The following is a 70,240-nucleotide window of genomic DNA, read 5'->3' on the forward strand; positions in this document are numbered from 1 at the left end:
TACAAAAATAAGGCAACTGAGGTACAGAGAGGTTAAGTAACTTGCTGGTGATTCCTGTTTTACGCAGCACAGGCCAGGTTATGCTGCGATAATAAACATCACCTAAATCTCAGCGAGTTTACTCTCACTCATCTTCTGTATCTATCACGGGTCAGCAGGAGAGTTCTATGTCCCAGGCTGGGGGAGCAGCCACCATCTTATGACAATGGCGCCACCATCTCACCATGGGCTTCCACCATCACCAAAACTGTGGAAGACAAAGGTGGAGAGTTGAGGACCTGCAATTAAATACTTAGGTCCAGATGTGACCCCTGTCATTTCTGCCCTCGCCTCTTTGGCCAGAATTCATCACATGGCCACGTCTCATGACTTCAAAAGACTGGGGACATATAATCCTCTGTGTACTGGAAGTGCAAAGGCCCTGATATTGATGAACGTTGGCGGTGCCTATCACAACCCCACAGCTGGCAAAGACTCAACCCCAGGCTGCCCGGTTCCCAGCCTCCACTCTTTATCACTTTAACTGCTCTTTTCCCGTGCCCCCGAGGAGGAATGCCTGACACAGCCTCCTGTGAGATAGCTAGCGATTGGCATGGCTTGGGGAGGTTGGGGGTGGCAGTGGGAGATTGGGGCCTTTCCCTGCCTACTCAGTGTCTCTCCTGTGGCTCTTACCACATAAGCTTCCGGAGAACCTACTTCACTATGCCCCTGTCACGAGCTCAGGCTCACATAAATACTTTTCTAGTGACTTTTCAGTGCTATGGAAACAGAAAAACCAGAAGGCAGTTAGAAATCCTTGGTCCTGGTGAGCAGAGAACATTAGCAGTTCAACCTGATTCCTGACACTCCTACCACAGCCTACCAAGGTGATGTCAGGAAACTGAGGGAGGGCTGGTGTGAAGGAGACTGAGATGACATCATCCTGGACTGCAGCAGGAAAGAGGAAAGTGAGATGCTGAGGTTAGATTCCTGATGATAAAGGTAATGGTTTCTCCACTCATTGAGGGAGAAACTGTCAAATTCATCTCCATATCCTCAGCACCCAGCAGAGTCTTGGCACAGAAGGGGCACTCAGCAAATATTTGGGGGAAGGGAACACAAGAAGCAGATATTTAAGAACAAGGTGGAGCTAGTCAGTCTGGCTTAGATCCCTTCCAGGTTAAACAATGCCCCACTACGCGTTCCTATACCATGCTCGCCTGCTTGATGAAAGGCAGAGCTGGGCTCCGGTCTGGAAAGCTTGACAGGCTACTACTGTTCCCACGGGAACCGAGCAGCTGCTTTCCAACACAGGGCTTCACTCCTCCTTCCAAATGGAGCCCACAGTCCCTGGCCCTTGGGTACCTGGAAGGGATTAGGAAGGAACAAACCTGCAGGAAGGCTCCATCTCTTTGCTGGAGTCATTCCAGTCTCCTTCAATTTTTTAAGCATTCTAATCCCTTCCCTATCCTGAGGCCTGAGCTTGTAGTAATCTCTGTATTTGGAACACCGTGCCGTTCATTTTGGATTTGGCTAACTCATTCTCATCCTTTAGGTCTCATTTTAGGATCTTTTCCTCATAAAGGATTTCCTTGACAGTTCCGTCTGTCCTTCCAACCTGAATTGGTCTCCCCTTGCTATACATTCTCAAATCCTCTTTCTCTTTTCCAGAGCATGGATCACACTTAATAATTCAAGGTCAATTTGGGGAATGGTTTGCTCTATGTCTCTCTCCCAGTAGACTACAGTTTCATGAGGTCAGAGACAGTGGTTTTTGACTGTTGTATCCCTAGTATGTAACACAATGCCTGACACATAGTAGGCACAATAAATGTTTGTTAAGTAAATGGATAAAATTATGCATGAATGAATGTCTAACTCTAAAGTCTTTGTTCTTTCCATTAATGCATGCTTCCTTTGGTGCTTAGCACAGTGCCTGGCACATACTGTGTTTCCCCAAAAATAAGACCTAGGCAGATAATCAGCTCTAATGCATCTTTTGGAGCAAAAATTAATATAAGACCTGGTATTATATTATGTTATATCATATCATATTATATTATATTATAAAGACCTGGTCTTATAGTAAAATAAGACCGGGTCTCATATTAATTTTTGCTCCAAAAGACACATTAGAGCTGATGGTCCGGCTAGGGCTTATTTTCGGGGAAACACGGTAGATGAAGTTCGATGGAAGTTTTCTCCTCCTTCCCTCCCTTCTTCCTTCCTTCCCTCAGTAGCCCGTTCCCTGGGAAACTCCTGCACAGATATGTATCTTCTACTGAGAATTTCAGACACTAAGACTCCAGATGAGTCAGCAGGAAACAAGGAAAAGGAAGCCAAAAAGGCAGTCCAAAGATGCATGGCATGGTGGGTAGAACACTGAGTAAAAGCATCAGTTAGGGGTGGAGGCTACAACTCTGGCTCTTAATAGCTATGTAACCGTGGAAAATCGAGCTTACTTCTCTGGGCCTCAGTTTCTTCATCTGCCAAATGGGGATAGTCATAGGACCTTTGTGTAGGGATGGTATGAGGATTTGATGAGGTAGCACATATAGAGCTCTTAAATTATTATCCAGCTCAAAGTAGACATCTCAATAAATAGAAATCACTACTACTATTTAATACAAGGGGGGAAGATCTAGTCGGGAAGGTGGGTTGGGGCCAGATCATAGATAATCAAGGATGCCCACTGGCTAAACTTGGACATTCTCCTCTAGGGAACCATTGATGGTTCTTGAGTCAAGTAGTGTCATTGATGGGGAAACTGACCTTAAAATGGTTCCCTGCCACGTGGAACGGAATGGTGGCCCTAAAATGGTGTCCCGAGTGGAGAGAGAGGTCCCCAGCCTAAGCCCCAGCCCACTTCCACATAACCCCCTCCAAGCCACACCTTGAGCCAATCACCAGAGGACACCTACCCCTTCCCCGACTCAAGGAAGCCCCCAACCCATAAAAACCTGCTCAAAACCTTGCTGGGGGCTCAGTCTTTTGGGAAGGATCCTGCTGAGCCCGCCGGCGTAATAAAGCTGTGTTCTCCCTGATCTCCGCCTGCCGCTTGAGTTTCTCGGTCCTTGCCGTTTTTCTGCAACATCATGAGCCAGAGCTGTGTTCTAGGAAGATCAGGTTAGCAGAGTCATAGTACAGACTCTCCTAGAGAGGACTGAGAATTCTGGCATTTTCCTGAGGTCCAAAAGTACACTTACTTTGGGGATTTGGTGAGGAGGAAGCAGTAGTAGCCTGAGAATGTGAAACCTCTGCTCTAGGATTTGGTCGCATGGGAATGTGACAGCCTATGAGTGGAGGCTTCTTGGCAGTCTGCACCGTAATCCTGCCACTCCCTCCCTGACCACCAGACATTTAGGGAGGCTCATCCCTGGGAGACAGGCCGCTAGAAATGTCCTGATGTTTGGTTGTAGGGTGTCGCAATGACTTTGTCCACCTAGCTCAGGCCACCAGCATTCCTTACCCGAACGGCGATACCAGCACTGGTGGAAGACTTGAGGGCAAGAGGAAGTGGGTCTCTCTCTCTACCTCTAGTTCTGCCTTGGGTGGTGGCTCTGGCAGCAGCTGTGTCTCCTCTGTGTTCCATTTCTCACTAGGCAACCCTCTGTGGTTCTGGCTGCCACTGGATTGACTCAGCTTCTACCAGTAACACAACCACTTCCCATTGTTTCTCCAGCCTCTGGGTGACAACGGCCTCCTGCTGCTCCTAAACCTTCCGCTGCCTCTCCCCCCCTCGTGTGGCTTCTTAGCTCTTCTGTCTGCTGTGTAACCCAGTCCCCATGGTAAATTCCTTCTGTTTGGAACACATAGAGTGGGTTCTGTTTTCTTAACTGGACTCCGCCTGATATACCTTCCTTATCAGTCTCTCTGAGTTGACGCTTGCCTTCTTTCAATCCATCCTTCCCACAGAAACCAGAATGACCTAAGATGCAAATCAAACCACACTAGTTCCGTGCACAAAACTCTCCAATGGCTTCCTACTGCCCTTAGAATCAAGTCCAGTCTTTACCATGGCTTCCGCAAGCTCTGACCTCTGCTTGCCTTCTCCCTTGTCAAATGTCAACCCCTACCACTCTCTTCTGCTCTTGCATACTACACCCTAACCACACTGGACTTCTCAAACACTCCCAAATGTTTCCAGCCTCAGGGCCTTTACCCATGCTGTTTCTACTATTTGAAACACACTTCTCCGCCCACCATCACCACCTTTGCCTAATCAAATCCTATTCATTCTTCAGATCTCAGTTTAATTGTCACTTCCTCAGGAAAGCTTCTCTGAGCCTTTGGGATGCTTTGATTTATAAGAAATATATGTTTAGTCTTTGTCCCCTTTTCTGGCACAGAGCTCTTGGAAATTCCTAAGTGATGAGAGTAATAAAGGTGTATTTTGTTATGTTAATGAGGCAACTTTTGGAAAAGCTGATACATCCTGTAAGAATGGGGGCTTGTCACCAGAGGAACCAACCATATGATTAGAGGTTTGGGACTTTCAGTACCACCACCCTGACATTCCAGGAGGGGAGAGTGTCTAGCACAGGGGTGTCCAAACTTTTTTCAACGTTTTTCACCAAGGGCCGTATACGGTAAAATACACAAACAGCGGGCCACTCACTCGAGGTGAAGTACGTATTGCCTCACCTGGTTTATTTAAGTAAACTAAATATATTTTTGGAATTTGCTGCGGGCCAATTAACAATGGATTGCGGACCGCAGTTGGCCCGCGGGCCGCAGTCTGGACACCCCTGGTCTAGAGGTTAAACAGATTTGCCAAAGGCCAATGATGTCCCAATCATGCCTATGTAATAAAGCCTCCATACAAACCTAAAAGGACAGGCTTTGGAGAGCTTCCAGATTGGTGAACATGCAGAGGTGCTGGGAGAGTGGTGTCTGGAGAGGGCATGGATGATGCTCACCCCTTCCCACATACCTGGCCCTATGCATCTCTTCCATCTGGCTGTTCCTGAGTTTATCCCTTAATAATTAATTACCTGGTGATCTGGTAAGTGAAATGTTTCTCTGAGTTCTGGGAGCCGCTCTAGCAAATTAATGGAACCCGAGGAGGAGGTGGTGGGGACCTCAGATTTATAGCCAGTCGTCAGAAGCACAGGTGACAACCTGGACTTGCAGCTGGCATCTGAAGGGAGGTGTTGAGCTTGTGAGAATGAGCCCTTAACCTGTGGAATCTGATGCTGTCTCCAGGTGGAGATTGTCAGAACTGAGTTGACTTAAAGGATTACCAGGTGGTGTCCCAAGAATTGCTTGTTGGTGTGGAAACCCCACAACGCACATTGGAATATGCACCAGAACCTATTTACCTTCCAAAACACGTTAACTTCCCCATGGGTGCTCTCATTATGCCCTTTACTTTCCCATCACACAGCTCATCACAAATCACTGTAATTACATGTAGTCACAGATTTGCAGTCGGTCTCACCCTGTACTGTAAACTTCACAAGGCGGAACGGCCACATCGCTTTTGTTCATTACTGTATCCCCTGCACCTAGCACATAATAGACACTCAAAAATATTTGTTGGATGGAAAAAAACGATCTCCCACCTGCAACTCCCCTAGTGAGGTACGGATGGGGTGGTGAGGGGAGGGGCCAGCTGTTTGACTGACTGCCCTGCCTGCTGAGGCCTGGGGCAGACAGGGTGAGTGCCTGGCACCTGACAGCAGGAAAGGCTTCTGATACCTCTTTCTCCCTCTTGGAGGGTAACTGCTTCCTGACTCTTGAGGGGACAAAGCTGACAGGGTCCTGGGGCTCAGCTAAGACTTTAGGACCCTAGCTAGGCCTGGCTTCCCACGTTGTTCTCCCAGGCTGGGGACGCATCTTCGAGTACCTGGGGAAGGACAAAGAAGAAAGTTGGGCTTTCAGAGCAATTCAGACAGGGCTGCTGAGTGTGTGTGTGTGTGTGTGTGTGTCAGAGAGAGACCATGTGAGTGTGTGCATGTGTGACTGTAAGAAGAGCAAAGAATTAGGGAGAGAGGAGGGTGAAGAAGAAAGGAAAGAAGGGAGAGCCCAGCCTACCCCAGCCAGTCAAGAGCCCTGTCATGCAGGGCTGCCTGCGGGGTCTCAGCTCCCGCTCCCCACATAAGAACGCAGGATGTGGCTAGGCCAAACAGGAACACCCACGGAGCCATAGGTAGGGGAGTCACACCACTATGGTCTCGCTGGCGGCTGGTTGGAGACACAGGAAGCAGGAGCCACACGGTCCGCACCCTGCCATCCACTTCTCTCTTCCAACCCACCCCACTTGCTAGCTGCAATCCGCGCTTGCTAGCTCAGCCACCACCTTCTTGCTAGCCCCCATTTTCTGCTAGCATAGCCACAGCAGTTATATCAGTGGCCAGTGGCTCACTGGTTACAGCTGACGGCCATCCAATCACAGCTGATGGCCATCTACTACCTGAGCCAGCACCTTTCCACGTGAGGCCGAGAGCCTGGAAACTGGTCTCTGGGGCTCTGTCCCCACAGGCCCTCAGAAATGAGCCAAGTTCCTAGATTCCCTTCCCCCTGTGCTTGCACTCCTAATAACAGCATTCCTAAGAACATCGCCCGCGAGCTCCTAGCCCTCTTCCAAGCTGTTTCCAGTAACTGCCTGCTCAGGGCTCTTCTGCCTTCCTGCCCCCAGCCCCAGGGGAGCAGAGAGGGTGTGCTTTCCACAGGCCACCCCCCCAGAAAGGTGGTACCCAGTAATCAGGTAGATGGGTGTGTGAGTCTGGCCTACTTGCTGTCCCAGAGAGTTTGAGTCATGGAAGGGTGGCCACCAACAGGAGGGGTGGTTTTGTCAGAACATGCTGCCACACGAGAGAAGAGGAGAACAAATATCTTGACCTCTCTACTCCCCACCCACCCCCTGCAGGTGTTTCTCATTGACTGAATCCAATGAGAAGCCAGAGGGCGAGAGAGACCAGGTGATGTAGTCCTTAGGGGTCACTGCCCCCTGCCCCCCTGAGGTAAAGAGCAGGGAAGAGAAGGGGAAAGGATGAAGCTGGGGGAAGGGGCGAGAAGAAAATGGAGTGCATCGAGGAAGCTCTCCGTAAGAAGTGAGCTTCTAGGGAGAGGATAGGGCACCCAGCCTCCGAAGTCCTAGCAGGCAGGTTCAGACTGGGTTAACTGGAGTGCAGGCCTCTAGTCTAGTTCAGGGAAGGATCGCCTAGAGGTCACTGAATGAGACTGTGCAATCATATCCTTCTTGGGGAAAGTCCTGCTCACTTTGTAGAGTGGGGACATTCAGGAAGGTACATGGAGCTGTGAGACTGGGTGGGGCAGCTTGTTCCATCAGGGTGGACTGGGCCTCGACCTTTCCTGAGAAGCCAGCATTCTGGAGTCATCACACCAGACCATCTGGGGTGCGGACTGCCAAGTTCCACGGGGATTGCTCTCTCTCTGAATAAGAACGTTCTCAGGAGGGTCTTAGCAAAACCCCTGGAATGCCAGCTAAAGGGGGGCACACAGTTTCTCTTCCCTGCCCTGGCACTGAGATCCCTTCAGGGATCTCACCTCCCCTCACTCCCCTCCGCTTCTTCCCTCTGTGCCTTCATGGAAAACACACAGCCTCACTGGGAAAATATCCTCTGAAATCTCAGCTGCTCTATGGTGACAGGACCAGTGGGGCTGGACTGCACATGACAGCTGCAGAGACTGGGCTCAGACGTTAGAAAAAGACAACAGTTGGTGAGGGGTATTCAGACACTGAGACATCTGCCCATGACAGGGTGTAAAAGACTACCTGGAGGAGGCGGCCTGGTGCTGCGGTGTCCACACAGAACCAGCAGTCAGGGAACCTGGGTTCTAGTACTGCTTTAGCCACTGACTCTGACCTTGAGTCCATTCTGGTATTTGAGCTTCAGTTTCCCCATTTGTAACAATCAAATGACTAGGTCTACCTCAAACGGGCTGTACAAAGAGGAAAAGATAAAATGGCTGAGAAAGCCTTTTCCAAATTATGAATCACCAAGTATACGTGAAATATGGTGAGGGATAGTAACCATGCTGACAGGGGACCCCAAGGTCTCAAGGCACATGTTTGCTGACTGGATGAATGAATGTCTTTATATAGACGCACATTTCCATGTGTACCTAAACCTGCAGTATGGGGCTGCTCTCTGTGCCCCTAGCAGGGCCCTGGGAATGTCCTCATCTTGCCCCGTGAGGGGAGGAAGGCAGCCTGTTTGGGAGACGGAGGTGGCCTGGTGCTGGTCAGCGGGGGCTGTGCAGAGGCAGCAGACAGGAAGGCGGTGGTCTCCAGGCTGAAGTGAGGTGTTGGCCCAAACAGCTCCCCGGGCCAGGCCTTCTAAGCAGAGCACTCCTAGCACAGGGCGAGGGGCATGTGTTCTCCCTTCACTCCGGCAGGCTGGGCCGGGTCAGCTGGGGAGAAGAACTCTTCTTCCTGGAGCTCAAATGTCTTCACACAAGACCCTTCCTTGCACAGCGCTTCCTCTCCCATTCACAGGCCAAGCTGGCTGTGCAGCTGGAGGTGACTGGCCTGGTACAGGGCCCTGTCTCACCCCACCCCCCTCTCAACACACACTTGCACACACATGCCCTGTTGCCCCTATTGGTGGGGCTGACCACGTATGGGACTCAGCCCCGGGAAGGGCTACAGAAGGTGGTCAGTAGCTGGGCCCAAGCCCGGGTAGCTGATGCTCCTTCAGCTCCCCCAGTTCCTGGACAAGCGGTTCATCCAGTGCCCACATTTTGAAGGGCTGGAAGTGCCTGCGTGTCTCTGCCCTGACCCTGTGACTGTGAGCCTGTGGTGTGACCACCACACAGCCCGGTGCCAGCAGAGGCTGGGTCACCTGGACACCCCATGCACAAGCAATTAATGAGAAGGGGACAGGAGATGTGTAGACACTCCTGTGTGTCTTTGTGCCTGGCTTGTCTGTGCCACAGTGTGGGCATGTGCCCTGCGTCTCCATGCACGAGCATAATCAGCACATGATACCAGAACATTCTGAGGAGCACTGTGCTGGAGCCATTGCACATGCTGTATCCAGATGGCTGTGTCACCACATTGCAGCAGCACAGTGTTGTTGTCAGGTAATGAACGGACTCCTCCGACCTCCCTCACTACTCCACCAGTCAGGTCAAGTGGTGAGGTGAACATGTCCTTTCCAAACAACACTTCATAATAGTCTTTTTATTTTTAAGCTGAAAGGTTAATGGCTTAATTTCAGGCCTTGTAAATTTTTCTCTGTGTCCAATCCACCCTATTACAGCATCAGAACAAAATGTTCCTGGTGTCCAAATGGATGCATCAAAGTACCCGTAGCAAAATGTCATGCAGCCGTGTGTGTGGGGGTGTGCGTCTGTGAGTACACAAGCGTCACCGACTATGTGTTTCCTTTTATGAACATTTGGACCAGCCCAGGCACCTGTAGGCCCAGGGGCCTTGCTCTGTGTCCATGTGGGAAAGGTGCCCATCAGCATTGCCCACAAAAATAGCCTGTCAGGGTATTTCCATCTGTGACCTTGACTCCACACTTGGCCAGGATGAGGAGGTGAGGCTGATGCATGGGGAGAAGAGCCCCTATTTGCATCTCCCTTCTCACTTTGTCCGCTCTCTGAGACTCTGTCCCCACAGGTGTCCTTATTGCTAACATGCACCTCCTTTACCCCATCTTTCTCATGGGACATCGTGTTTAGCAGAACCCAGTTTGGGAAACACTGGCCCGATGTGGCATGTGTGACTCTCTCAAACTGGGCAGCTAAATGCACATCCAGCACCCTTCTCTTTATTCATGCTGTTCCCTTTCTTGGCCCTTCCCATTGCCTGTATAATTCCTACTTACATTTCAAGACTTTTAGACTATGCCTCCTCCAGGAAGTCTACCCTGGCTTCCCCCACCCACTGCCCATCATCCGTCACTCTCCAGGCTGTGCCTATCTCTGACTTGTCAGTTAGCATGTATTGAAACGATTTTCATATTTGCTGCCCACATGGGATTTTGAGCTCCTTATAGGCAGGCTCTGGGCCTTATTCAACTCTGGGTGCAGAGCCCAGCACGGGGCATGTCAGTTCTCAGTGAATGCTGGTTTGAGAGAAGTGACAGAAAGACCAGCAAAGAAAGAAATGGAGAGAGTTTAACAAAAAGAGGGATAGAAAGCAAGAGAGTGTGGGGACAGAGCCCCAAAAAGCAGATTCCAGGCTCTCGGCCTCACATAGAAAGGTGCTGGCTCAGGTAGTAAATAGCCATCAGCTGTGATTGGATGGCCATCAGCTGTGGCTGGTTGGCCGTCAGCTGTAACCATTGAGCCATTGGCCACTAATATAACTGCTGCGGCTACAGAGGGAAGTCGAGGAGAGAGGAGGAGACTGAGGGAGAGTGGTGGAGAGTCGGTCGGTTGGCAGCAAAGCAGACAGCAGGTCGTACGTCGTGTAAACCCAGCCTCCAGTGAGACCACAGTAGTATCACTCCCCTACATATGGCTCCGTAGGTGTTCCTGTTTGGCCTAGCCATATCCTGCGTTCTTGTGTGGGGAGTGGGAGCTGAGACCCCACAGGCCGCCTCTCATGACAAATGGCGCAGCGAGCAGGGTCTCCCGCACAACACATGGCGCAGCAAGCAGGGTATGGTGCCAGCCAAAGCCCTCCGAAGGGCGGTGGAGCAGTTTGTGCATATGAACACTCAGTCACAGGAAGACCAGGAGGAGCAGCTGCCGGAGAGCTGGAACCCCATGGAGGGGTGGGAAGACACGGACGGTTCCCCAACCAGCAGAGGCCAGAGAAAGCAAAGGTTGTTGCGGCCCTGTGGGCTGGGAAGTGCTTGCTGAGGCAGCCCAAATGCAGGACTTGTAGTCACAGGAGGAAAAGCTTGGTGAGCCCTCCGTGGGAGCTGAGGGTGAGGTCAAGGTCATCCCTCACCCCCAGGACAGCCCTGGCGAATGACTATGGACTATGGGGAATTGCCTTCCATCCCTAATTTAATGGACCACTTGACTGTTTGGGAATATACCATCATGTAGTGGAACTGGCGGATGTTTGCTTTTGTGTCTTGACCAGCCGCCATCGAGAATATGTAAGCACCTTGACTGTGAGCCGCTGTTGTTCCAGCACAGTGCCATGAGAGGCCCAGAGAGAGTGGCAGTGCCCTGAGAGCCCTGGCTGTGTCCAGGAAGTCTGGCTGTGTCCAGAGAGAGTGGCAGTGCCCTGAGAGGCCCTCGCTGTGTCCAGGAAGTCTGGCTGTGTCCAGAAGAACTGGTGGTGCCCTGAGAAACCCTGGCTGTGCCCAGGAGACTGGTGGTACCCTAAGAAGTCCAGGAAGTCTGGCTGTGCCCAGAAGTACTGGTGGTGCACTGAGAAACCCTGGCTGTGCCCAGGAGACTGGTGGTACCCTAAGAAGTCCAGGAAGTCTGGCTGTGCCCAGAAGAACTGGTGGTGCCCTGAGAAACCCTGGCTGTGCCCAGGAGACTGGTGGTACCCTAAGAAGTCCAGGAAGTCTGGCTGTGCCCAGAAGAACTGGTGGTGCCCTGAGAAACCCTGGCTGTGACCAGAGAGCCTGGCTGTGTCCAGGAAATAGAATGCACCTACAGGCTCCTCGCATAGGGCGCCTCGCGGAAGACACTTGTCGCGTAGATTGTGAGGCGAGAGCCTGTAGGGGTGGAGTGTGGGGACAGAGCCCGAAAAAGCAGTTTCCAGGCTCTCGGCCTCACATAGAAAGGTGCTGGCTCAGGTAGTAGATAGCCGTCAGCTGTGGCTGGTTGGCCGTCAGCTGTAACCAGTGAGCCATTGGCCACTAATATAACTGCCGCGGCTACGGAGGGAAGTCGAGGAGACTGAAGGAGAGTGGGGGAGAGTCGGTCAGTTGGCAGCAAAGCGGACAGCAGGTTGCACGTCGTGTAAACCCAGCCTCCAGTGAGACCATAGTGGTGTGACTCCCCTACCTATGGCTCCGTGGGTGTTCCTGTTTGGCCTAGCCATATCCTGCATTCTTGTGTGGGGAGCGGGAGCTGAGACCCCGCAGGCTGCCCTGCGTGACAAATGGCACAGCGAGCAGGGTGTCCCGCATGACAGAGGGAATGAGAGAGCAAAAGCAAATATATGGACGCTTTTGTCAAGAAGCCCTCAGAATGCCCCAAGTTCTGTGTGTCAAGCTAATGGACTTGAAATTGAACAGCTAGCTGCACATTATATCAGCTGCTCTATGCCGCTTCAGTACGAATGGCAAATCGTTCTTGGCGTATTGGATCCAGTGAGGCTGCAACCCACACACAGCAGCACATTGGGCCAATCCAGCCTACTAATTCAGCAGTACTCACTAATTTGATTTAAAAATATCTGCTAAAAAGCTCAGGTGGGACATGCCAAGGTCAGCTGGACCGCATTTGGCCCTCAGGCAGCATGAGCCAGTGTCAGGTTCTGCCTCCATGGAGATGAACTGGGAGGAAAGGCCTGAGTATTCACCCACATCCACAGGGGGGCGCTGGTGTTCCCTGGCACCTGGTCTACCTGCACCCGGATGATGGATGATGTACTTCTCCTCTCTTTTCTGTTTCCCTCTCCTTCCCTCTGAGGCTCAGGAAGTGGAGAAAAGAAAGAAGCCTGGAAGGAAGGCCCACATTAGGAATTGGGTGGGCTTCCTTGAGGGCAGAACCCTGGTATTCTGCCCAGAACCTGGCATAAAATACTTGTTGAATATATGAGCTTGGGGGCTGGAGTGCAACTGAAGGGGTGCCTCCAGCCCCACTTGTTCCAAAAGAGTGGCTCTTTGAACTAGCCTCAGACCTGGAGTTTCCACCACTGCAGGGTCATCCTTGGGGTTGCCAGGGGACCCCTTTGAAATATCAACATTTTACCAGGGAGGAGAAAGCAGTATTTGATCACCTCATATGTGCCTACCAATTTGCCCTAGTGTCTGTTCACTGAACAAACACTGGGCACCCAGGAAGTGCCAGAGCCTGTATCAGGTGGGCCCAGTCCCTGTCCTGTTGGACTCACAGCCCCATGTTGAAGAGGCTCTCACCTGGGCACCAGCCAGAAGGAAGAGGGGCAGGACAGCATGGGACACAGTGAGACACCCCAGCCCCTTTCTCTGCTCACAGCTTCCTTTTGACACCTCAGTTCACTCCATCACTCCCAAGGCTTTCCAAGGCTGTCTCAAATGAGAAAGTGGTGAGTGCCAGGTTTCCTGGATGGAACCTGGGGTGGGTGGTTAGGGAGAAAGTATGGCACTGAGGCCTTGGGAGTGCTCAGCCTTTCAGCTGGGGAGGACATATCGGGCCATTTACCAAAGAACCAATAGATATTGGTAGAAGAGGCAGCCAACCCAGGAAACTTGGGTTTTAGGTGGCCTTGGTATTTTCTTTGGAGCCCATGCCTGCTGGCCACTGGCCCTCTGCCCTGGGTGGGGCGGGAAGGGGGGCATAGTCAGCCCCGAGGTGTAAATGACCCTGTGTGCTACAGTTACACTTGTCTCTGATCCCAGGGATCACTGGTCAGGCCTGGAGAGACATCTGTCACCTCTCCCTGCCCCAGATCTTACCAAGTCCTTCCTTAACAAAGATCACCAAGACTTCAGTCTCCACTTTTGATCGAAAGACCAGGACCATGAGTTGTGTGTCCAGCAAGTGTTTGTGCTGCACAGAACCATCACCACTCTATCACCTACTCCCCTGGCAACCCCGGGCCTTGGTGAGCTGGCTGGCCCCTTAGGAGAAGCTGTTCTCATAAGGAGGAGATAGCACAAGGCAAAAGGAACCTATAGAAACATGAATCTTCTACAGAAGAAGTCACCAGAGAAAGAAGTCTGTGCCTTTCACAGCTAACTAGGAGTTTACCATATATTTCGCTCTTAAATCACAGTCACTCTTCAGGGCTTCCTTTACCACTCAAGCCAGCCCTCCCGGGCCCTTTAGCACACCCACTGCCTAGGTAAGCCCCTGCTCCTCCCTTCCCAGCCCTGCCCTTGCCCCCGACTCTGCTCTGTCATGTGAGGGGGCTCTCCCCAGCTCTTTCAGGACTTCTCGCCAGAATGAGTGGTTTCTTTCCTTTTGGGGATGGGAGGAAGATGGAGGGCAGTCAGGAAAAGCTCTGTGAGTGATGGGAAGGGCCGTGTCCTTCAGTCTTCCCTCTCCCACTTTCTCCCCACCCCCGCACGGTCATGGACTAGGAACTTGTGCTGGCCTTATGGCCTTGTGAGGGACTGTCTCTCCCTGTTCTTTGGCTTCATGCGTGTTTTGTTCTGCTTAAGGTTGCAAATCAATGGCCCTCAGGAATGTCTCCAGCTTTCTGTATTTCAGATCCCACGGGGGAGGGATCTTCCATTGCAGCACCCAGTAGGGTGCCTGCAGTCTTGTGGGGAGTTGACTGTGGAACAGATGCTGGCCATGGGGCCTGACACACTGTAGGGGCCGGAGATGGTGTATCGTCTTTGTCCTGTCTTGCTATACGTAAGCACTGTAGCCCTTGAACCTTGCATGCGTGTTATCTGTTCTCAGTGACCTGGAATCCTACACTGGTCCCTTCCCTGAGTGGCACTCTCTACCTTTTCACCTAGGCCACACAGCCTGACTACCCTTGTTAGCAGTGAAACAGTGAACCGGTTCAGTCAGCGGTAGCTGTGTCACCCCTTGTGTTTGCACAAACAGGGACAACGTGAGGCTGAGGGCCTGGCAAGACCCACCCTCAGAAGGAGGGTTCGCCTCAACTGTTCACCAACGTCTTGGCCCCATTGTGGGGGCAACTCTGGGAAATTTTCCTGGAGGCTGACCACAATGAGGGAAACGGGGGGGGGGTGGGGAACAGGCAAAGTGGGAGCCCTGCCTCTGGCCTCCTGCCTGGGCAGCACCCATGTGCTGCAGCCCCTTGCTGAGGTTCCCCCCCTGTTGGGATGCTGGACAACAATAACCTCATCCAGCTGCTCCTGGGCGCCTTCCTGGGGCCGAGATCCTTGTATTTTCCAAAAGTTCTTGATTCTGTCCTCCCTGCTCCCCACATTTGCTCCAGCCAGGGAGCAAAGAATCTGGTGTGTGTGTGTGTGTGACGGTGCATGGGACTGGTGGGGGTGTGGAGCACTGAGCCTGGTTCAGCTGCCTAGACCGTGCCTCCCCTTTACGTGGTGGGCTTGGAGGAAGAGCTGGGTTAGAGGTCTTGCTCAAGGTCACATAGTTGAGAAGCAGCAGAGCTGAGAAGAAACCCCACAGAGCTGATTCTCAGAGCAGTGTGTTTTCTACTGCCTAGAGCAGAGAGAATTTTCGTTCTGCCAATCCCATGCAGCATTTGTGGGGCCCGCGGGAGCCAAAGGACAGAGCAATGCTTGGCTGGGTGTAAAGTGCTGTGGGGCTGTGACAGGTGACTCTTAAGCATTGTGTCCCCCTGCAGTGTCCGGCAGAGTACAGAGCCCCTGAAGGACACTCAGTCCTGTGCCCTTGCATGCCACCGAGGCACCTGTTGAAGAATTCTGTCAGCTACATGCCCACCCATCTATCTGGACCGAGACACCTATGCTGATCTGGCTGTGGGGGCCTCCTTCAGAGCTCATGAAATCGGTTCCCTCTAGCCCTCCTTGTCTTCCAAGTGTATTTTATTGGAGGCAGTGCAGAGACTGACTGGCTCCCCAGACAAGGGAAACCACAAGAAAAGGCTCTCGTGCCTCACCCACCCACTACCTCTCAGCTGCCACCTGACTGACTAACGCCCCACCCACCCAACACTGAGTCACATCGATCCAATTTGTTCCAATCTAGCTGTCTAGCTGAGTATAGTTGGGCAAGTACCTTCCTTCACCTTTCTGAGCCTCAGTTTCTGCACCTCTAAAATGGGGATAACAATTGTACCTACTGTTAGGGTTTTCTGAGTATCTAATGAGAAACCAGGTGGGTGAGATGTGTCGACCACATTGGGAAAGGGTTGGTTTTTCATTTTCGTGGGTCCTCTTCTTGCCCTGGGCCCTGGGCACTGCCTCCCTTCTTAGTACCCTGCCCCCTCATCCCCCCATCTCACTTTCCCCCATGACCTCGGCTTTACCTCCTCATAAAGCTGTCACAGGCCAGGACGTGGCCATTTCCTTGGCCTACACAAGCAGTATACTTGTTTATGTTGGTCTTTTTCGGTGACCTGGACAACATGTCCCAGTCCATGCACAAGCTGGAGCCACTGATTCAGCTGCCCCCCAGGGGGTGGTTGGAAGTAGGCCAGCCCAGGCCGGGCCCAGCTTTTCCCCTCCCCTCAGAGGAAAGGAGGCTGGCAACAAGCAAGGAGCTTGTCCATAAGAGGCCATAAGAGCCAAGTGGAGGCCTTGAGAGGAACCTGCTTACCTCTCTGCCCTAGGAAGCATAGCTGGACTGAGCTAGGTGAAGAGAAGATGTGTGTGCACCCCAACAAGGGTACACCTGAAGTGTACAGACAGGCGTCCAACTGCCCAGGCCTCAGTCGGTACCTCTCCCCCCAGGGCAGCAATGTTTTCACTGTTTTCTAGACTCTGTGCTGCCCTCTGCCAGGGCCAACTTACTGTTAGGCATAGTAGGCCCAGCACTGAGGGTCCACGAAATATTTTTATTTTAATTTATTCTAACATCAGAAGAAGAAAATGCACATAATAGCAATGAGTATAAAGTTATTAGTCCAGCCTGGATAATAGTTGTCTTTATACCAACACACTCATAAAAATATGTATTTTAATATTGTTTATGAAGGAAGTGCCCACGAAGGCGAAAGGAGCCCATAAAAGCCCAGATGTGGCCCTGCACTCTGCTCAATCCTAGGCTCTCTCCCTCAGTTTGAGGCACCATCTGCCTGTCTTAGAGACCGCGGCATCCCGGGGCCACCCGAGGGCCCTTCCTTACCACAGCCAGAATCCTGGAGGCAGGCCAACTCCCAGCAAGCTGTGGGGATGCGCTGGAAGCAGACGAGGGCAGCGTTTGCACCACTATCCCCACCCCCTCCCCTCCTTCCTGGTGTCACTTCTCTTCAGCCAGCTTTCCTCAAACGCATTTCCTGCTTTGTTCAACAGGTCTTACACCTACCACTTCCGATTTCTTCCCCACGCTCCCCCACCTCCCCACACACATTGAAGCCACCAGTGGGAGGTAGGAGTGTCCTCTTCCTTTGCACAGGGCTATAATGGAAAGAAGGCAGGCTTGGAAGTCTGGGCGGAAGTCCCAGTTCAGCTGCTTACTTGCTCTGTACCCCAGGGCAAGTCTCATTGCCTCTCAGATCTCCATCCCGTAAAAGGGGATGCTAGCACATCACAGGGAACTTTGGAGGTTGAAAGGATATCCCGTGTGGGAAAATGCATGGCATGGTACCTCGTATACAGTAGGAGCTCATTACCCACGAGTTCCCTCCTGGGCAGTGGAATAGTTTGATGCTGTCCTCACCTACCCTTCCCCTGGTTCCTTCAAGCTCCAGTGTCTCCTCCCATCGCACATACCCTCCTGCCTCCCTGCTTTCACACACAAATATTTAACTGCATTCAACACACACTCCCTGAGCTCCCTGCACACTGGCTCTTCTAGACCAGACCCTGTGCTGGACAAGGGGCCACAGAAATGACTCTCACCTGGTCCTTGTCCTTGATGTCATGGCCTAGGCAAGGTGGTAGATGGTCTGGTCTGGATATTGATGAAAATACAGCATCTGTGTTACGCCTGGAAACATTGATGAATCACTCCCTTTGTGCCCATGACTCTATTGGGCACTGTGCTGGGTACAAGGGCTCCTCTCAACACCATAGCAACACAGGCATTCTTGTACCCATTTTACAGATGACAGAACTGAGGCTCAGAGAGCAAAGTGGTTTGCTCAAGGTCACACTGCTAAGAAATGGCAGAGCCAGGACTTGAATCCTCCTCTGTGTGTCTCCAGATGTCTTTTACTGGGCCTCCCTACCTACCTACCAGAGCAGGGCACTGTGAAGCACTCAGAGTTGAACCCCACGGGATGCTCCCAGGCTAATGGGGAGACTGATAATATCACTAGTGCCCAAACAACACTAGAAGGAGGGAAGATGCAAATGGCAATGATGACTCAGAGCGGGGGAAAGAGCAAACCTTGCTGTAAGATTCAGGGATGACCTCATCGTAGACATATTGGACTTGAGTGTTGCAAGACTAGTGAGGTTTCAGGGTGATAGGATTTTGTGATAATCAACCTACATTGCTAAGGAATCCACACATCTCTCTGAGCGTCATTTTATGAATGGGAAAACTGGGGCCCCAAAGGGTTAAATAACTTGCCCACAGCCCCACACCTAAGAACTGGCAGAGGTGACACTTGAAGCTGGGTCCTTTGTGCCCAAGACAGTCCTATATCCACTCCTGGCAGAGGCAACTAAAGGAGCATGCCTGGGACATGGCTGGAGAAGGGAGGTAAAAGAGAAGAGAAACTTGGGGGACAGGATGAGGCTGCATTGTGGGGTCCTGACTGCCAGTTTGGAAGTCAACTGTAGAGGAGGTGGAGGCATTGACCGTTTTTGAGCCAGTAAAACATAGGATGATACTTGACTTGAGAAAGATTCACCTGGTACCAGGCATAGGTGGAAATGGGCAGGAGGAGAGAAAGGACGTGAGAGACCGTTCCCTAACATACAGGCGGAAAGGAATGCAATATGACCTGGGGTGCCCTGGACACTGGGGCGGGATACAGGAGATGCTGTGGAGGTAGGCTAGACAGGACGCAGTTAGTTCCCTTTCAGGCCCACGTGACCTAGCCCCTATGACCCCATCTCTTCCCACTATCGCATGGCTTCCTACACCCCAGCAACTCTGACCAGCTGCTCATCCTGGAAAACACCAACTTTGTCCACACACCAGGGCTGTTGTACTTGCTATTTCCTCTGCTGAGAACTCTTCACTCTAGATCTGTGCGTGGTTCGTGCCTTCTCTCCTCCCTCAGGTCTTGGCTTCAATGTCACCTCCCCAGAGAGGCTCTCCCTGAGCACCCTATCGAAGTAACTGCCAAGTCACTACCGCCTCATCCTGCTTTATTCCCTGCATCACCCTCATCATAGCTGCTTAGCTTGTGTATTTGTCTACCTCCTACCTGCTTCCACTCACCCACCTATCAGAATGTGTGCTGCAGGCAGCTGGGAACCTTGTTGGTTTTGTTCATGCTGTATTCTCTGTGTCTCAACAGTCTGGCATGTAGTAGAGTCTACAACTACTTAGTGAATGGCAGAATGAATAAGTGGATGGGTGGATGAACGGATGGATGGATGCATGGGTTATGGAGGAAGGTCAGATGGAGGGAGGGGTTACGCTTGATTCGGGGAACTGAGCTGGGCAGCCAGGACGATAAGAGTGCCACCAACAGAGACAGAACAGGCAGCAGGAAACAGTGTGTGTGGGAAGATGATGAGTATGACTATGGCCTGTTGAGTTTGATATGCATGTGAGGCCTCTAGGTAGGAAGGTCCACTCACGAAGGAGGAAATAATGGCCTGAGTTCAAGGATGGGGCCCTGGGTAATGATGAGGGTATACACTGAAACAGTGGACGTCAATGAGGTCCCTAAAGAGCAAGGTGAGGCAAGGAGGAGAAGGATAAGGGAGAACTTGGAGGAATGCTTGAGGTTGGGTGGGGAAGACAGAGGACAGAGTGGGAGGGACAAGGAAAGGCCAGGAGCTGTGGTCAAAGAAGTGGGAAGAGATCTCCTTGCCTAGAGGAAGGAGGGCTCAAGAGGGAAGATATGGCCATGGAGCCACCTTTTCAAGGAGGAGTGGAGTGAAAGCCAATCAATGAGTTACGATGCTAAGAGCTCACTGGGATGTTTTGAGTCTGGTAAGGAGGTAGGTGTGTCCAGAATGGTGGGAGCTGAGGCTGCGGGGATCTGGGAACCAAGCGGGAAATGATATGCATGCGCCCAACCATTCACGCAAGCCCTTCCCACAGAGCGTGACCGGTAGGGACGAGGACACTACCATTGACTCATGTCCGCTATCTGCACAGCCACATTCACATTCACTGGCTCATTTAACCTTGATGACAACCTTGCAAGATACAAAGACTTATTATCTTCTGTGAGGAAAAAGGAATCAGAAAGGTGACACAGGCAAGCGATGATGCAGCTAGATCTGAACCTGGCTCTGTCTAGCGTCTACCCTCAAGCCACTCCAGCAACAGGGCACTGGAGACTAGAAAATAACAGATCAAAACTTGCAGATAGATTGTTCAGTTCCCATGTGGCATTCACCACAGCACAATTTCTTTGACGTACCAGGTCAATGGGAGCACAAGAGGAGAAAGAAAGGTGACGGGGTTGGGAATTTGAGGATGAGAGTTCTCCGACACCAGGGAAAGGAAAAGGCCAACTCAGGGTGGGTGGAGGTATGACTGGGGCTAGAAGTGGCCATGGGCCCTGCCCACCATGTTCTTGGGAGTGAGCGCTGGGCCTCACTCCCATGTGCACTGGCCATGGCGGTGCATTCATGGACTGCACGGTGGGCCAGGCAGAGAGGCAGGCTTATTGGAGGCACTGCTTTACACACTAAGGCTCGCAGAAGCTCCCCTGCTTGGACCACTTCTCCCAGAATGCCAGATACAGGGGAGCCACACAGGGCAGCTGGCCTGGAGCAGCCGAGTCGAGCCGAAAGGCTGAAGGGATCCTCTGGCCCTTCCAAGACTCCCCCTCATACATCTTTATCTGTCTCCTAGCGACCGTCAGCTGGGTGGTCATTTTCATACCACCCATTAACAGCTCGCTCAACCCCATCCTCTGTGCCATCAGCCAGAAGGCCCCGTAGCTGCTTGCCTGAAAAACTGCTGGCCCAAGCGTCACACTGCCATCCCTAACACCAGTGCTAGTTGAGCCATCTCCCCTCCCCCACACACACGTGGGATGCCTCCACTGTTTTCCCGAAGGAGAGGGGCTGACGGGCCCTCTGCGCACCTTGCTCCTCTCCAGGGCTACGAGCCGAGACCGCTAGGCAGCAGCAATGCGGAAAGGCCAAAGGCGTGCAGGGATGGCTGAACCCAGAACAGACTAGAACGATGTGACAGGGAAGTGGGACTTGACAGGCACCCCAGCCTGTTCAGGCTGGGTGGGAGAGCACACTTACTTGTGACAAGGTACCCCTGACTGCTATGTCAGGCTACTCGACAGCACTGAAAAAATGCAAATACAGACTCGATCGCAAAGCATGTCCTCTCTAGCTGCCCCTCAGAGGTTGGGAATTTTCTGGCTACAGTAACAGGGGGAGGCCACCCCCTTCCACGAGGAAGTCAAAATGAAGGGGCCCCTTGAGTCGCCTGGGCTTTGCTGGCCACAGGAGCTGCCATAACGCATGCAGACTTTTCATAAGCTGACTTATGGGTGCAACAGCTTCTGCAAGTCTCCTGGGGCTGGGTCTCCATTCTTTGTCCTTCAGCTTGGGCTGCGGATTGTAGCAGGGGAAGAAAGGGCAGCGTAGCCAGGGGTACCTCCCCTACGGCCATGGTCAGGATGCCTGAGGTCATGCTTGTGGTCCGCTCAGACGGGGGACCCTGGCCAAGTCAGGCGATGGGATCTGCAGCTTCTGCCCAAGCCCTGGCTTCTTGGAATCCCACCTTCCCCACCACCAGATCACCTCCCAAAGAACTGAGGCCTTGCCGCGTTCCTCCTGCGACTTCCAAGTCCTGGGCCAGTAATGCTCACAACCTCTGACCCCAACACCGAGCCTATGTCGTAACCCACACCCAGTCCCTGGCCACTACCTCAGCAAAGACAGCCACAAGCATCTCTAGCAATGAACGCTTTATTGTTCTGCCGATGGGGTCACGTGGCTCCTGCTCACCACCTCGCCCGTCTCATGTTAAGTGCCCTGCCCGCCACCCCACTCCCACCCACAGATTACAGTACACTCATGATAGGACATATCTGTGTGTATATAGATGTGTGTACGTATATATATCTGTATATACACAAATACATATACATATTTGGACTGTACAGTATTTATAGGTACAAACAAAATAGGCTTAAAGATTACAATGTTGACTAGGACCCATCCCGTGGTCCAGTTTATTTGGCCAACAGAAAGAAGCATGAATTGGCATTTGAATGGAATTTGAACTTCCATAGGAACCAAGACGGCCGATGGATGGGATAGACCAGGTTGGGATCCACACCCAGCTGACCGGGTGGCTGGCTGGCCGGCCGTCTGAGCCGGGCTCTCTGCTTGAGGAAGGGCCTGTGGTGCCGGCATGCTACAGCAGGTACGGAAAGTAGGAGAAGGGACACGGACACAGACACGTGTCTCCTCATCACCATCTGCTTCTGCTTGGCCTGTGTGGTGGAAGCAAGCCTGTTTACTCTCCAGACGTGGCAGTGTGTGGCCAAAGGCTGCAAAGGACCCCAGGGAGTGGCAGATCAAGTGTGGGGCCAAAGCCAGAGGAGACTGGTTCATTGGTCTCTTGAGACTTGAGAAAGAAAGGTTCCCCCCACTCTCATGTCCCAAGCTATCCCAAATCGTCATGTCACCGACTAGGGGCTCGTCAGTGCCAGTCTTTAAATCAGCCTTATAAAAAGCAGCATCATATTTACACAAATAAAACAGCTCATGGTGGTTGGGACTGCCCTGGGCTCTGCCCCTGTGTCTATCCACTCCAGTCCAATGTCTCTGGAAAAGCCAGTGTAGGGCCAATGTTGGGCCCAAAGGCAGGACCAGAACCTCCTGTCCAACCTCAGAGGGACCCTAGCAGCAAACAGGATGGCTTGGAGTCTGAGAAGGGCATTGAGCTGCGAGCACACACTGCTCTCTCTCCTTCCCCCACAGGTTGGGGGGCCTGGAGGGTAGCAGTGATCTTCCTCCTAAAATGGGGGTGGGGGAGGAGTTGGAGTGGAGACGGGACACCGAAATTCTCTTTTCGTCCCGTGCATGTGTGGAGGAGGTTCAGGCGGTAAGAGGGACAGGCAGCGGGGGTGCACGGGCCTGGCTCTGCCCCTGGCAGCAGCATCCAGGGGCTGCTCTGCTCTCATTCTCCCTTAGTCTTTTGGCGCCAAGGGGGCTGGGTGGTGCCACCCTGGAACCAGACTGAGGTTCACAACTTTGTCTCAGGACCAGCTGCCCACAGGGTGGGGAAAGAGTCCCGGATCTTTGCCACTTCCATGGCACACAGGTGCCCAAAGACTTTGTTGTACCAGTCAGGAGAACGGCCCCTGGGGAGGAGAAGAAGGCTGGCATGAGCTGTGGCTTCTTCCCAAGAGCCCTTCCCAGGGAAAGGAAGAAAGGAGTTGCCCCCACGGAGGGTGCCAGGGTGCAGGGGCCTGGTACCTTAGGTCAGCACGGCAGATGTGGGTGAGCCGGGATCGGCCCAGGCCGCAAGGCTCCATGAGGTACTGGGAAGTAAGCATCAGGGCCCGTACCCCCGACTCGGGAACGGGCTGCTCAGGGTCCAGGGACTGGGACACAAGCAGGCAACCCCCACGGGGCAGGTCAGAGCGCCACATCCTGTGCGGAGGGGACACACACCACATTCAGGTTTCTGATGCTGCTTCCCACCCCCTCTCCAGTCCCCTAGGCACAGCAGGGTGACAGCTGGAGCCCCTCACCGAAGCACTACGAAGTCACGGCAGGGATGGGGTGCCATGCTGTCGGTGACATAGTGGTACAGCTCCACACCCGGCATCAGGGCCTCCAGCACCTGTGCCCGCAGCAGGTCCTCATCCCAGAGGGCCCTCTCCCGCAGGATACGGTGTAGCACCACAGCTGGAGGGGCTGCCACCTCCGTGGACGCCTTCCACACACGCAGGGGGTGCCCATCTGGTGCCTGCAAACCATGGCAGTGGGGACAGGAGGCAGCTGTCAGGGCTGGAGAACGCCCACTCACCCTCCACCACCTGAGGAAGGAAGGCTAACCCTGTGTCCCCTGGACTCTCTCTCCTTGCAGATGTCTGCTTCTGCGCCTGCTCAAGAGCACAAGATGACAGACACATATTGTCTGGGGCCTCCTATGCTCTACCAGGAAATAAGCACAGTGCTTGGAATTTCTGGAAGTGAACAGGAAGAGAAGATGGTGATGGTCCTTTTGTACATCCTAGGCGCTGAGCCGGCTTCTCACCCCGACCCTATAAGGGAGGTTTCGCTGTGACCGGTTTATACATGGCAAACCTCAGGGGGTACAGTCTTACTCATAATAAGAATCCAAGGAAGGACATGGCTAGTGCCAAGACAAGGACAGAAAGAAGTCACCTCCAGCCTGCAGCATGACAGCAGGCTCTGAATGGAGGACAGGCATATCCAGTTAGGGCTTACAGTGGCCTGGGGAATGTAGCGGGACAGCAGGGGAGGAAACACAGCATGACCGTGTTGCAGGGAGAGATGGGATGTGAGGCTCTAAAAGCAGTGACATGTCTGGAGTGGGGCTCTGAGAAGGTAATTCTGGCAGATGATGCCCAAGAGAGATCCTTGGTCTCATTTGGCTCTTGCTCTGCTGGCTGACATTCTCCAAGTATCAGGCTGACACAAAGCGACTGCACGGGCAGCTCCTTCCTTTGGGATGCCTGACCCGCTGCCTGTACTATGCCCTCTCCCAGACCCGTGGCAAGCATGCGCAGTGCAGTAGTCACCTTCCTGCATGCCAGCTCCGTGTGCTGGGGCCCCGGCACAGTCATCCAGCCCTTGAAGCGCTCAGCAGCATCACGCAGCAGCTCCTGCACGCTCTCCTCCATGTAGAGACTCAGGCTCATTCCAGCAGCTCGGGCCTGCCGCAACTCAGCCAGGGCTGGGCCAGGAGGGCTGAGCTCAGCGGCACTATAGGAGCCACACAGTTGCACCACCATGTCCTGGGGCACCTGGGACGGCACACATACACACCTGGCTGGGGCAGACCCTCAGTCCCAGAGCCCACGAGTGTGTCAAGTTCACGTTAAGCAGATACAGATGCCTGGCTACTGGGGTGGGGTACAGGAGAAAACTTGCCGGGAACAGTTGGAAGTAGGAAGTTGAGACATATGCGTCAAGTTGGGTCCTATTCCTGACTTGGGGTACAAAGGTCAGGCCTGATGGTTCCCTGAGGTCTGCAAAGTGGGCACCATGGCCTGGAGTTACTCACCTGGAAAAGTTTCTTGCAGTCACTGATCATATGTGATAAGCCCTGGGTAGCGGCCATGTTGTCACTCAGGTCCCTTGGGCCTGGCCGGCCAACCAGGCTGCGTTTGCTCTTGATCCTGGAGGCAGGGGCCAAGAGGAGAGGATGGCACAAGGGCATGAGACAAGATGGCTGACAGGCTCCCCAGAAGTCAGCTTGCCAGTCCTGAACACAAAACAACCTGCTGTCCTTCAAAAGGCTGGGCTTCACAGCATCCAACCAGTCCCCTGGCCCCTGAGGACTCAGGCTGACCCCTTGTGGTGATACCTGAGAACTGCAGGGCCAGCCATCAAGGGCCAAAAGTCAAACGGAGGTAGGGGTGGGGGGGTGAGGGGGAGGGAGGCCAAACCGTCCCTGCCTGGCCCAGTCACACGCTACCCTGTTACCCTGTTTCACCTGGGTGAGGGGCTATCCTTCTTGGAGACGTTGAGGTGGAAGATGGAGGGCGCCAGGCACACTGCCAGGTTGCCGGCTGTCATCTGGTTTTCCTCGGCAGAGGCAATGTCACTTAGGAAGTAGAGGAGGGTCTGCAGCACCTCTCGGTTCTCATCAGGGAGCAGCAAGGTGGCAGCTTGCGCTGCTGCCAACCACTGATCCTTGGGGAGGACTGTGGGGAAGGAATGGCAGAAGGGCTTCCTTATTCCCCTAGAGCCTCCGGCAGCAAGCCTCCTGCTTGCAGGAACACAGAAGAAACGGGTGTGTTTCTTCAAAGGAAGCCAGGGAGACAGAAGGGCTAAGGTGGGCTGAGGGAGGTCTCTGAGTGCTAGATCAAGCTGTGCTCACATGCGCAGTGTAACCTTAGGTAAGGGCCTGGCTTTCCTCGGAGCCTGAGTACATCCTTCCATAGAGTGGGTTTGGGGGACTCAAACATGGTTTCTCCCAACTCTCCATAGTAACTCTTCTAGTGAACACTTGGGTGTGGCTCCATTTGCCCGCACTATGTTTAGCATCCACAAGCCCTAGGACCTGGGGCGGCTGAGAACGGGGCAGGTATGAGGAGCAGGTAAAGGCAACTCACGCTGGTAGATCTGCAGGAAAGTGGTGGTGAGCTTGCTGGTGAAGATGGGCTCAGGCAGGTCTCGGAAGTACTGCTTCAGCAGGTCAGCCACATCGTAGGCCGACTGGCCCTCATAGCACACGTTGTCAGGGGAGGTCTCGTTCATTTGGCGCAGGTTCTGGATCCTAGACTTCACCCCAGACTTGCGGAAGATGCCCACCTGGCCAGGTCAGGGAGGGATGGAGACATGGAGGGAGGACACCATGAGGCCAGGCCTGGGCTGGGAGTCATGAGTGTAGGCCACCCCAGGACTTCCCAGCCTGGCAGGCTTCTTGCTGGGCAGGATTGGAGAGAAATGGCAAAAACCAAAGGAAAGGGATTTTACAGCCTCAGGCAAAGGAGGAAGATGGCTTTAGTGGAAATGAGTAGCAAAAGGGGGATCTAGGCTAAGACAGCCTTCTGGAAAATGGGGACTATAGCGCCTGGGCCAGAAAGAAGCAGAAGGGAGCTTCGAGCCCATCCTTGCCGGGCCTTCCTGAGGCTAGGAAAGGTCTCTGGTGGGCCAGCCTGGCCCAAGGGGAAGGAGCAGAGCAGAGCGGCTCCCCACCCCAGTTTCTCAGCGCTGGAGTTCCTCCCCAGGGCCATCTCTCCGCAGGCACCCCAGGAGGGCTCACCTGGTCCAGGCATTGGCTACGTAAGTAACGCATGGCTTGCTGAATGCTCTGGGGCAGTGGCTGGCCCGTGCGCTGCACGTGGATGAGGGGCGGCACCCCAAACACGTGCTGGCCCCGGTAGTCTGGGGTCTTGTTCCTTTTCATGAACTTGGGCACTGACCTGTTTAGAGGAGTGATAAGGAATCAGGAAGGGGTGTGGGGTAGGCCAGGACACAGCTTGGAGACTCTGTCGGCAGTCTTGGGGGGCTCAGGCAGGGGTGAGCAGGGGTACGAAACACACCATATCCTCAAAGCCAACATTCACTTAACACCTGCTCTGGGCAGGGAGTCACAGGAACACAGGGAGCTCTCCGTCTGGTTAAGGAGATAATTGTGTCAAGAGGCAGTGACAATACATGTGACCAGGAGTGGGCCAAGAACTTAGGGGAAGACCCATGAGGGAGGGGAGCTCTACCCAGGAGCTCAGGAAAGGCTTCAGACAGGAGGTGAAAATTCAGCAGGCTCTTGAAGGATAAGTAGGCATTGTCCCAGCAGAGAAATAGGGAAAGGCCTTCCAGGCCAAAAGAACAGCATGGACAAAGGCAAAGAAGCAGGAAAAAGAGCATGGCACATTCAGGGAAGGGCGACTGGTCCACTGGCCTGTACATGAAAGGATCATGATGCAAGAAAACCGGACCTCGTACTTGGGCAATGGGGAGCCACGGAAGGGTGCTCAGCAGGAGAGTGAGCACCAGAGCTGCATTTTAGGACAGGCTTGCTGGTGCAGTATGGAGGTGAGGGTGGAAAAGGACCTTGGGTCCCCCAGCACCACCACCACTCCTCATCACATGCAGTGTACATACTCCCATGCATGCCATGTACACCCCCTGCAGATGTCTACCCAGAGCCACGCTGGCCTCTCAGGCCACACCCCTCCAACCTCCTGTGGGCTCTGCCCGTCTGTGTCCGCCTTCTGGGGCTGACCCTCCCAGGTTCCTGGAGCCGGCACAGGGAGGGGCGCAAGCACACTCACCAGCCCCAGCCCTGTTTGTGGGGCACAGTGTACTTCTCCATGAAGGCCGTGAGCCGCAGCAGGGAGCCCTTGTGCAGCAGGTGGATCTGGCTGGCAAACTGCCGGTTGATCTCCAGGGACTCGGAGTTGAGGCTGGGCCTGTGGGAGTTCTGAAAACTGTGCCAACGGAGCTTCCTGAGGAGGGGGGAGGCGTGGAGAAGGCCAGAGGAGCAGGTTTGGGTCAACCTTAGAAAGGGCCCTGTTCTCCTCGTCCCGCTTTCCTCCCAAAAGAGAGAAAATGCAGGGAGATGGGATCACTGTCCACATTACTGCTGGGCCCAAGGGGGAGAGAACAGCTTCTCAGCTTCCAGGGCTTTCCAGTGGCCCAGACGCTGTCAGGGAGGTAGGTGGCACAGACCTCAGACCCATCTAGTGCCAGCAAGTAGTACCAGCCCCTACCCTTCCAGGCTGCAGTGGAAGGGCTGCTTTGAGAAACCCAGAATGGCAAAACTGGGCGACACATGGGGAAAGTAAGGCCCGAAGAGGAGCTAGGATTTGCTCAAGGCCACGGCAGAGGCAGGTCCAGAACCTGATATTCTAGACTGTTGAGTCCTACACTCATGCTATTTCCCTCCTGTGACGGGCTGCCTAAAGTTAACCACCGAGTCCCCCAAGAACCTGCTCCTGGGCCTCATAACTAAGAAAGTGGCTTGGGGTGGGGGCCAAAGATGCAGGGAGGGTGGAGAGGGGAAGAAAGGGGGGGCGGGAAACAACAGAAACAACAGAGCCCCCTGCCCCCACCCCTACCCTGAACTCCCACCTGCAGGGTCTGGTAAGTGAGGCTCCAACGCCTGAATCTCGTCGTTCACGGGGTGCTGATGCCTGGAGTCCAGCCAGGGACCCTGCGGCCTCAGCTTCGTTCATGGAGTTCCCGCTACTGTCCAGTTCGCTGGAGGATGCCACAGTGTCAGAAACAGACTGTCCTTCTTCCACAGACAGGCTGGACGCAGAGGTGGGTTCCCCACCTGAAGTCACCTCCTGCTCGTTACCCTGGGCCAGGCCCGGGGCTGTGACCTCAGCTTGTCCCTGGGGCTCGTCGTTGGCCGGGGCCGGGCTCACTGCCTGGACATGAGCCTGGTCCAGGGCTGAGGACTCTCTGTGGGCTGGAGCCTCAGACTGACTTTCGACCTCAATTGTGGCTATTTCTACTGATGAAGCGGCTTCCTCCTCTTCTTCCTCATCTTCTTCCTCTTCCTTATCTCCAGGCCCCAGGTCTGGGTACATGGCCTGAGACCAAAGCTCTACCCTTTGCTGCAAGCCCCAGACGTGCTGCAGGATGTCGTCTAGGTGAGCATAGCTGCCCCCAGCCTCCTCCTCGTCTTCGGCCTCGGCCCGAGCCAGTACAGGCTCAGCTGAGTACAGCTCGGGCATGTTGTCATAGGTGCTGGCATGGCTGCCCGTGGAGCCACAGGAGCCCCGGCGCCCTTCGCAGCCCCAGCGCCTACCTGGTTGCCAATCGGCCAGACGGTGTCCATCCTGAGGACACAGGCTCTCAATGGACAGGGAGCGAGGGAATGTGCCTGGTTTGTGGTCCCTGGGCACATGCACCAGGCAGTCACCCCTGTGTGCCCGTGGAGGATGCCGGAATGTGGCCACAGGCCAGGCCTCCCAGGCCCGCTGAGTCTCAGTGCCACCACCACTGGCTGAGGTGTCTGCCCGGTTCTTGGCCCTGTAGAATCCAGCTGAGAAGAAGGCACGGCGGCTGCGGAAAGACGAGGCTTTGGTGGCCTTCTCCGAACTGGTTGGGCTATGCTCCGGCTCGGCTTGCCGGCTGCCACTCTTTTCCTTCCTCCTCAGAGACTCAAGGTGCTTGAGGAAACTACGGGAACGGTGCTTCTTGGCTTTGTCCTGGGGACCCTCTGGTCCCTGGGTGGGTCTGAGGAGGGACCGGTCACATGGGCTGGGGGTACGGCTTAGCAAGGGCAGGTCCGCTGGCTCGGGTGGTAGGCTCACTGTGATGGCTGGCAGGGAGGTGGCACTAAGCTCAGTGAGGACGCTCTCACAACTGGAGGTCACTGGCAGTCCAGGGCTCGGTGGAGCCAGCAGGTCAGAGGAGCCCACGCGAGACCAGTGATTATTTTCTCGCTGCAAGGCCCAGGGGTTGCCGACGGTACAGTGCTCCTCGTCATCAGAGTCGTCATTCTGGGAAGGGTGCCACACGGATGGGTCAGAGAAGTCCACCCACAGCCCTTGCTTGTGCTCCACTCTCTGCCTCCAAACTCCTGTGGGGCTTGGAGGCAAAGAACCCTGCTTTCTGGTTGAGGACATGTCCTAGAGGAGGGAGCTAGCTCTGGGAGTGTCAGAGGAAGAAGCCCAGATGGATGGTAACGGTCATCTGATTCATCTAATCCCTCCCCATTTACAGATAGGAAAACCCTGACCCACAAGTGAGAAGCTACTTGCCCAAGGTCATACAATGTCAGACAGGAAGTGAGTGGCAGAGCCAGGCTAGAGTCCAGGCGTCTTGACCTCCTGTCCTCAGCAACCTCTCAAGTCTAGACTACAGTCTTAGATCAGAATCACAGCATGCCAGAGCTGGCAGCAGGAGATTTTAGATTTTCTCATTTTCTAAGTTGCAAGGTGGGAAAAGTGAGGTCCAGAGAGGGCAAGAGGCTTGCCCAAGGTCACTGAGCAGTCAGTGGCAGAGCTGTGACCAGGTCCCCGGGGTCTTCTGCTTCTCAGGCCAGGTTTCTGGCAACTTGGCTGATGCACCCAGCTGCAGGCCTCTGAGGGAGAAAGCCCCAGAGGAAACCCACAGAGCCTGACCCCGGGGAGGGATGGGGTAATCAGGTTCACAATCCAGGGCTACATGAAGACCGACAGTCCTCGTGGCTTCTGCAATCCCAGATTGGGAGAGTCGGAAAGAACTGTGGACTTTATGTGGGTGGGGTTGAGGACCCTAACTTCTAAAACCATGCAGGCCATGATTTTTCTATCACATTATTCTGTCTCTACCCCCTACTCAAGGAATTTCTGCCATCACAGAGCAGGGAGGAGAGGCAGATGGATTTCCCTGAGGAGGGGCCATCTCTAGGTCAAGTTGTCAGCAAACCCAGGAGGTGGGTGCGTGAGGCCACGGGCCAGGGTACTTATCACACTTCAGCAACTAGATCAGGCCAAAACCCAGAGGCATCATACAGCCCCCTACACCCCACTCCCAGGCTGGAACAAGGCACTGCTCTGGACGCCCCAGACTCCCAGGACACTGGAGCTACTTTCCAAGTGGTTTGTGAAGGTCTTGGGTTCCCCACTGTTGCCATGCCTCACCTGCTTGCATTGAAAATGAACCTCCAGTTTCATCGAGGCACAATTGTTCAAGGTCATCAGCCTCCTGCAAGAAAATGAGGCAGTGTTCACCCAAGCATCCTAACCCCCAAAGCCTGCAGGGCATAGCCTACCAAGACACTCCGAAGGTGTCATCCACTACTTCACACGCGCAGCCATCGAAACTTCTCCCAAGCCCCAGTGTTCATGAAGGTTTCAGTGCCAGACATGATATCGGGGAGATTGTGGCCGCTGGACTCTGAGAGCTTTTACATGTGGAAAGCAACCACTCCAGAGATGGGACAAGAAGCAAACCACCACACGGCAGGACAGAAGGCACAGCAGGCACACAGAGGGTGGGCCAAGGCAGTTCCATGACCAGAGTGGGGTGTAGTCAGAGAAGGCTTCCTGGAAGACAGAAATGGGATGCTGAGGGAGACAGACACAGGGACTCATATGCCAGGCTTCAAGAGGGCCTGGGACAAGGTAGAGTTGGAAATAGCCAATAAACAGACCAGTGTGAGTATGAGACCGGGGACTGAGGCAGCTAAGGTCAGTCAAAACCAGACTGCAAAGGGCCTCAGCTCTCACGCTAAAAACACTTTGCATTTTTCCCTTCAGGCACTAACACAGTTTAAGCGGAGGCGTGCCCGCCTGGAAACTGACTCTAGTGGTCTAGTGGCCGTTGGGAGGCTGGCCCAGGACGAGGCGGAGGATGCAGAGATGGAAGGCAGGAAGGCTAGTTAGGAGGCAGTAATGGATCCAACCAAGAAGTCATGATTTGGCCTCAAACAAGGGCCGAGCTGGTGTAAGTAGAGAGGGAACAGATCAGAGGATGGTCTGGGGGAATGTAACTGAAGGGAGAAAAGAACCAAGGCCAGATCCTAGCTTTCCAGCTCGAGTGCCTTAGTGGGTGAGGGTGCCACAGACCCAGAAGACAGAGTCAGTGGATGAGCTTTGTTAATAGGCGGGGCCTCTCCTCTGTTAGGGCGAACGGGATTGCTTGTTTTCCACAAGGAAGCCCCAAGCCAGGCCCCGACCTCCCAGACCTGGCCCTCAGCCCCCCTACCTGCAAAGGGCCCCCAAAGAGTCCTCGTCCAGAAAACCGTGGTCCTTCTTCACAGAGCCAAGATCCAGGGGAAACGAACCTTCTGTGTGGCAGAGAAGGCAAGATGAGTTGGGGGCGGTCGGTCAGAATCTCTGCCAGCGGCCCTTGGGCTGGAAGGGGGAGGCTGGGGAAGCAGGGAGGCAGGCCAGGACAAACAGAGCAGAGGAAGCCTGGAGGAAAGAAGGGCCCAGGGAGCTCAAGTAGGCCATCAGGGGAAAGGTGGAGGAGAGGCCCCATAAGGCACTGAAGCAGGTCCATGCGCAGCTGCAGACCTGAGGCCCTCGGTGGCTGCATGGAGCCAACATGCCCCCCCAGTCCCTTTTGAAACCGGGGCTGCTCAGACATGGAACCTCCTCTCTGGTGCAAGGTGAGCTGGGGGAGCAGAGAAAGAGTGAGGACAGAAGAAACACTTCCCACTGCTACCCAGAGCAGGGGGGCCCTGTCCCTGGGATTTCGGGAGGGGAGGGAGAGAGGAAGGAGCAGGGGAGGAGAAGAGAGCAGCCAGGAAGTCCCACATCTCTCTGCCTTATTGGTAAAAAGAGCCTATTTATTCATTGCTAATGTTCATTGAGCACCTCCTTTGTGCCAGACATGGGACACAACAGTGAATGAAACAGAAATGGTCCCAGCCTTCTGGACTTTTCACTCTCCTGGGGATAACAGACAATAAACAATATGTGACACAAACAAGAGAATGCAGGAATAAATGCTCCAAAGACATCAGCCAAGGTGATTGGGTAAAGAGAGGCTGGGCGGGGGCTACTCGTAGGGAGGTGGTCAGCAGAGGCCTTTGGGGGTGGTGACCTCTGGGCTGACTCCTGAAGAATGAAAAGGGGCCCGCTGTGCAAAGAACCTGGAAAGAGTTCGTGGCAGCAGTCACATGAAGTCTCTGAAGATGGAAAGGGCCCGGAGTGAGCGCATGATGGAAAGGAGCCTGGGGCATGGTGAGCACAGGGGAGAGGAGTAAAGGGCCATCTTTCTAAGTGTGATGGAAGCCAGCGGAGAAGTGCCACAATCAGAGCACAGGAGGGACACAGTGAGGTGCTCCAGCTTCTGTGCATTCACAGCAAGGAGGTGGTGCTCTAGGCCAGGCGACGGGTGATGCACGTCACACTGATGTGGCAGTGAAGGTGGGAGGAAGTGGATCGATTCAAGATATAGTCTTGAGGGAGAAGGAACCTGCTGAAAGGTTAGCTACGGGGGCAAAGGAAAAGAGGAACTGTGGATGATTTCCAGATGTGGGGCTTGCGTGGGTGGTGATACCATCAGGGGTTCAGGTTTAGAGCCATCTGACATCAGAGTCAAGATACTTAATTGGCAGTTGAATAGATAAACCTGAACAGACAGACATTTGGGAGTCACCAGAATATAGATGGTGCCTGGACAAGGATCTCCTGGGAAAGAAATGTTGAGAGAGCAGAGGGGCCAGCATGTAGCCCTGGGACACCTCAACATTTACCTCTCATTTAGAGGAATGGCAGTCCACTAAGGAGACTGAGAGGAGTGGCCAGAGAGACGGTCAGAGGGAGGGTTTCTAGAAGCTGAAGTGAGCGGCCAAGTACACTGATCGCTTTTGAGAGATAAAGTGAGGACTGGGGAGTGACCCCTGAATTTCATCACATGGAAGTCACCGGTGAGCTGGAAGAGGACCGCGTGGCTGGCGAGTGGGGGTGAACCCAGGGTGTAGTGGGGATGTGGGAAGAAGAGGGCAAGTGGGGACAGCAAGTATGAACGATGCTAAAGAAAAACAGGAAGATGAAGAAGGCCTGCGGAGAAATGAGGCTACGGGGAAGGTGGGTGAGGGCAGGGCCACATCCATGCAACTGGCACCTGCAGAAGTGGTACCAAGCAGGGGCCGTGGTCAAGACCAGGCATTTTAACACCTGGGCGACGACGGAGCTTGTGAGAGCTGATGAGAGCCAGCTAGTAGGGACAGTGACGTAGGTGGAACTACAAGCAGGGCAGTCAGAGAATCTGATGTGCCCCATCATACAGGTGAAAGAAAACGGAGGGATGAGGAAAGTTTGGGGGTGGGGGAACAGAAGCCTTACCCTCAAAAAGCTGAGCATACTGAGAGAATCCTGTTGCTCGGAGCCACTCGCATGCTTTTTTGGCCTCAGCTTCTAAAACAGAACAGCCGGGGAGAATGAGGTGGAGAAGTGGGGTTAGCGGGGTGATGGGTACATGCGGTGTCACCTCCAACAGGCAGGCACCTCTAGTTCTCGTGATCCGGAAATGGCAAGAGTAGCTCAGAAGGGCTGGTGTATCGCCTTCATGCTCCAGCCAGGTAGGATTTACCCTCAGCTCCCCAAGACCCACTTCCCGTCCGTGCTGAGCCCCCTTTCTTGAGCCTCAGTCCTTGCCTATCCCCAGCCTCTCCCACTCTCCTGACCCTGCCCAAGAACAGAACCCACCAACAGGAGCAACTGCCAGAACCCTCTGGGGTCAAGGAGTGCTGCTGGGGAAGAAACGCACAACTGTGTCTTCACCCCTCTTCCCTCGGGGAGCCATCGCCTTCTGTGGTCTGCGTAGACTGACTAGTCCAGCTAGGGACACGAAATGTTCACCAATGATGGTTCTCTTTCACCCTCATCATACCTAACATTCTCCAGCTCTTTGACAACCAAACCGCATTTAATGCACACAACAAGCTGTGAAGAAGGCTTTACTTTTCCCGTTTCACAGACCTCCAAACAGGCTCAGAAAGGAAGGGCTGGTCTATGGTGTCACAGTTGACGATCTCACAGTTGACAGGGTAGCAGTGCTGGGGCCAGTCTGACTCCCGCTCAGGGTTCCTACCCTTCTGACATGGTGGCTGCCCCAGGGCTCTTCCTCCCCTACCACTCATCAAGTTCCAAGCTTCCTTGCCCTGGGAAGCTCCCAGGATGGCCCCAGCTCTCCTCAGTGGCTGGCCTATTTGCAGCATTACCCAGTGCTGCCTGTCATGCCGACACACTGCTGACCTGTGGGCGTCTTGGAGGGTGACAGCTGGGTCGGCCTCCCGCCTCTGCTCTGGGAGTGCCTGCCAGCGGGGCATCCCTGCCAGCCTCAGTGGAGACACGTAGCTGGACTGAAGCACAGAGGAGGCGCTCCTGGCCCAGCGTACGCTGAGTACCAGCAGCGCAGCCCTGAGACTGCCCGGGCAGCTGTTTGTTCCCTACCCAGGTGGTGCCTGGGAGCAGTGGGGCTGGGACCCTGCGGCCTGGCATGGGGGTGGGGCAGCTGCTGGCTCAGCAGAGCTGCTTTGGTCACACAGTCCGGGCCCCATTTCCTTCATTTTCTCAGCACATGTGACCAGGCCACTCCAAGGAGACTGGTGGGGTTTTTCCAAGACGGGAAGTGCTCTCTCTTCCCAGTGCTCTCCCACAGAGAAATTCTGGATGAGATCCTGGCAGCGGGAACTGATAAGTTAAAGGACAAATCAGTATTTCAGACATGCTGCGTGGGTAGAGGAGGAAGGAAAGCATGTGGGAACGTGGAAGTTGGTCAGGAAAAGTAATAGGCTCCTTAAGGGTCACACACTAATGAGGATTTGACAGGGACAAGGGAAGGCTCTGCAGCCGCGGGAGTCCATGAGGGCTTTGGGGACAAACAGGGATGGGGCGGGGATGCACACCGCGCCAGCATCTGTAGCCATTTCCTTATGTCCACGATCCCCATGGACTGGCCTGGGCTCATACACTTGCATACGCACCCCCACAGGCCTCTCGTCTGTGCATGCACCTGCATCTGTGTGTATGTGCGTATATTTTGTTACTGCAACCCTCTAACCTATGATCGAGATTTAGGACTTATTGGGACCTCTAAGAGGTCCCAGACAGCATTTGTTCTCACAGGGCCCAGCTAGCACTACCTCCGCCCCTCTGGCAGGGGGCAATGCAGGCCTGGGAAAGGATCCGGGTCTCTAGGCAGGTGGTGGCCTGGCGGATGTGATAAGAGCAGCGATAAAAGCAGCGTGAAGGGACTTCACGCCCACCCAGCGAGCATTTGAGGGACATGGTTTCGCTGGCCGGGCAGCTCAGCTGGCTGCTACGACCACAACCCAGTCTCCTACTCCTGCCACACACCTGAGAGAAGGCCCTTCCCCATCCTCAGAGCTCTTCCCAACAGCCAGCTCTGCTTTCCTATCATTAGGGCAACATGGAGGTGCCAAAGGAGGGGCCAGATCGAACCTGCCAAAAGGAGGGCACAGAAGGGAACAGTGACATCTAAAGAGACATGAGCCTGGTATGGCCACCCAAGGCAGGGGAGCCCCAGAACAAACAAAGACACCGTGATGAAGTCCTGTGTCTTGCACCATGTGCCCAAGGCACGCAGCCCACGGGGGAGTGGCGGGCTGCCTGCTCCCCTAATGCTAGGCGTGAAGGAGACCAGCTCACTCAGGTGGGTGCCACTTTGTGTCATTCCTACCTACCTACTCGGAATAGCAGGGCCATAGGGCCCTAGGTAGGAATGAAACAAAGACTACCTACCTGCCCTGGAGCAGCAGCGGCAGCATCACCTGGGAGCTGGTTAGACACGCAGAGTCCCAGGCCTACTGATCTGAACCACCATTGAACCTGATACTCAGGTGATTTGCATGCAAATGAAAGTTTGAGAAGCGCTGGCCTAAATCACTCAGCTCAGGGATTCTCACCATTGGAAGCCTGTTACAATCAGCTAAGAAGTTTGTGCACCACCAATTCCCCAGAGGCTGGTTTAATTGGTCTGTGATAGGACACTCCAAATAAGTATTTGTAAAACGCTACAGTAGGGGCATACTGAGGACCAGGGGACTTTTCCAAGCCACACAATTAAGTTTCACAACTGAGACTGAGAGCCTGATCCCAAAATTCCATGTCCAGCACTCTTTTCCGTCACATTATGCCCACCCACCCTCAGATGCCAGATAAACAAGGGCTTAGACTCAAAGGAATGACTCAAAGGAATCAACTCCAGGTCCCCAAACATTTCTTTCTGCCCCTTCTGGTCTAGTGGAGTGACAAGCCTGAGTTCAAATCCTGGGGCCGTCACTCACTCGCTCTCTGACTTTGGGCAAGTTGTTTAACCTCTCTAAGACTCAGTTTCATCCTCTATAAAATGAGGGTGATGGAATCCACTTCTAACAGCTACTGAGAGCATTCAATAAAATACTCGAAAGACAGAAAGACCCTGACACCTACTACCAAGCACTCACCAGACGAGTCCCCCCCCTCTGCCCAAAGCCTCCCAAAAGAAAAAGAGGAAATGGGAGAAAGGAGCCCAGCTAGCGTCCCCTTCTGGGTCTGGTAAGTGGCCACATCCAAATCCCTGTCACAACTGGAACCAAATGGCTCAGGGAAGTGGGTTAAGAGGCAGAAATCTCGGAGGCCACAACAGCTCCAAAAGACAAAAGAGCGGAGGAGCTTACGGCAGGGCTCCAGATGAATCCCCAGCAGCCCTCCTGGCAGGAATCTGGAGAATGTAATAGGTTATTGCCCAACAGGATGTCAGGGACATTGGCTCTGGACAACACACCACCCCATGGAGAGCTGGGAGGCCCCGAGGCTACCTACCAGATGAAGCAGTCCGGGACATACGTCTTAGTGATTAAGGGCTAAGCTACGGCAAAATGGCATTTTGCCTTCGTCCCTCCCACCCGTCGCAGCCTGCCCAGGCTGGGGCCAGGAGTGACCACCCACCCCCAGAAGAATCAGCTCCCTTGGGGCTGGGGCCCAGGCGGCCTGATGAGGATTGCCTTATGTGCCTGGCGGGGAGAGTGACACCGGGCAGGCTGAGGCGAGTGATGTAGGAATGTCTGTGGCCCCTGGTCCTGCCTCTGTCCAGATGTGCAGATTCCAACAGTTTCAACTGCCATATTATACAAGCTGTGCTCTGGCCAAGGATAGGGTAATATGCCAGGACAGGTCAGAGAGAGCACTCAGCTGGCACACACTGGATTCCACTGAGATTTAAGCCCAGACTCTAGCCCTCGGGAGAGACCCAGCGGATCTGAGCCATAGATTTGGGGGAGAGAGCGTACTAGAGAGCTCTGGAGTCAAATCAGGTCCCAGGGCCACACTCACAGGTCTCCTGGAGGGAGCATCGAAGGACTGGCTGAGCAGTGGACGGTTTCCGAGGTCAGTGGTGGTGTCCGCACCTACTCTTACACAGGCCATGGCCCAGGGGTCTCTTAGCATGGAGCACTTTGCTACTCAGAGAACGATGGAATGAGGACAAAAGCAGGGCTTCTGTGCTTGAGCTGCTCTATGTACGTGAGGGTAGAGTTCACGTACCCAGGAGAAATGCACCAACATTCCCCACGGAGGAAAGGCAGTAACGGCCAACCGTGATAACTGAGCTGGAGAAAAAGCTTTTTCCAATCACACCGCTCCCTACTTGCTGCCTAAGTCATCTTAGGCAACTTGCTTCATCTGCAGAGCTTTGCTTTCCAAATCTACACAGTGAGGACTAACAGCGTTCCAGCCGACCTTCCTGGTTACTGTCTGGTTTTGCAAATGTCTGTCTGAAAGTTGTCATTACAGAGGGCTGCTTTTGTGAGCACAACTTGAACTGTGTTCGCATAGTCTTTTAGTTCCGATACCGTGTCCTAGTTGTGAAGAAGTGAGAAAGAAAGCTAGGAGGAAAAGACAAGGCAGTAGACCACTAAGCTTTGGGAAACCAGGACTCCCCCTGCCATTGTCACCAAACCCACTCAGCGGGAGTCACTCTAGGGAGAGGATTGCTTCTGTTGTTTTTGAGAACTCTCCAGGTGATTCTAAAGTGCAGCCAAGATAGAGAACCACTGAGCTAAACAGATGTGGCCTGCTAAAAGGCCACAGCATAGGTCTCTGGAAAGATTCTAGCCAGAGACAAACTCAGGCTGTTCCAATCACTGGCCCACGTTCCCTCTAGGTCTGAGAGCAGGAGAGGGCAATTAGCAGAAATATGAATGCATGTGGTAGGACCAGAGGGCAGGTCTATGGGTGTTTGTGGGGGTAATTGATTCAAACAGCTGACCTGCTCCTTGAGGCAGCTCCCAACCACCGGGTGGGGTTCCTTTACCATACTCAGCGCCTTATCTGCAAAGGCATCTCATCCATGGCCCTCACAGCAGGATGACCATCTCTGAAACAGATCTGGTATCAGTATGGACTCTCCCACCTTCAGTGAGCACAGGCGGAAAGCATTCCAAGGCGGTGGACAAAGACCTGCAATACTGCTGTCTATGTGCCAACCCACGTTCTCAAGGTGGGCTCAGCTGGTACCCAAGACAGGCAGAGGGGCCGCCTACCACTCTAGGCCCCGCTGCTGCCCCTGAGAAATGCTAGGTCCTGACAGATAGCTCCTCTGACCACTTCTCTTGGTTGATGCAAGGCCTGTTTCCTTTGCCTGCCCCCACTCCTAGAGACGGACCTCCTGAGGAGGAGATGCTGGCCTTTTGGGAGAGGGCTTACACCTCACTTGGCCGCAAGAGCTTACGACCAGCCTGTTTCACCCTCCCATAAGTGGCCTACACCAAAAGAAGTGGGCCCGTCCAGCCTCAAGTCTTGGATCCGTCAGCGGCGGAGCTTCATTTGAACTTGCACAAAGGGGCCCTCTGGGTTGGCAGTGACCCTGGTAGAGATGCTGCAACAGGTGATTGCCTGGCTATGCCACATCTCTCTCTGGGGGACCAAGGGACAGGGGCCTTCACTAGGGCCCATACTAAGAGCTGTCATGGGATTCCAGGACGGCCAGGACTTCCCCTCCCAACCCTGGAGTGGACATTCGGGGGGGTCTGCAATACCCTGTCCACTGGGAGGTCGGGTACACTCGTGTCCCTGCTCTGGCTGCTCCTGGCTGGAATCACAGCTCTGACTAGATGCTTACAGGGGAGGGAGGCAGAGGGAGGGAGACAAGCCCAAAATAGCTCTCACCCCACATTCCAAACCGCACAGGAGGCGCACCACAGCAAGGGCCGCCGGGCTTCCAGCAGCCTGGCTTGGCAGTGCTAGACACTGGCTGGCCTTCGGCTTGTTAGGTCAGCGGGCAGAACGCGGGGCCCCTACTACACCTGTTCGGAAGCCAAGCTCCTGGGTCTATGTGAGCAACACTTTTGGAGTTTCCCTGTCACAACTGAGGCACCAAGGCAAGTGGCCCAGGAGGGTACAACGCTATGGGACTGGGTGACAATGACTGAAGCCACTGAATCTTCTTGCTGGCCAGTGGCAGGTTCACATGTGTGGTTCTCCTTAACATCTGCATCCAAGGCCACAGGGCCACAGGGATTCTTTAGCCAGGGCTAATTTATGCCCCTCTCCCCTCGGGGACCTTTCGCAACGTCTGGAGACATTTTTGGTTGTCACAACTGGGGAGGGATGCGTAGACGCCAGGGATGCTCCCCCACAACCAAAGGAAGTTTGATTCCAGACCTGAAGTGTGACACCTTACCTGGGGGTCGCAGGCACTTCCAGGCAGCTCCACCCCACGTTGGGGATGTCCTGGGGGGTGAGGCGAAGAATGGACACAATATTCAATGGAGATCCCTTGTCTATGGACACTGCAGACCCCTTGCAGAGTCAGCTAAGGAGAGCTGGCCGTTCTAGTTTGGAGTTTTTATAAATATGGAAGTTACACAAGGAAACACCAACCGTGCGCCTTCCCCCATGAAGCTGTGGCCTGAGCTCCAGTACACAGCTGTAAGTGAGGGAGGGTCATAAGGGTGTGGTGGCTAAACAGATCCCTGGCCTCCTGGGGCTGCTTGAAAATCTGGGTCCAGGGTTGGCCAAGCCTGTGGTCACCTAGGCTAGCACTAGATACAGCAGGGCCAAAGCAGGCAGCTGACATTCCTGCCTGGCCCAGGGCTTCCCTGTGACAGCGAAGGTCAAAGCTGCCACCTGTTCTGCTGCACGCTCTCCATTAGCTTTCTTGCCCCCAGGGGATCCTGCCCCCAGCCCAGTCCCAGATGCTCGGACAAGGTCATAGTGACAAGGAAAGATAGGTGTTTTCATAAGCCACGTGCTACTCCATCCCCTCCAGTCCCCAGTCTGGAGGCAAGAGATGACAGCCTAACCAGTCTGGGGCAGATATTAAACCAGTGGGAACTGGTCTGCACTGTGGTATGGAAGAGTAGTGGATGGAAGGTCAGGAGAACCACATTCTGGCCTTAGCTCCACTAGGAACTTGTCAGGTGACCTTGGACAAGCTCCTACCTTTACCTGAGCCTCAGTTTCCCTGTCTTCTAATGGCCATTCACCAAAATCTAGATCCGCAGCAGAGGTAGGTGTGACTGACAGTGGCTACACATTTTCTTCTGGGAGACTCAAGTTAGGGTCCTCAGTGAGGATCAAGACCAAAGCCATCTTCCCCTCCCAAGCTGGCTCTCCTCATTTCCTTCCTCCAAAGGCACCAAACATCTGAGCAGATCTCCAGTCATCCTGGTCTGTCCTCTCTCCACTCATGTATTTAGTCACCAAGTTCTATCAACTTTTCCACTGAATGGTCATGGTTTCCCACATGCAGCCGTGCTCCAGGTTCTCATGCCTGGATTATTTCAGTCCTCCAAGTTCCCAGCCTCAAGTCTCTCCTTTCAACAGCTCGTCCTGCCAGCTTCTCCTTCCGAGAGCCCAGCGCTGACCTGGCCACTCTCCTAGTCTGCGACCTAACAGGCTCCGCACTGCCCACAGCCTATGACAGATATCTTAGACTGCTTTCTCCCTGGCACTTGACCCAGCCTGACTTGAAGCTACAAACTCCTATTATGCCTCAGGATGGAGGCCAAACATCCCCTCCCATGAACACTTCCTTCCCTGACCTCTCACCACCCACTACCACCCAATGGCTGAGTTAAATTACATGGCCCCCTACACATTTCCACCACCTTCTCAGCAGCACTCGAGTCTGTCTCCCCCATTCAATCAGAGCTCCACTGCATTGGGTCCCACTGGTCTCAGCATCCTCAGTGCAGTGTGGTAAGGGCTACTGAATGTTCTGGCAACACCTACACAGGAAGTCCTGCTTCCCAACTGAACAGTGTGTGGGCCTCTGACCCGACGCCCTCCTTTGGTATCCCCACAGCAAGGATGCAGACGTGAGAACACACCTGCAACTCAGCGCGCGGCCAGAACACCTTGTTCCAGGGCAGAAAGCACTGCCAGGAACTAAGACCCACAGGTGTGAGAAGGGAAGATAAACTCGCCCTGAGGGTGGAGGCACTGTGGCCTCAATAGCACTCCGCTTTCCTATCCGAAGCTCCTGCAAGGACATCCCAGCTGACTGGAGAGAAAGGACATGCGCCATCTCCTGCTTCCCTCTCTTGGCCTGCAAAGTCTTGGCGCTCGCCCTGACCCGGTGCCACCACTTCTACATCCCCCCCACCCCCCCCCCTGCCTTGCCTGCTTCCTTTTCCTTTTTCTGAGGCCAAATATAAACTCCGGGACAGGAAATGCCTTGAAGGAGCCTGTCCCCACCCTGAGATCCAGAGAAAACTGTCTCTGACACAAAGGAAATGGGCTTGAGAGAAGTAGCCTGCTTAACTGGCGCCTCTTCTCTCTCTGGAAGCCAGTGGACACAAGCTGTCCCCTGAGCCCTGCGGCTGGCCAGCCAGCCAACCAGACCCTGTGACCTGAGCACAAAGGAGAGGGCAGAAGGTGACAACATGCATGCTCAGGCCATGGTGGGGCAAGGGGGAAACAGAACTCAAAATGTTGGCCTAGCGGCTGTGTAAGGTTTGGGGGTACAGTGGGGAGAGTAACAGGCCAGCCATCCATGGCTTTTAATCCTGGCTGTACTACTTAGCTGCAGCTGTGCTCATTGATGATAATGAAAGTAATTATTAATATCAATTAATAATAGACGCTAAGGTTTACTGAATACTTATGATGTGTCAGGCCCTGGACTAATGACTTTACACAGATTGTCCTGGCCAAGACTTAACTTCTCTATGCTTCAGTGTCATCTGTAAAGGTCAGACTGTCCGGCTCCAGACTGAGAACCACCAAGTCAGAATCCTCCTCATTAACTACGAGAAATTGCCTAGGCCATAGACACAAAAAACATATGCCGGGCTTTTCCCAGTATGAGCCCTTAGTCTGAAGTAAATTCCCATAGTGGAGAAAGCACCTGATCATCCCACATATCATTTGGTCCCCACAATAGCCCTGTCCAAATCAGGCCTACTGCACAAGGCGGGGGACCTGAGCCTATGGAAGGGTCATGTGGCTTCTATCGGACACAGATGGGGCCAGGAGCCTGCCTAAATGTTCCCCGCCCTCCTGTTAATCTGTTACCATGTCAGCCTCCCTACACTGTCCCCTCCAAATCCAGTTTCCCTTGGCTATGCGCTTTAGTCAACTAATAGGATTGAGCACCTACTCAGTGCCAGGCCCCACGTTGGCACCAAGGTCTGAAAACTGAACAAAAGCTGAACGCTCCTGGAGTACTTGGCCAGAGCTGCTACCAGGCCCATCCTTGTCAGGGAGGAAGAGGCGAAGATGGACTCTCCTTTGTAGCACCCTCTGGGGCTTGTTTGCAAACAAGATAGATAAAAGCTAATGAGCTCAAAAGCAATGGAGCTGGCAGATGGTACAGCCCCATAGAAGGAAGCTTGCAGCACCCAAGGGCCCTGAGGCTAGAGCTTCTGGACAAAAGGCCCCCTTCCCACATGCCCAATTCCAGTAGGGGCCACAGCAGCTGGAGGACTTACAGAGTGCAGCGGCCTCCTGCCTGCCTCTAACCACCCACACCTTCTAAAAACTGCAGCCTGGTTGTCAAGACAGCTCATTAAAGTCTCTCTTCTTCCCCAAGGCCACGCAGTGCTGGAAGGTGCTAATCACATGGGCCTGCTATCAGAACCACCCCCCAACTCCTTCCTGCCACCCTCCCCCGCACCCCAATGCAGCTCTGCTTTAGAGCATGAATACTCAGCCCTTTGAGTTTTCTTTCCTGTCCCTCTGTCCACCTGGGGGTGCGGGGTAGGCAGGCAAGGATGTGGGGGCTGTGTGCCCAGGAGTGCCTGACCGCTCGTGGGTGCAATGGGCAGCCAGGGGCAGGAGGGACACCCAGCCTCAGCTCTTCCCTCCCGCCGGGCACCAGAGTCGCTAAGAGTGTGGGCGGTAGCGTCAGTGTGCCTGGGTGCTGATCCCAGCTCCATCACTCCCTAGCTGTGTGACCTTGGGTAAGCCCTTCATTTAACCTCTCCTTGCCTCGCTTTCTTCATGTGTAAAATGGGGAGGAGGTGGAAGCTGAAGTGACAGAAAAGTGCAGACTTAATGCCCAGGAGTTGACAGGCTTGGGCACTGCACATCCCCAGGTCAGTGAAAAAGAGCAAAGTGACAAGGTGGCAGAAGGTACTACTAAACAATAAGGAGGTTCACAGGGGTTAAGCAATTTGCCCCACGTCACCCAGCACTGTGTATACCAGACTCCCTTGCTCTTCACCTGACACTCTCTTGCCCCAGGCACCATGTGTACAATTCAGCCCCTTCCCACATGCCCCTGTTTGTTCTTCTCATCTCGAAGGCTCTGCTCAGGTGGGGGCCACTCAGGCCAGATGTCTCGGGCCAAGGGCTTCCCAAGCTCCCTGCCCGTACCCCAGCCTGACCTGACCGCAGCCTGGAGCAGAAAAGCTGGCTGCAAGCACCTATTTCACACCTCGGACAGGCCAGCCTTTGGCCAGCCCAGATAAAGGACAGGAAATCCTCAGCCACCTCCCCAGGAGGTCGTTCCCTCAACCATGGGAACCGAGTTGCAGCCTGGGCAGAGGTTGCTCTGTGGTGGGGAAGCTGCCGAGTCAGCCCCAGCTGCCTGAGCTGCCAGCTGTGGTTTGGAGGAAACAGGGAGGTCCAAGCATCAGGAGACCTGGGTTCCGAATCATCCTGCCCTTGTCCTCCCTGGGCCTCAGGTGGAGGTCCGCAAGGACCACAGTGGAGGCAGCACACTGTCTATCTTACCCAGCAGCTCTGAGAACAGAGTGGCATCATGGAAGTGAAAGTGCCTTGGAAACTTGAAAGCAGTGGGAGGACTCATGGTTGTCATCGTCACTGGCTGCTGGAAGAGTAACGGCTGAGTTGGTGTTCCTCCCTGTCTGATTCACCCTTCTAAGCTCCACTGTGGGCATGGCTCATGTTCATTTCCGGCTTCAGTGCTCCTTAAAATATCCCCTCCCCCACCCCCACCAACTCAAGAGAGGAAAGCAAGCGGCAGGAAAGCAGGATACGTGGCAGCCCGTACATATTACACTGCCGCCAACTCATCAAGGTGAGCGTCTCCTCTCACCACAAGTGCCGTCTGCTGTGGGGGCAAAGAAGGTGGCCCTCCCCTCCAAGGGCTCCCCGGTCATCGGAGTTGGCTGGACCTGAAAGCCGAACAAATCAGAGAGAGCTGTACAAGGTGCTTGGACCCAGGAATCTGGGGTTCAGAATCTACCTGCTGGAATCACCAGAAAAAGATATGGGGGGCTCTTCTGGAAAAGCTCAGGACAGAAGTCAACAGGAGAGTGAGGACCTTCTACAGAGTCATTTCCCACCCCAAGTGCCGCAAGCAGTAGCACGTGCAGAGGACAGCAATGTGGCTGGGAAGGTCCCGGGAGGAACACCTGGAGAAGCTGAGGCTATTCGGCCCAGAGAAGAAACAGAGGGACTCAGGTTTTCTCCTCAGACCCCAGAAGGTCAGAGAGAGCAGACGGGGTCCAGATGGTCCCCAGAAACAGAGCTGAGGCCCAGAGGTAGAAGTCACAGGGAGACAGAGTCCAGCTCGACGTAAAAAGAAAACTTTGGGGCATTCCATGGATGAAAGCAACTGCCTTGCAACACTGCTGCAGGTACTGAAGATGGGTGCACAGGAAGTGCATGAGCAATTGGCTGGAAGACCCATGCCTCAGGAGCATTGGACCGCTGAGCAACGTCTGCTTCCTACCTCTGGGGTATCACGGCAGAAAGCGTAAAGGTGACTGGAGCTGGCTACGATCTTGGCTGGTTCTCACAGAGATCTGGGATCCCAGCAGCACCTTGGGCTGGTACTACCCAGGGGGAGCGGGTCACTCATTAACTTGTGGCTGAATGGGTCAGACGGTGGCTAGCTAGGACAGATGCAAACATGGGGAGGGGTTAGACAGCAAACTACACAAAAGCCCATGCTCAATGGAAAACCCAAGCTCTGGCAGTACAGGACGCAGCCAGCCCAAACTGATGAGCCAGCTGACAACTTAGCGAGTGGGCCTGGCAGAATTTGGTGGCAGCTCAGCTTTGCCTCGTGGATAAGAAAGAGGCCTTGACTGGGAATGCATACGTTCACAGCTGGAAGGGAACCTGAGAGACCACTGAGTCTGTGACACCTGCCCTGCCCCTTTTAAAGATGTGGAAACTGAGGCTCAGAGAAAGCAAATGTCTTCTCTAAAGTCACTCCTGGAGAGGTGGCTATGGAGAGGCCACCTAGAAGCCAGGTTTCCTGACTACAGTAGGGCCCACCACGAAATGTTGGTTCCTTCTCGTCTCGCCGAAACTGCAGAAAACTGCTTGTGGTCTAGAGCTTTCTAAATTGGACCTGGGTCTTAGCCTGACCCTTCCCAAGTCATATGGCTTGTTAAGATACAGGCTCTCTGGGGAAGGCCTTCTCTTTCAGCCATACACACAGGTAGTGTAACTGGCAGTCAGGTCCTGGCCTGGCGTGGACGGATCCACAGCTGTGCTGAAAAGACACACACAGCTCCATCCCACCCCAAGGAATGGCACACCCTTTGAGCGGGCCTTTCTTGCTGTTTCAGACTTTCAGATTGAGATCATAGCGTCAGCTGCTCCTGGAAACACCCCTACCCCATCTGGCTCTGATGCCTACAAAGACCCTTACCCCACTGGCCGTCTGAATCCCTGTCGCCTCAGCCGCCTCACCCCCTAAGTTCAACGTGTGCCCTTGAAGCAATGGGAATAACTACCTCTGTTTGCCTAAGTGAAGACAGAGGGGCAGGAGTTTAATTGGGCCCCAGAAGTTCCCATGACTGAATGTTTGTTAATGTCCCCTTGGGGAAGGGGAAGGTTCAGGATGGGGTCCCTTTAAGGCCTGAGGTGGACAGGGAGTTAGTTAATGGCCACCACCAAGAGGTGACTTTCCAAGGTGGTTATTATGTGGCTCAATCATTAACCAAGCAGTGGCAGGACCCCAGGCTTGTTGGAAAGGAGCCACTTCTTTCCCAAGGACAGCCCAAGGGTAGGAGACTGCAGGCAGGGCGATCACTTGTGGGGTCTTTCCCTCCCTCACAGCCTGCTCTGGGGCGGTGGGAAGAAGCCTGGGTGAGGGTGGGAGGGCTGGCCCGGATATGGAGGAAGTCAGCACACGCTCACTGGAGCTGGAGGGAAAAGCGAGACAGTGAGGGTTTTTATCGTGAATGAGAGAGGAAGCTCCAAGCGGGGCCCTGGCGATTAGATGACAAGTTGGGAAAGACGCTCATCCTGAATGCATCCTGTTTTGCTCCAAACTGGCCTCAGGGGCCGGGGCCAGGGCCAGGGGAGGGGCGGGAGGACAGCAGCCTCCCAGGAACTCTCCCCGGCCTGCCCACCCCAGGCTCCTGGGTGGCCCTAGAACTGGGGAGGCCAGTGGGAGAGTTAGAACTCCCATTTACCTCTAGGGAACCAGGGCATAGGGTTTCCACAAGTGGCCTCCAGCTTCGGCTGGAACCTTCCCTGAGCCTCTCTTCCAAGGTTCAGCTCACTGCCTCTGTCATTCATCTTCCCCTTAATCAAAAGCACTCGCTCCCTGGTCAGGCCTCCCAGGGCAAAATGTCCTCTTTAACCACTGGAAATCTGAACAGTGCCAGGATATCTGGTGATATTAAGGGACTATTTTAGGTGTGATAGTAGTATTGTGGCTATATTTTATGAGTCCCTATCATTTAGAGCTATATATTGAATTATTTCTAGAAAAACTGAGGTCTCTGGGACTCATTTCAAAATAACAAGATGAAGGTGTAACTAGGGAAGGATTGAGTGGCCATCGCCTACCGGCTGTTGGAGGGGCACATGGGGACTTATTACACTAACCATCTCACTTTTGTGTGTTTGAAATTCTTCACAGTAATTCATTTTTAAAAGCCCTCGCCAAGGTAAAGTCTTGGTGTGTCATGTATTATTTACACCACTAACTTCCAAACTAGATGGTAAAGTCTCTGAAGGTGGGGTCACACTCTGTGTCCGCCACAAGACCGAGCACTGAACATGCACTTAACCATTTGTGTGGCAATTGGTAGTTTACAAAGCACTTGGCCATGGATCCCCTCGTTTAACCCGGGGAAGTGAAAAAGGTGGGGGGAAACGGAGAGTCCGAGAGGCCAAGAGCACAGGAGAAGCAGAGCCTGGATTTAAACTTCCCTGTGTCCGGCTTCCTCCCAACCCCCTGTTCTTTGCCGAATGCCACCCTGAGCCCCTAAGGAACTTACCATCCAGTTCCACAGTCCCCGCCAGTTGGGGAAACAGGTACAGCAACCAGCATGCCAGTTGCCAAGGTGGAGGGCTGGGCAAGAAGAGACTCAACACAAACGCAGCACTTCAGACTGTTGCCTCTAGTCCACTAATTCAAGTTCACCAGGACCAACACACACACACACCCCCCTCCCACACAAACCAAGACCCCAAGTCACAGATGAATAGAGCCTTAAACACTTCACACTGACAACTGTGTACCCAGCCCTATGTTCAACTAGTCTGTTTAGGGCTGTGAGGTGGAGTAGCTCATGCTTCTCATCCTACAGACCTCACAGATTTCAGATCCCCGACCTGTATTTTACCTGACAACAGCCTCCCAAAGGCTCAGGGCTATGACACTTGATCCTACCCAAACTGAGAACCCAAGGAAAAAGTTCTCCCTATTCTATTCAAGCCAGAGGCAACTCCCTCTTCTAGCCAGAGGCTCCTCACCCCACCTTCCACTCAAAGGTGGGGGCACAGCCTGCCTTTGGTAAGCCGGCCAGCGCTGAACCTGAACTTTCCACAGCTGCGACAGGGAGCTCCTGGCAGGAGACCACTGACAGCTGCGACAGCATCCCCATCAGAGACTCTACCCTCTCTTCCCTGTGGGACCTTCTTGTTTTTGTGTTGCTGCTGTTATGCCTGGCTCCAGGGGTCCTCTGCTCCCTCTCCACTCTGTAGCGCTATGAATGGAATTTTAAAACTATAAGAAGACAGAAAGTGTCAAAGTTCGGGGCTCTATGTGCCACTTTCTTTGCTCCTCTGCTCAGACTCAGAAGGTGCTTTAATAAGGAAGACGCGCCCCAACACTCACGCAGGGTACACAGCCCCTCTGCACACCTTCGGCCCCTCTTCTTGCTCTAAACACCTCCAGATGTCACTTCCCTATGGCGGCTTCTCTCCAGGTGCTTGTCTCCATGTCGGGGATGGGATGGGAGCCACAGACGCTCAGAGTTTCACTCTAAGAGTCGAGTAAGGGGAAGAGAGCAGACGAGCCAACAGGGGAGACTTAGTGAACTCCATCCACGCGGCACTTTCTAGCCCTACCTACAGAGGTCCAGGGAACAGAAATCCCAAACCCCAAATCCAGAACATAGTTGCACAAAAGCTAAAGCCCAGAACCGAGGGCCAGCCCAGGATGACCAGCGCTATGGTAGCTGTAGCTTTAGAGTAAGAGGCCCCCGCCCCCATCCTCCTCCCTGCCACATTCTTCCCACTTGCTCCATCAACCACTCAGAAACCACCTGCAACCCCCACCTTCTCTGCGCCCTTGGGCTGCCTGCCCTCTTATCCTCAGACAAGAACTGCCTCTCCTCCATTCCAGGAGGATGAAAGTGAAGGGAAAATTCAGAGAGCAGTAAGACAGATGGTGGGTGGGGACAGCAACCCCTAAAGTGGGGGTGGGAACAGGTCCCACAGTAGGAGTCAGGGTTTGAAAATAGCCCTGGGTGTGATTCATCACCCTCTCCTCTGGATGGAGACAAGCCAGGGCCCTCCAGCTCAACCTCTGGGGCCCAGGGCTCTGCATTGGCCCCAGCCCTCCCCACCACCACTACTTTTGCAGCTGGCTTAGCTGCGTAATCACCACAATGCTCTCCATCTGCGTAGCTCCTCTGGCCCCACACGTCTCAGAAAACCCTTTACCTGCCAGCCAGGAGCAGGGATCCATGCACCAAGTCCCCAAACGTCAGGGCGGAAGAGACTGGCCCTTTAGATACTGAAAACACTGTGGCTCACAGAAGTCGCATGCCTCTCCTAAGGTCACATGAATTAGTGGCTGAACCTCGGTTTCCTGAGTCATAATTCAGAGTCTTGGGACAAGAGAAATGGAGAGAACCCCAGACTACTTAATTTGGAAATCCCAAAAATGTCCACTAAAAGCCTCAGAAGTTCTCCAATCCAAAACCATTTTGGACTTCATGGGGAAACTGAGCCCTGAAAGATGCAACTTATCCAAAGGTTTTCGCTTGATCCCCACAGCTACCCTAATACCAGGAAAGTCCGGGGCGTTTCTCAGAAGGGAAGGCAGTGGCTGAGGGAAAGCCCACACGGCGCGACCAGGGGCTTCCTGGAAATGCCCGCAAAAACAGAGAAAGGAGGAGAGGGCAGGAGAAGCGGCGTGACCCGGCCACAGAGCCCAGAGCCACGCCGCCCTCGCCCAGCTCAGGCCCCCCTCCTAAGCCCCAGAGCAAAGGCTCCCGACTCCAGACAGGCCCAGGGATAACGGGCGGGCAGCCGCCTTCCGCCACCTCACTCGCGGGGCTTTCCTGGGAGAAGTGCGGCCCCCCCGGCGGGCTCACGGGTGCCCCTAGTTTAGGCGACTCCGACCCCAAATCAGGGCGGCTAAAGTGGCTTAGTTCGCTACCCCCGCGTGGGTCCGGGTCTCCCCCTGCCGTCGCCCCAACTCCTACCTGGAGGCCGCGTTCACCGCATGGGGTTCGAGACCCCGACACAGCTGCCAGCGGGCAAGAGGCGAGCGCAGGCGGGACTGCTCCGTCCGGGGCACGCGCGGAGCCCGGGGTCGGGTGGGGGTAACGGTGCCAGCCAGAGCAACAGCTGCCGCGGCTGCTTAGCTGTTGTCAACCGGAGGCCACTCTTGGCGCAGGTGGGGAGGGAGAGGCGGCGAGCTGGCGGTAGGGGCACCCCGCCCACCTATAGGTCCCTCGACCAATGAGGAAGCAGTCCGGCCCACCGGACTCCCCAGAAAGTCGCACAAATTGTGCTGGGCGGGGCTCTTGCCTTCTAGTTCCTCCAATCGCTGCGCCGCTGCCTCTCCCCTCAGGTCACACTGCTGGGGGTGGGGGGAGAGAAGGCGAAAGCCAAGAGCCAGGGACCCAGAGTGAAGGAGCGAGCTGGCCAGGGACACAGACTAATATTTATTGAGCGCTGAATGTGTCTGGCACCGTCTGGGGGTTTTAAGTACACGTGCCACGTGCACGGGAAGCTTCAGTGGCTTGCTGAGGATAATTCACCGGGAGATACAACTTTGGTGAGATCTCGGGTTAGTAGAGGCAACCGAGAGAGAACCGAAACATTAGATATTTGAGCAGGAGGTTGCCATTCTCTCCTTGATCAAGCCCCAGCATTCTGCAACTTCCCCACTACTCCCAACTCGGCCTCAAGTCCAAATTCTTCTGCAGCGAAATGCATGGAAAACTTGGGGGCATCTGCACTGATCATGGCAGGAGAGCTCCCAAGAGTTGTGACATCACGTACCACCAGAAAGCCCGTTGAAATTCAGTAAGAAACAGCGTTAAGATTTTATTTCTCTCTTGCCTTTCCTCACAAGGGTTCAACACAAGTTCACAACCTTGATTTCTCCGTTGCACTGGGGACTCTATTAGTCCGGGATGGCAGTACCCATGAGCCTATGCGTCCAGCCACCCATCCTCCACATTTACAAGTACAGAAACCGAGAAGAGATGACTCACTCAAGTTTACCCAGGAAATCCACAGCAGGGACAATATCTGCGCACCGGTTACTTTCTCCCTACCTAATAGATGGGAGAAGGGAAGCTGAGGTTCCTAGAAAGCAGGGATTGCTTTCATCTAACTTGTTTGCTAGAGTATCCAACACAGATGAGAGCAAACATGAGTGATTTTTAGAACAGCAACTTTCTTAAGGTCACCCGAGGCAATGGAAGTGGCAGAACCAGAAATGTCGCCCCAGGTGCCCCCCTCCTGTCTGGCCTTCAACCCACTAGACCAAACTGGAATTCTCCCCCCTTACTTCCCTGCTAGCCCTGCTGAGTATCAGAGGATAAAAGATGAAACAAGGCTACCCCCAGTGTGTACCGCTCATTCCTCTCAATGGCAAGACAGCAGGTGGCACTTGGTTCAATGTGAGCCATGTCCCTGTGGGTCTTGGATGTGGATGAAGCCTGTACACCGGAACTCACAGCTGGGTACAGAATCCTACCCAGTGTCAGGAACCCTTCTGACGGTGGGGAGGGAGATGACCTTCCTGAGGCGGGGCTGTTACATCGGTAAGCATCCCTAAGGCTCTCAGTTGGAGCCAAACTTATCTTGCTTCTGGAAAATGCTAGAAGGACATAAAAGTGTGGGTCCTGCAATGATCCTAGAGCTTCCCTAAGGGCAGGAAACCGTGTCCGAGCTGATTCCTTCCGCCCCACGGCACCAAGCACAGTTCCTACAGCAATTTCTCAAGTGATGTTTGCTGATGAGGGAATGAACGTCAAATGATTTTCAAGGCACAACCGTGAAGCAACTACAATCCTGTGAATAATAAGCAAACCCAACTTGTCTTTTTGTAGATACCTTTAACTGAATTAGACATGATGGGCTCTGAGATACTCAGCTCTTAAAATAAAACAAGACAAACCAGAAAACTACAACAACAGGGAAAACTGCAGAAAGAACAAACTCTACAAAAAGAGTACAAAAACTACCAAAAAAGAACAAAAACTAAAAAAAAGAGCAATTACCATAAATAACTAGAACGAGAGCTCCACAGTGCCTGGCATGGAGTAAGGTACTCAATAAAAACATCTGTTGAATGACTGAGTGAACTCTATAGTCAGGGAAAACTATAATCCTAATATTTGCCATGTGCATTGTGACATTTGAAATGGCCCAAGTGACGTCTGGGCTATTTCTTTGTGTCTTGTTCGATCTCCTTCCCTTACCCCATGAGCTTCAGAAAGGCGAGAAGAGCTCAGCCTCTTCAGAAGCACAAAGATACCGTAGCTCATCTTTTCAATCGCACCACTCTGTCTTGCTCCCCAAGCCACCCCCAGCCCTCATGTAAGCTGACATCTTGCATAGAACAGATACTCAGTGATGGTGCCTGGATCGGATGAGGAAATGGTACCTTTTCACAGGCTCCTTTCTGGGCTGCCTCTTGAGTGCCTCTGAAGATAACTGGAACCATCAGGTCCTTGGTGTCACTTTTTCCACAAGCCCCAGTCTTACCTGTGTCCTATAGTGCTGCCGCTGCTGTCCTGGCAGCCTACTCAGCCAGCAGGCAGGAAAACATAAGTGCATGAGGGCTGGCTGAGGGCAGGTGAAAAGGCCTTGGGGTGCGTGCATGCACCGAGGCACGGCCTTCCCTCACTCTACCACGACCACAGCCCCGCTGCATCGTGCAAAAGGCAGGACAGGAGCTTCTGGAGCCAGACGGCCTGGGTACAAAGTCCAACTCTACCACTAACTAGCTGTGTGACCCTGGGCAAATGACTCTCCAACTTTCTGTGCCTCAGTTTCCTCATCTGTCAAGTGTGGATGATGATCACAGCTCTGACCTTGGATGGCTGTTGAGCAGATCCACTGGGCTAAGTCACACTTAGAATGATGGCTGGCACACAGAAAGTGCTTCTAACTATTACACGTGGTGACAGAGGCCCCGAGCAATGGTGGAATGATCCCTGGATCGGGAAGTGGGGCAGCTGGGCGCTAGTCTCAGCTCTGCCACATTATGGCTGTATTACCCAGGGCAAGTCACCGTGTGAGCCAATCCTCGGTTTCTTCACCTGTCAAATGAGGTTAGAGCACAAGCCGTAGCAGGCAGAGTAGAGACAACGGATGTGAGGGTAGATTGTAAAGGGCGGTGACAGGACCAGGACGGCACTAACCACGTTGCAGAGCTAAGCTTTTTTGCAGGGCAGAGAGAAACTCCATACGTACGCTGTTACCCTGAGCCTCACTCCACAACACCTGGGTCCCAATAAATGCCTATCTGAGGATTTACAACAGTCCCTACACCTCCCTCCCCCCCGCCTAGTAATGGGGGTTCCTCAGGCTGTTGTAAGCAGACCCATAAGCCCACTCTGGAATGGCTGCGGGTAACGCCAGGAAGGAACCAGACAGACTCGTCTATGACCCTTTTCCATGGAGCTAAAGGAGCAGCAGCAAATAATTCCAGGAAACTCAGCTGGGGAGAAAGAAAGGTGAGTAGGAGCGTGAGGGGAAAATGAATTACACCGGACAGGCGGGTCCAGCACATGACCGTGGGTGCCCTCACACACATTCCTGCATGCCTCATCGAAAGCCCACCAGCCAGGCCTGTGAGGGTAAGCGCCTGCTCCTTGGTGCTTTGGGGCCCCCACCCAGCCTCATGAAAGGGGGCTATTGATCAGGCTCCCACATCGTGGGATACTTAGTTACAGCTCATAAAACCATCCTGAGGAGCTGTGGCCATGGCAGGGGTTTGCACTAAGAGGGGTAGCCAGAGGAGGGCCAGACGTGGGGAGGTGAGGAAGCGGTGGTGAGAGGGGCTTGCAAAGGTGAGGGGCACACAGGCACCTCACTGAGCACTGCTGAGTGGGGGTGGGGCACAGACAGCTAGGTCCTGGGAGGAGTTCAGCTCACAGCCCAGGGGACCACTGTGGATGTGCTCACCCCATATGCAAGACACCCTGGAACGGGGAGCCCTGTGCTGGGCTGGGAGTCCTGGGATGCCTGTGAGGGGGAGCCAGGCACAGGGCAGGGGAGTTTCAGGGGCCACCTACCTCTCTAGGATCCCCCTCAAGCTACAACACACTGACCTTCACTCCCACCCACCTGCCTCCTGGAGCCATGGAGAAGAAAGTGCTGGGGTGGCTCATGAGGCCTCCAGGCACTTGGACTCGACAGCTGGAGGCAAAGAACCCAGGGCCACTCTGTTCCCATCCGGGGCTCTTCCCCAGACACCCAAAGGCCTGTCCCCTTTTCCCCAACAAACACCAAAGTGTCAGCCTGATGAAGGGCTGGCCCCCTCACACCCACATAATAGACCCACCAGGCCATGACGATGAGGTGGGCCCCTGGCCGGGCTTTACTGGCCCATCTCCAAGGGCCAAGACGTTTTCTGCTGTAGGCAGGTGAGCCCCCAACCCCCGCTCCCTCAGGGAGGTCTGCCTGCCTTTGGCCCCAATGAATAGGTGAGGTCACCCTGGGCAGAGCACTTGATGACTGCCGCACAGACACCCAGAGCAGGATGTCCACCCTCCGCACCCCACCCATTCCTGTCCTTCACAGGAAGGGCACAGCGTGCTGAGGGCAGATGAGTAAAGGCAAGCCCACCTCTAACACAAGACCCCTCGCATCCTCCGCATGCGCACATACAAACAGCTGAGCCCGGAGGGACCCTCCGTTCTCCCCCTCCCCCACAGTCCCCTGTGCCTGGTTTACTTTCAACCCTTACGCTTGCTCCTCCCTGGCTAGGCTGTTTCCTCATCTGGCAAAGCAGGGCTGAGCCCTAGTTTCTCCAGTCCCTTCTTTCCAGTGCATTCTCTGCTTCCGTGAGCTTCTCTGTGTGTTCCCGTGTGGGTGGGGCTCCCAGAAAGCCAACATTCATGGGGCTTCTGCAGAGGAGGGGGTGGTGGGGTGTGAGGGACTTCTGAGGATGAGGAGTAGCTGGGCTCCAGGCCAGAAAGAGCAGAGGAAAGAGAAAAAGGAAGGGGGTTGCCGAGGCCCAGCCAGCCTAGAAGCCTGGAGACCTGGCCTCTGCCTCCAGCACTGCCGCCAGCTCACCCCACAACAGTGGGCACCCCTCAGGATCCTGCCCCCTTGCCTGGGAACCTTCCACATGGCCCTCCCTCTGGGGAAGGAGCTCCCAAGACAAAACCTGGGAGGGTGAGGAGGAGATAGAAAAGGAGGAAAGAGGGGGCTCTTACTTCCCAGTCACAGGCCCCACCATCAATCAGCCTGACCGCATGTGCAACCAGATCCAGTGCCCATGAAGTTGGAGGGCTGCTGGGGCGGGGGTGGAGGGAGTAGCTTTTACAGGCTCTGCACAGTGCCTAGCACAATCCAACCCTGTGATTATGGGTCTCTAGAGCTTGGCAAACTCAATTCAAGCAGACAGAGCGGTCCCATGGACACCTACCCACCCTGGCTCCTTTCCCCGAAGGATAGCCCTCAGAGGCCCCAGGATGACATCAGAGAGCCTAGGATGTGTTGTGAGGCTCGAGGGCTACTCAACAAAGGATCTGGGCTCTTCCTGGCCCTGAAGTCCCTATCCTTTCTCAATGGGCTCTTCTCCAAGTACAGGTCTCCTCCATCGCCACCTCCCAATTCTCCCTCTCTCTCGCTCTCTCGCTCTCTCTAAATAAATAAAAGCTCTGCTCTGACCCTCACCCAGGCTGGGGCTTCCCTATGCATATGAGGTGAGAAAATTAAGTTCACGAACTCGTCCTAGAAAAAGTGCTACATACCTCATTGTTGAATATCACTACGGTCACCTTTGAAGGACTCCCCTTGGGAAGCTATGCACCAACGCCAGTGCCTAGTCCACCCTTCAAAGCCATTTTGGTACTCTTTTTCTGGAATGGCCATCAGAGCTGTTGTCATATTACCCTTGATGTCCTGAATGCCATCAAAATGTCTTCCTTTCAATATTTCCTTTATCTTTGGGTAAAGAAAGAAGTCATTGGGGGCCAGGGCAGGTGAGTAGGGAGGGTGTTCCAATCTAGTGATTTGTTTACTGGCTAAAAACTCCCTCACAGACAGTGCCCTGAGAGCTGGTGCATTGTCGTGATGCAAAAGCCATGAATTGTTGGCAAAAAATTCAGGTTGTTTTCGTCTTTTTCACACAGCCTTTTCAGCACATCTAAATAGTAAATTTGGTTAACTGTACAGTTGGTACATATTCATAATGAATAATCCCTCTGATATCAAAAAAGGTTAGCAACCTCGTTGCAACAAGTTCACGAACTTAATTGTCAGACCTCGTGTGTATCAACCTGTCTGTCAACATGGGCACCCGGACACCGGCATGTGGCTGGGGCAGAGAACACGGCAGATGGGCCTGACAGCTGAGGTCCCTATCTTTGTGGAGCTCCTGTGCCAGTGGGGGAAGCAACAGCAACCCCAGAGGGAGAATGCCCGACTCAGACAGATGAACAGCCAGGTGAGGTCCCAAGGACTGGGAGAAAGGTGGGGCAGCAAGGCGCCAAGGTTGGACACCTGATGTCTCTGAATCAACAGACCCCGAGGAAACACCAGGGAAGTGAATCCTGGGTCCCACTCCCACCAAGGCTCCTGGATCAGGGGCAGGACACTGCAACTCTGGCTTCTACCCTGCTTCTAGCACAGAGATGCTGTGTAACCTTGCTGAGAGTCTTGCCCTCTCTGAGCCTCAATGTCCATATATGTACAACCAGAGGGTCTGATCTGAGCATCTCTGCAGGGCCTGTCCTTCAGTGTGTTCATGTTCCATGACAAATCTATGTCGAGAAACCCAACCCAGTTTGCTATTTCCTCCCTGCCATTTGGGCGGGAGCAAGGGAGGATTTACTGGGGAAAAGGAATGGGCAGAGCCTGGAAAAGTTTTTAAGTGCTCAAAGAAATATATATATTTTTTCAATTTTTCAAAAGACAAAGTGCCAGGAACTCTGAGACCCGCTGGAGTGAAAACAGGCCTCGGGATTGAGCTTTTAGTCATTTCGAACTGACTAAAAATGTGCTTTGGGGTGGGGGTGGGCTCGGCTGTGTCATGCAACTGGGGAGTAGAGTTAGGCAGTAAGGGGCCCTTGGAGGGATGGTGTGGCGGGGGTGTAGGGAGCTACTGAATAGGTAGTGAGACCTAAGGATACGGAGACAAAAAGAGAGCTAGAAGGACAGACAATGGAATAAATAGTAAAAATACGGGCTGAGGGTCAGACGTACAGTGGGACAGGAAGACAGACAGGAGTGTGGAAGTGCGACACCAGAGCCAGAGAGACAATGAATAGGAATAAAGGGAAAAGAGCATACTGTTTATTAAGCGCCTACTGTGTGTTGGTAACTAAAATAACGTTCTTTTTGAGCGGAGGCTGAAGGCAGAGGGAGAGAGGTGGGGAGGGACGAAGCCAGACGGACAGTTGGGATAAAAGGACGGGGCACCTTGAGACAGAGCAAGAGCGGGCGAAGAATTAGAAGAAAGCAGGCGCGCTGGGGTGGAAGGTCTGAAAAGGGACTGCCAGCCAGGGGTGGGGTTTAGACAAACGGACGTAGGACTAATAGATGAAAACGGGACTGGAACCAAAGACGAGAGGGCCGGGAGCTTGGCGGAGCCTCCGGGACGGCAGCGCCGAGGCTCTCGGCCAAGTGCAGCCGAGCCCTGACCTCCCGCAGGTCCGCCCAGCTCTGTTCACCTGGTTTCCAGCGCAGCGGGTCGCCCCGGGTGCCCTTCACACCCCACAGCGTCCTCGGCGTCCACGTCCGGGGCTTCGGAAGCCGCTGGGCCGGCCCGCAGCCCCGCGCCTCGGCCATGCGTCGGCCGCGGCTCCGGAGCGCACAGGCGGGCAGCGAGCCGGCTGGCCGGATCACTGGCGCCTCGGGTGGTTGCACCCGGACTGAGCCCACAGCCCGGGAAACATCGAGGGAGGGAGGGGCTGAGAGAGCCACTGGCGGCTGGCCCCGCCCCTCATCGCGACTAGAAAGTTCCACGCCCCCACCTAGGGCAGGAACCCCCCCTTCTCTGTCCTATGCTGGCCTCAAGTCATTTAGCTGTGATACCCTGATTCCCCGTTGCCATCGGGCCCCCTCTCTGGTTGGAGTCACCTTCCGAGCCTTTCCACCCCGGCCCCTATTTCAGAGGTATCTGACTACCGATCCCACTCCTTCCTGCTCTCCCACCTCAGTGCGGGAGTGAGGGTCTTCTTCGTCCCCAGGGCAGCCCCTCCACCGCCTGTCTACCCCAAATCTCACCAACCACGTGAAATGGCAGAAGAGGGGAACCGTGGCTCCCACCGTCTTAGCAGGCTGACACTCACTCCTCCCCACCCCCTCCCACCTCACCCCCACCCCCACCCCCACCCAGTTTTCCATCTGACCACAGCAAAGGGAGCCTGACTTCCAACAAGAACACCTGGAAACGCTTCTAGTACCAAGAATCCCTGGATCTTATGAGCAGAAGCGTGCCTTCCAGACTCACGTTATAGACGCAACACTGAGGCCCAAGAATGCAAAGACGTGGCGACCATCTAAAGGGGGGGAGGGGGCATTAATTATGTCCACGTCGCAGGACTGTTGTGAGGACCCAAAGGGGCTGAGCGTGGTGCCCGGCTCAGAGTACAGTCTCTGTAAAGAAAGATTCACTTTTGTTCTCAGAGATCGGCCCCGGGGGTCTACAAAAAAAGCCTGGATCCAAGACCCTAAGTCATATAACTTCAATTCCCTTACCCCTGATCTCCACCCACAGCAAGCAAACTAGCCTTACCTCATCTGCCTTTGTTTACAATGGAAGGAACACAGAAAAGCTGCTGGCTCTCAGACCTGTTCACTTGCATCCCACTTCTAGTGGTGGCCAGTAAGGGGGGGCAAGATTCTAATAGTGGCTCTGCACTAACTGGGCACAGCCTGAGCTATATTTCCTCTCTGAGCCTGTTTCCTCATCTGTAATGTGAGGATAATCATCCCATGACACCATGGGTATCATGATAAGGGAATACGCAGGTGGAGTTCTCAGCCCCTCCCTCCACCGTCTCCATACCTTGTGCCACGAGACTAGGGCTAAGCAACCTCATTTGGGAGGGACAGGCTAGGAAAAGGAAGTTTGTGAATTGAGGTGGGCTTATCTGCAGATTTGCACCCACTTTTCATGGACCCAATGTCAGGGCTGGTAGGGAATGAGAGATTAACATGGTGATTGCCATGCCATTTATCCTTTTCCACAGGGCAGTGCTGGCACACAGTAGGTGTTCATGAAATATTTATTGAATGCATTCTTCTCGTGGGGTAGAGGACTTGCCCAAGGTCACATAGTGAGTCCATTTCAGAATCAAGACAGACCTCCTGTGTACTCCTCCTTCTACTAGGCCAGGCTGTTTCATGGAATTCTTTTTGGCTTTCCTCATATGATCATAAATCAGCCCTCTGACCTCTCAGCAATCCCCATTTCGGACCAGCTCAGCCAGGATGAACAGCCATTGGGAGGCTCCTCTCTGTGCCCAGCTTGGTGCTGCCAAGCCTTCGACTTCTGTTTCCAGCAGCCCCTGCACTGCTCCTGCCACAGGGGCAAGTTACCTAACCTCTGAGGAAAAGGAGGCCCCAGTCAGCTTCCTCCAAACACAGGAGTTTCCCTTTTGCTCTCTGGTGGGGCTGGAGTGCTGGACAGCCCTGGGCGGCAGCAGCCTAGAAGGAAGGGCGGCAGCAGCCATTTCCTACCCTGCTAAGGCATCTCCCTCCCTGGCCAGTCCCTCCCCTATTTCCTGAGTTCTGCTTTGGCCCCAGCCAGAACAGTGATGTGAAAGCGCTCCAAAGCTGAACTTGAATCACAGAACCTGGGAACTGGAAAGGACCCCACAGGGCATTTATTCCTACCCCATCCCCACTGCAGGAGTGCCCTCTGTTAGAAAATCTGATCTAACTTTTTACAGCTTCAATTTCCTTCTTCATAAAAGGACAGGATGACACCCACCTGACAATGTTGTTGTAGGAGGAAATGTGAGAAGGGATTTCATAAAAGCTAATGTGTATTGAGTGCTAACTCTATGGCCAGCGTGGTTCTTACCACAACCCTCTAAAGCAGATACTGTCATCATCATCATCATTATCATCACCCCCATTTTACAGATGGAGAAACTGAGGGATGACAAATCTAGTGTAACTTGCTAAGTTCACATAGCTAGTAAGTAGCGATGGCAGAATTTGAACCCCAAGGCTCTCCTTTCACCCATATCATGGCAGTCATCATCCTTACGCCACCGTCAAGTCCCATGAGCTCACATGTGTCCGTGTGCCTGGAACTTTTGTGCCCAAGTATCCTGAAGGGCCAAGGGGGACAAATGTGGAGAAACCCTGGGGACTGAAGATGAACCCTGAAGCTTCAGCTCCAAGCAGGAAATGTCTTTGAAGTCGCTACCTTTATCTTAAACATCTACTTGAACTTGCCAATTAACTCTAGGATACACCCATGTTGCTTTCATATAAAAATGAGCGTTTTTTCTCCTTTAGGCCTCTGCCTTTTACCCCAGGGGTACCAGACACGTGGCACATGGCAGGCCCTTAGTCCCTGAGAAGAGCTAACATTTCTGAAGCCCTTGTTGCATGAGCCAGCATTCTAAGCACTTTCCATGTGTGATTTAATCATTGGGACAACTCTATGAGGAGGCCAAATTATTACCATTGTTCTCATTTTTAGTGGGAAAACTGTAGCAGGAGTTAAGCGATTCGCCCATGGCCGAAGGTTTGGAAGTGACACTGGGATGGAAACCCAGACAGCCTGTAGGCCGTGGCTAGTGACCATTATACATACTGCCTCCCAGAAAGCAACAGAACCTCTTACCCACGCATCCCCACCACTTTGCACCAAGATGATTGAGTAGGTTCTTGGCAGAAGCAAGTCTTATTCTAAGGAGGTGAGCGGCTCCTTGAGGGCTGAGATGTAGCGCCTCTCCCCCAACTCACCCTCCCCAGATCGATGCATAGGGCTGGTGACCTCCATTCGAATGTGGTGACTGACTGCTTCTGGCTTGTGGCAATCTCTTGGACCTAGCACTTCACACAGGGGTCCTCTGCCACCCTCCATGGACAAGATCTAGCTTCAGAAATGGCTGGCCATCCATGTACAGGGACAAGTCCACACTTCTGAGGTTGACATTCAAAGTGCTGCACAAGGTCACACAGCCAAATCAGCCAGCATTCCTGAGACTTCATTAACTTAACTTCATTACCTTCCGAATGTGTTACATATGTTCTTCTCTCTCACAGAAATGCTCATCCTTATTTCCTCAGACCTATTTCACAAACACATGGTGCCTTCAGTGTGTCTGGCAATGTTCTAAGCTCTTTGCACATTTGAACTTATAGACTTCTTCCAGAAACCCTGGAGGTACTATTACTCTCCCGTTTTACAGATGAGGAAACTGAGGCACAAAGAGGCTAAGTCATTCACCCAATCTCCTGCACCTGGCAAAGTCCTACGTACCCTTTTAGGTCCTCCTATGAACAGCGTGAGCCACTCCCTTTCTGGGGCTCCTGCAGCTGTTACATCAGCAACGAGTCCATATTGAGTTTAGTTATCTATATGTCTTCCTACCCAATAAGAGTTTGAATTCTTGCAGGGCGGGGACTGTTTTATTACTGACGGTGTACCCATTGTTCAGGAAGCAGTTTGACACAGAGTCGCACTTAGGGAATATCTAGTAAAGGACGGAGTGAAGAGTGAGTGAGCCAGCGAGCGGCCCAGAAGCAGCCTTGACCAAACCAAGTGGTGGTTGAGACATTTAGGGTTTTCTTTCCCCAATGTCACTGGAGTGGAGGAATGTAAAGATGACTCAATGACCCAGAATGACATGCAACCACAGGTGGTGAGGGAAAGAGAGAGAAGGCCCCGCCCACCCCACCCCGACTCTCACGTGGCTGGGCCTAACTTGGCACCCCCTGACCACTAAGCCATTTGGGTTGATGGAGCATCCAGTGTGCCACAGAAGTCACGGGCTCTGGGGTCCACTCTGGGGTCCATTCTGGAGAACTGAGCTAACTGGCTTGTTTCGTCCCCTCAAAGGCCCCATGAGTGTATCTGCAATGCAGGGGGTTGTATGGAAAAGAGCAAAGGGTTTGCTTCTTTTGGCCTTGAACGTTATGCTTCAGTAAACTTGCTCTGTCCTTCCCTTGCTGGCCAAGTGTTCTTGGTGAAAAAGTAGAGGGGATTTGGGCTCAGTTCTGGTCTCGAGTTCTGGTTCCACCACTCAGTGCGAGAGAGAGAGAGAGAGAGAGAGAGAGAGAGAGAGAGAGAGAGAGAGAGAGAGAGAGAGAGAGAGAGAGAGAGAGAGAGAGAGAGAGAGAGGAGAGAGAGAGAGAGAGAGAGAGAGAGAGAGAGAGAGAGAGAGAGAGAGAGAGAGAAGGAAAAGGAAAGGAAAAGGAAAGGAAAAGGAAAGGAAAAGGAAAGGAAAAGGAAAGGAAAAGGAAAGGAAAGGAAAAGAAAAAAAGAAGAAAAAGAAAGAAACAAAGCTGTGCAACCTTTGGAAAGTTATTGACCCTCAGTTCCTTCACTTAGAAAATGGAAATCTTTTTTCTGCCCTGCAAACCTTGAGATGATGGATGTGAGAACACGTTGTAAGTGGGAATGACCAACTTCAGACAGAACAGCTGTGGGGTCTACACCTTTCCAACTGAAGGCAGAAAGCTCTGGAAGCCGAGCAGCAGCCTTCCTCGTCACCACCTGGCTGTGTACGGCTATGGCCCAGTCATTAGCCTCTTCTGGGCCTTGGGAAAAGAGGAAGTCTTAGACCCTTGCAGCCACATCTTCGGAGGGCTGCTGGGTGCACAATAACAATGTACATGCATGTGGATTCTGTGAGCTCCAGAGAAGGGGCCCCTAACTGTCGAAGCAGCCTTGGCTTTGAGCACCCATTTCCACACTTACTAGATGCCAAACAGCACTTCTCTGGGCTTCCGTTTCCTCACTTCTTACATGGAGACCATAACACCTACCTCCCTAAGCCATTATATACCTAGATAGATGACCAAAGCTTGGAAAAGACGCGCTTGTCACGGCCAACTTGCCCACCTTAGCCCTTCGTCCTGCCTGACCGCTTTCTTCTTGTCCTTGCATCACGTTCTTGCATCTTGTCCCTGCTCAGTTCTGATTGCCACTGATTCTGCCTTTATCTGGGAAGCAGTTACAGCACTGACCCACAGCCGCCCCTCACCCCCACCCCCCGGCCTCAGTACACACACCTGCACCCCAGTCAGAACTGGCAGAAGCCTCTCCTCCTCTTGCCATCACCTGTGTGGGTGTAGCATGTACCCTGCAGTCTGGACCAGGGGTCCAGGGCTCTGTCCATTTGAGCAGCTGGCCTTGCCATGAACAAAAGCTGCTTTTGTGTCAGAGGAGCAGTTTGCAGCTTGTGGGGCAGTAATCTGCCCCTTGTATCTCCACCGACTGGTGACTAGCAAGGAGGGCCAGCAAGATACCACAGTGGGCAGGCTTTCTTTGCATCAGTCACTTGGTATGTTCCCCTGGGATTCCAGGCCAGTCCCAAGAGAGCCCCCAGTGGCCCGGCCTGCAGGGCAGCCCAGCCTGCAGATGGAGGGTTCTCAGGGGACATCTGCTCCATCCCCCCGTGGTACAGTTGGAGGTCTGAGGCCCATCCAGGCACTTGGACTTTGCCCTCCACTATTTGTCCCTACCTTGCCCTGCCCTGGAGAGTCTGTCTCCCAGAGTTCTCTCTCATGGGGCCTGAATGGCTCAAGTGATCAGGTCCGAACAAGGGCTTCTAGAGAAGTCCCAAAGTTCTCTGGGGAAAACTCCTGTCATTTCTCCTCCGAGGGGTATCCTTAGGTAACCCAGGCCAAAGTCAGTCTGGAAACAAAAGGTGGCGAGGCACAGATTCTAAGATAAACAGCGGCATGCCTTGAGCACATAGGGGCACTGACCGTAGCTGTGAGAGGGGCAGAGCACCAGGCCAGGCCCCTGCACTTCCTCAGCAACAATGGCTGGGAAGCCAGACTGCCGTCCAGGAACCTGGAGAAGGAAAAGCCCTGTGGAAATGCTCACTGGGGCCCATCTCAAAGCGGATTTAACCCAGATCAGCTGCATCCCCCAAACCGGAGACCTCAGAGACAGGGGACTACATTCCTTGTCAAAAGATAACCCCAAACCCTGTGCAGAGAGAGGTGGCATGAGGACAGGCCTTGTCTTATTGTCTTGAAGTTTGAGGTGGTCCCAGCAGGACAGAAGGGTCCAAAGGGGCTGGTGACACTCAGGGACCATGGGCAGGGCCTCTGGCTCAGCTGTCCCTCCCTCCTGCTCACCCTCTTTTCCTAGCTGTTCTCTTCCCAAGCCTGGGTGCTGTGTGTCCTAGTTTAACCAAGGACCCGTTATTGTCCTCCGCCTGGTGGTGCCACCTGGACCCCACTCTGCGTTTGACTTGCTCAGTAACCTTGGGCATGTTACTTGCCCTTCCAGAGTCAATTCCTTCACCTGAGCATAAAATCGTTAGACACACTGTGAGGATAGGCTTGCAGACTGTGCCTCACAATGGCTGGGGGGGGGCAGCCTCAAGGCCCACCTTGGGGATGTTGGGGGAGGGGAGAATAAGGGAAGGTCCAGCCTGGTGGCTCCAGGGCCCATCCCTACCCAACTTTGCTGAAATCAGAGACATGCTCCTTTTTTCGTATTATCTATTGAGGTTCCACATTGGATTCAGTTTTGGGGGGAAATCTTCACCTAAGACGAATATAAAAGCCAACGGACTAGATATGTTCCCTTTACATCTAGGCCTCAGTTACCTTCTGAACGATCATTACAGGCCATAAATACGAGTAAAATGTTGAGAACAGTGCCCAGCACATGGCGATGGTGAGAGTAATAGCTGTCATTTATTGAGCATCAACTATGTGCCAGGCCTTGTTCAAAGGCTGTCCCTGAGTCAATTCATTTGATCCTTCCAACTCTTTTGAAGAAGACACTACTATTATTCTCATTTTACAGATGAGGACACTGAGGCCCAGAGAAGTTAAGCAAGTTGTCCAAGATCACACAGCACATGAAGAGTGCAACTGGGATTTGAATGCAGACACTTTGGCTCTGGGACCCTTAATCAGTACAACTATTGGCTCTCAGTACATATATACTTATTTCTATTATTCCTGTGCTAGTTGTTATTTTCTTTGGCACATTATGTCACTGTCACCTGTAAAATGGTCTGAGCTCACCTTGCACTGTGACTGTATACCTAAAATCAGATTACGGCTGTAGCACGGGTGCGCTCCTGTCTAGCAGCCAGCCCAGGCTACACAATGCTGTTGGAAACTTACAAGGTGACTGGATGTCCCACATGAGACAAGACGACTAATATGCTACATCCAGCACGTACTGACTATAAATGTCACCCTAGCACTATAAATGTCCTCCTTTCACCTGGCTTAGCCTGCCTTCTTCCGTTTTTTCTGCTTTTCTGGCCCCCTCGATTTCTCTCTTCCTCTCTTCCCTCTCCCCTTGCTCAGCAAGACTCGTTATAACTTGCTAAACCACAACCCTCGGATTTCTTCTATTTCCACTTTCCAAGGGAATTTTGCAGCTGGTCCCAACGGCTTCTCCAGATTGCCCACCCCTTCTGGTCATGTTCATCTCTTCCAGGACCCCACCCACCTTCCCAGGCTACTTCCCTTAACTTGAACCCTCTCAGCCCAGAGGCTTGTAGCTTCCGCCCTTTACTTGGCTGTTAGAGCCAGTCAATCCCTGGGCAAGTTCCTTCCCTTTTCTGGATCTCAGTTTCTCTCAGATCCCCCGTCTGTTAAGGTTGAAGAGGAGTGACTGGACTAAATGATAATTGAGGAGTCCCAGCTGTAAGTTCCCACCAGTTTACACTTGGTCTGTTGAGAAAATGAATTTTATTGGGCAGTTCCTCCTCTCTCTCTCTCTCTCTCTCTCTCTCTCTCTCTCTGTCTCTCTCTCTCTCTCTCTCTCTCTACACACACACACACGTATGCATAGGGAACTCTGAAAGCATTAGTTGGGGCCAGAATCTGAGGAAAGGGGAGCTGAGAGGGGTAGAGGGTGGGAGCAGTAGTTGCAGAATTTTCAAAGTGGAGCAGCATTTTGAAAGCCAAGTAACTTTTCTAAAGGAAGGTCAGGGAACTGTGTGCCCAGAACCAGGGCAGCAACAAAGCATCAGCCCTTCCATGTGTGGCACACCCCTGGGAATCAGCTCCATGTCCCCCGGCCAGCATTCACTTCCCCCCACTTGCCTGTTCTGGACAAGTCATCAGGACTAGGGGCAATGGGGACTGACCCAGGTGTGCCACGTTTCTGTTCGCGAGGTGCTTCCAGTCAAGTCACAGAGACAAGCATGGAAATAAATAGGGCACCCAGTGCGGTTTCCAACGTGCTTTCATTTCTTTCTTTGGTCCTTACAACAATCCTGAGAGATGGCAGGAGTGGAATTGTTATCCCGTTGTACAGAACACAGGACTGACAGTCACAGAGGAGATAATTCACCCAAGCTGATCTGAGCAGTAAATGGCTGAGACACAGACCCAAGCGTTTAGCTTCCGGAGCCAGACTCTGTCCAAAGCATCTCGCTTTCCTGCATTTTCAACAGCTTGGACAACACAAGCCTTCTGGGAAGCTACAAAAAGTCCTCCTAACAGTGGCTCATTCAGGACAGTGGGAGTGAGGGGTTGTGGGACTTGGGCTCCTACAACCTGACGTTTTTTCTTAGAGAATGCGTATTATTTTTCATCTATATGTGAAAGGAAAAAGCTCCAACACAAGGCAGAATGTGATCCACGCTATAAGACAGACACACAGTATCTTGGGGACTGGAAGAGGGGAGGAGATGGTATTTGAACTGAGCTTCGAAGAATGAGAAAGGTCCAAACAGCCTGCGATGGGGGCAGGGGCCTCCCAGCCTCCCAGAGCCTGCAGCAGTCAGCTTTGCAACTCAGCAGCTGTTGCTGACTTCTGAGGCCTGCCTAGAAGGAATTCTTCCTGAACAATTAGGTGCATGGAGTGGGCAGGATTTCCTGTTTTCTTTCCTTTCCTCTTTTATATTGTGAGCTACCTGGGCCAGAGCCCGGGGCTTGGGAAACACCTGCTTCATTCACCCGCCCCTCACCTGGACTGTGAGCATGGATTGCTCTGGAGATGTCCAGCTGGGCCAGTCCAGCCAGACACGGGCAGTAGAAGCCATAGGAACCAGCAGACTTACACAGAAGGGGGCCCCAGCCAGGCCCTCCCACACCGCTTTCCACTGTCTCACTAGGGTCTAGGATTCAGTATCAGACAATCAGAGGACCAGATTGACCACATTTTTGAAACATCATATTTTTGGAAAATCAGTGTCAAACCCCTTTCCAATTAAGAGTCACGTTACCATCCTGTGTAGGAGCTTGAAGGGCCATAGAGACCACCCCATCCAACCCCTTCGTTTTAATGATGGGGAAGTCGGGGCCCAGAAGGAGAAGACACTTGCTCAAGGTCACAGAGTGTGTTCCCATCCACACAACTCATCCTGCCCGGTTGTACTTTGGCCTCTGCTGACAAATGACCCTTGCTGAGAGCCAGACCTCCAAGGGGCTTGTGGCAGACATGAGAAAGCAAGTACATCTGATCCTTCCATAACTCCTCCAGAATTTGCCCTCTGGCCTGCACACTGCCTCCCTGGAGTGCGGGTGGGGCTCCAGAGCCACAATTCAACATGGGCCCTCCCCATCCCAGAGGCCCAGAGGCTCATTCCTGAAGCCTCAGCTCCTGCCTCAATCTCAAATCAGCTTTTTGGACTGGAGAAAACATGTCCCCCTGGGCTAGGCACGGTGGTCATTTTATACTCATTTAATAACTATAATTTGTGTATTACCTGGGAGCTTATAGAGCACTGTCCCTCCCCCTGTCACACTTAGTCCCCGCCACAAGCCAGGAGTTGGGTATTTGGGTCCTCATCTGAAAATTGAGAACACTGAACCTCATAGAGGTGATCACACAGCTAATAAGGGACAGAGTCAGAATTCAGACCCAGGGCTGTCAGCCTCGTCCAGAAACTGAGCTCTTGCCACCAGTTTAAAGCCACCTTTTTTGCTTCTTTCTTGGTAATGGATGGGTGGATGGTGGAGAGAAGGACGAACCAGTTCCTGAGCATGCTCTCTGTGGCCGGCTCTGTGACGATACAGAGAGGAATGAGACACAGTTTGCACCTCAGGGAGCCCAATGTGTCAGCGGGGGCCTCTGAAACTTCTGCCGCAGTGTACCCCCGAATGGCCCCATATCCCCTGCCTCAGCCTCGAGGGGCTGGAGAAGCCCAGGCTGCCGGCCACAGTGAGAAATTTCTTTGAAGTCTCCACTTTTAGCTTACAATTCATGTGAATTTAGCATGCTCTTGCATAGCTATCTATGCTTGCTGTAATGTATAAATGATGTTTTGCCCGCAGATCCTTCAGGGGAAACGGGCCGTTGCAAGCAGATTCTTTTGAAAGCATCTTCCAGGAAGAAGTTCTGCTTACCTCTGGCCCAGGGGGGACACATAGCCCTCTTTGAGAAGCAAGAGACAGTGGTAAGTTTTTGTGTGGTGGAGGTGTTGTTATTCTGTAAAACTAACAGTTTGGTAAAGAGGCTATGAGCATGTGTGCCTATAGAAGCTGCAGGGGTGGCCAGAGCGGTTTCCTTCAAGATCATGTTCCTTTGGCACCCTAATGATCCACATCTCTGCCCTGCTAACTAGCTGTGAATTGGCCCTGTTCTGCAGCCCAGAAACCAGAACTGGAAAGGACCGATGGAGTTCTGGAACACGTTTTTTCTAAAAGGCCTTTGGCATTGGCCCTTTGGGTAACTGTGGTCGGGAAACAAGATGGCATCCGCCTCCCAGTGACAGAGCTGAGAGGAGAGAAACCCAAGAAATCTCACAGCATCTCATGTGGGGCGATGGAGTAATTACCCCGAGAGATATTTGGGGACTGGGAAAGCGCTGGCCTGCTTTTGCTGGCTTTCTTCAGACAAGAAGCATGTACTCTGTGAAGCCTGAATGTTGTTCTGACATTTGCATGTCCTGTAATTAATTTATGTCTGTGTTTTTCTCTGATTTGAAAGGAAGGTTCTGAGTGCCAGCCTACTTAGATGATCCTCACGGAGACAAGAAAAGCGGCTTGGCCCTCCTCTTGCGCCATAGGTTAAAGGGAGCAGGGCATCTCTGGGGACCAGATGTGGTGATAATAGCATGAGATCACGGGATGGCAGCCACAAATGGACAAGTAGCACACGGGGGGGGGAGAGGGTTGGAGATTCTCAAAGGACTACCCGTCCCTCCTTAAGAGTCTCCTTTTGGCCTTTTGCTCTTTCCAAACCTTAGAGGGCTTTGTGTTTTGTTTTTCATAATGAGGCCGTTCCCTTCCCCTGTG

The 70,240-nt window shown here is 53.5% G+C and overlaps 1 protein-coding gene across 7 annotated transcripts; it reads right to left on the reverse strand.

The window, feature by feature from the left end:
- Nucleotides 1–21,645: 21,645 nt before the first annotated feature.
- STARD8 (StAR related lipid transfer domain containing 8) lies at nucleotides 21,646–58,769 on the reverse strand. Of its 7 annotated transcripts, none has more exons than XM_033109178.1 (14): nucleotides 58,555–58,769; nucleotides 34,139–34,210; nucleotides 32,049–32,127; nucleotides 30,983–31,046; nucleotides 28,476–29,857; nucleotides 27,677–27,850; nucleotides 26,665–26,824; nucleotides 26,012–26,210; nucleotides 25,390–25,600; nucleotides 24,958–25,072; nucleotides 24,473–24,697; nucleotides 23,456–23,673; nucleotides 23,178–23,354; nucleotides 21,646–23,062 (listed from the first exon to the last, which is right to left on the reverse strand). In XM_033109178.1, exons 1-14 carry the CDS (start codon nucleotides 58,670–58,672, stop codon nucleotides 22,945–22,947), a joined length of 3,312 nt encoding a protein of 1,103 aa, XP_032965069.1. In that variant the 5' UTR covers nucleotides 58,673–58,769; the 3' UTR covers nucleotides 21,646–22,944. The 7 variants fall into 7 exon arrangements, with proteins under 7 accessions (XP_032965069.1, XP_032965061.1, XP_032965077.1 ...); XM_033109170.1 differs by having other exon boundaries at nucleotides 32,049–32,130; XM_033109192.1 differs by lacking the exon at nucleotides 58,555–58,769 and adding an exon at nucleotides 50,893–51,085 and having other exon boundaries at nucleotides 22,717–23,062; nucleotides 32,049–32,130.
- Nucleotides 58,770–70,240: the final 11,471 nt, after the last annotated feature.

This window comes from Rhinolophus ferrumequinum, chromosome X, assembly GCF_004115265.2.
Source record: "Rhinolophus ferrumequinum isolate MPI-CBG mRhiFer1 chromosome X, mRhiFer1_v1.p, whole genome shotgun sequence".
In the NCBI taxonomy this organism is placed as follows: Eukaryota; Metazoa; Chordata; class Mammalia; order Chiroptera; family Rhinolophidae; genus Rhinolophus; species Rhinolophus ferrumequinum.

Coding starts and splice junctions, on each gene's coding strand:
- STARD8 (XM_033109170.1), bottom strand. CDS start 58,672: ATGGCCGAGGCGCGGGGCTGCGGGCCGGCCCAGCGGCTTCCGAAGCCC. Junction 34,211..58,554: donor CCCGCTGCGCTGGAAACCAG/GTGAACAGAGCT, acceptor GTTCTGTTTTAG/AAGCTGAGGCCAAAAAAGCA. Junction 29,858..30,982: donor TTCATTTTCAATGCAAGCAG/GTGAGGCATGGC, acceptor CACCCTTCCCAG/AATGACGACTCTGATGACGA.